Source organism: Gobio gobio (assembly GCF_949357685.1).
Source record: "Gobio gobio genome assembly, chromosome: 13".
NCBI classification, from domain to species: Eukaryota; Metazoa; Chordata; class Actinopteri; order Cypriniformes; family Gobionidae; genus Gobio; species Gobio gobio.
This window is the reverse complement of record NC_137106.1, coordinates 49,851,896-49,923,984: the sequence shown is the minus strand read 5'-3', so window position 1 is coordinate 49,923,984 and position 72,089 is coordinate 49,851,896. Positions and strand designations below refer to the sequence as shown.

The window sequence follows — 72,089 nt, the reverse complement described above, 5'->3', positions numbered from 1 at the left end:
CCGATCGAGATCGGTTGCCGATCAATCGGAGCACCCCTAATCCTATTTTTCTTATTTTCTGGCGGGTCGTTTTTTCCCGCGCTGTCTGCGTTTGTGACGTCACCACCGCTGCGAGAGCGAGCAGAAAATAAGAGCAGTTCTGTTTTTTGGTCGCGAGTTTAAATTTCAGAAAAACGCATATAGCCCCTTTAAGGAGAAACACTTCCAACAGATATCTGTCACTTTTTCATTCATTTGACTAAAAAAAGCATGAATGGTTTTGCTCAGAACCACTACAATATGGAAATAACTTTTACTGCCCCTTCTGATCACACTGCAGAAAGTGATTTCTCTTTTTCCAGCACAAATACTGTATCTAAAGATTCCTAAATCAAGACACATTTACTGCAGAAATGTGAAGTTTATTACTAAAACAAGAACTCATTTAGCTTCATTTAGAGGTTTTGACAGATATTTGATGTTGTTTTAACCCCTTAACTGTCACTGGCGGGACGCCTGGCGCTCTTTTTTTTTTTAGCGCCTTTTTATCGTCTTTTTTTCGTATTATATTTTAGTAGCCTAATTATCATAAATTAGGTATCATTCGAAAGTTTACGAACTCAAAATTTATCTTGAGAAAACCGTTTTAAAATGGGACGTTGCTTTACCATGGAAACAGTATTCTAAATTCTTCTAGCGGGCTCCTCCCCTAGTGGCCGGTGTCAGGTTTCATATTACAAAATTAATTTGAACTACTTTATAATAAAAATATTTTCTAATCTTGACAAAACACATTTTGTCGGAAAGGTCTGAGTCTCAAGGTTCCATATTTGGTGACTGTTTTGTGCTGGAGTGACATTTGGACAGAAATTTACAGGAAAATAGATCATAAAAACAATCAATGGAATGTGTTTGACACCCGGTGGCTGTTTTTGGTACAGCGCCTAAACAAAATCTCATGGGGACTTTTTTAATTTTTGTGATATCAACTTCAAATTTGGAACACAACTTGGTTAGACATATGGCTTTGATTTTATAGTATTTATAGAGGTAAAATAAGGTAAAATATATATTTTAAATAAAATAACAAATATTTATTACCGTATTTGTAATTTTTTAAAACTTCCATCTTATGAATTGCTTTCACTTCAGGAATAATCGGCCGAGTGTCTACCAAACCTAGGTCTATATGAAGTATTCTTCAATTACAGCCATTTAAGTTTGGATAGTGCATTTTACATTTCATTTTACATTTGTGTCTCAAGTAAATGTATTAGAGATGCACCGATATGATCATTTTGGCCGATATTTGGCAAATATATTCTTTATATTTGAAAGCTGATAACCGATATATTGGGCAATAAATCTAAACCCAAATTTTTATATAATTTTGAGAGCCTGATTATAAAAAAAAGTCTCACCATTAAAGTCATGCCCCACACACACACACACAGTTGTTCTCGTTATAATTTTATATAGCCGATGTGACAGACAAACTTTATTTTCCTTTTTTTTAAATTTTTTATGTGATTCATAACCATCATGGTGAATAATGCGCATCTGAAGTGTCTCAGCTGAAGGAAATAATACATATTATCATTACATTTTACATAATAATACAATTTACATATTATCGGTTTTAATATATCGGACAAATGTTCTTATCGGGCCGATGACGATATCATTAAAAATACGCATATATCGTCCGATACCGATATGGTGGCTGATATTTCGCACATCCCTAAAATGTATCTTGTATTGGAAAACAGGACATAAATACTGAGGAAGAAAATATTTTTTGCAATGTATGCAGCCATGACTTTATGAATGTGAGACTTTCTGCTCTGATTTAAGATAATTTTAAGGTCTTTTTAAGACTCAGAGAAGCCCTGAATATATGAACGCAGGCTTAATGTTAATAATGACCCATGATGGTTGAAAAACACATTCAATAGTATGATAGCCTTCTTACCTTCTTCGCCAAATCTCTGTCTTGCTCGTATCCAAGCGTTGATTGTGTCCGCAGTTCATCTATGTATGTGGCTCTCCTTTCTAGTCTGGCACAAAAATCCTGAATATATGAACACAGGATAAATATTAATAATGACCCATGATGGTTGAAATAACACATTTAATAGTATGATAGCCTTCTTACCTTAAGCCTCGAAAGTCTCTCATGAAGGTTTCTTAATCGTTGTTCTCTCCACAATGTAGGCGGGCCAATCACGCTCCTGGGTGGTGTTCCAGTGCAGAAGCCCTGAACATATGAACACAGGACTAATATTAATAATGTCCCATGATGGTTGAAAAAACACATTCAATACACCCTTTTCACAGACTGTGATGACGCGTTTTTAACGGTCATCAATATCGTAAATCCTGCAACGGTTTTTGTATTTTCTTTTCTTTTCTTTTATAGGGTAAATGTACCTATCAGGCTCACCAAATTCTACACTGAGACATTTTAGTGCAAGAGTTTGAGTACAAGAAGTTATGTTAAAATAAAATATTAATCTCTCACACAATCATATTTAATGTTATTTTAAATGGCAAAAGCATTTCGATTAAGATGTACATCATTAAATGCAAAAAGTCAAACATGTTTGTACCCTTTACACCCCTGATGCCATTAAGCTCACAACGTGTTTTTTTAGCTTGAAGTGAAAACCATAAGTAAATATTTAAAGTCTGTTTATGAAGTATTTACATAGACGTTCAATGTGGATGAGCTTAAAGGGAGCACACGGAGCTTTATTGGAACAGCAAACCTTTTTTAATTAATACATATTATTAAATTACATTTAAAAGGACAACTTAATGTATTAAGTTCCTACATATTTTAATATGAACAGCTATTATTGAAAATATCTATGAAATTATACTTTTTCTTACTGATGTCACACTGAAGCTGTGATTTTCATAGTAGTGACCCTTTAAGCTCACCTCACAATAATATGATTTATTTAATAATTACTGCAGTGTAAAACCACAGAACATCAATAAACTGTACATTTATAATATAATGGATTTAAAAGTACAAGCCAGTAATGCCTGTGACAGGTGCACCTAACGTCCTTGCATCCGCTCAGCTGCCCCTCCACCTCCTTTGACTGAACTCACACACTCATGGTTGGATCATGTTGTGGTCTAAACCAATCAGAGACAGAGATGGGGCGGGTCTTTGCCTCTGATTGGCTGTGGTCCAGATATTCCTGCTACGTGCTGTGTGTGTGATTGAAATTGTGACCTGAGCAGCACCAGAGAATTTCGACCCCCTGCCAGATTATTACCCCTCTAGTATTGGTAAATTTAGGAGTAGGGGAGGGGTTAGGATTAGGCAATCAGGCGACTTCAATGAGGGGGCTAATAATTTGGCAGAGGGGCAAAATTCGGCACAACAATGTCTAACGTTACCATTAAAGTGAAAGAGTCCTGTACTCACATCGTCAAGCAAACCACCAAAACAAAATCATCGTGTGTAAGTTAATCATTTGCCGTTCGCCGTTTGAAATCTTCCTTTGAAGAGACTGGCAGATACAGTAAATGCTGAACCCAGTCGCCGTCACTGTGATTGTGCATTGTTATATTATATTCCAATAATAATCTATTTGAGAACGATATTTGCTGATCTACTGACCTCCCTGAAATGCTAACGTTAGTATCATTGTTCATTTGTTGTGCCTGCTGCAAAATGACTATCTGGCTCTTTGAAAAAACTTTCCAGCTGGCACAGTTCTATTAAGAAATAAAAATCAGCACAATTACAATAGGGTTTCAGCCCTTCGGGCTCGAACCCCTAAATATAAGAAACTATAGGCCACCGCAACCTACAATAGCCTATCAGTAACGTTAGCACATAATCAGGGGCGTAGCCACTATGATGACTAGGCCCCCACCCCCAGTTTATTATACAAATATAATAATATTTGTTAAATAACAGTTGTTTAAATTATTTTAACGTAATTACAAAATTATTATAACATCTCAAATACTGAAATAAATAGAATGTGTTTTTTTACAGTCTATGGTTTTTGCATAATGCTTAATGAGTTTGATTGACAGCTGTGTTAGGCAATTCGGTGTCAGGCTGTCTCATGCATCTCGCGCCTGTGAGTTCATGAAGTGTGTTTACCTATTCACTTAGCCTATAATTTGCAGTTGTGTGATAGATAGACAGCAGCGATGCAAAATTATATAAAAAAGACTTTTAAAAACTTGCATTAACGTGGGAGAGAACCCATCCATCAGACCGCAAGCCAAGGCCGAGCCACGTTCATTTCATTAGTTTTGCTCAAGCCTGTAGTGCTTCAGTCAGAAATTGAAGCTTTCGCGACTCGATCGCCCCCCGGTGGCCGGTCCCAGTATAGCTCCTAAACCCCGCCTCTCCATGTATTAGAATGGGCGCGAGACACACTAAACAATTTAATTACACTTCAAATAATTGTTTCCTAAAGATGGTTTCTGTCATTTTAGGCAGTTTTTATTACAATAATTTCATTTCAAGTGTTCGTTTTTTAAATAAGTTTAGTTTTAGTGAGTTATTTGATGCTATAAAAACGGGGGGTGTGACGTCATGATTGACAGCTGAGATTGACGGCTTCTCTGAGTGAACTTGTCACTGAGGCACTAACAGACTTTTTTCTGGATTTTTGGGAGGAGATTGGAGCTTTAGCTTTAATTTCTACACTTCCATAACTGTTTATTTCACACCAACATAATGAATTGTTCTGCATCTGCGAGAGTGTGGGCGGGCTTTTGATAATCGCGCCTCTACTTCCTGTTCTCTACTGCGCAACTCCGGTCCCGAGATCGCTACTGCGCAGACTCGGTCCCAAGATGTCAGCGCCGTGAGCGGGCCTATGAAAGCTTCAACTTTGGTCAGCGGTAGTCAGTAGCTGTGTCCCAATTCGGGGGCTGCATCCTTCAAAGGCCGCATTTGAAGGCCGATTGCGTCACCGCAGCGCGACGAAGGCTGTCTCAATTCGAAGGAGCCTTCAAATGCAGCCTGCCGTCCGTGTTGCCAAGTCCCCGTTTTTTCAGCCGAATTAGACCACTTTTAAGTTGTTGCCGCGGGTGAAAAATTATTTCCGCGGGTTTGGTTCTACCCCATAAGTACGATTTCGCCGCTCCAACACCCCCAAACGTACAACTGCAGTGGAGAATTCGGCCGCTCGATGGAGAAAATCGCATTGGGAGTTTTGGACTACTTTTGTTGCAGAGACCTGGCAACCCAACCCACCGTCTTTCTCCCTTGCCGCGAAGGATAGAACCAACCAGAACAAGTGGATCCTTCGCAGTGTATTCCTCTGCCCATCCCGCGGCCGAGGAACACTTATACATGTAAGTAGCCTGTTGTGTTTTAATTTACTAAAATAACCAACGAAACGTTTTAAAAGCCGGTGGTCTTTATTTCTGTGTTACCACGGCACAGCTTTATTCGTTAGGTGATCTGATGTAATATTTCGTTTTGTTATGGATCAAGTTACTTTTAGCAGCTTTATTAAAATGAGGCAGCAAATTAGTATTTATTTACCAGGCCGGAAAAATCGAGAATATAGAATTTGAGTATCTATAAATATGATTTCTGGAGTATTTTGTATGTTTGTAGGCTACTGATGCATCATATTTTTAATTTTTCTTAAGATTGCACCCCTGCCTTGCAGGTAAAAAAAGTAAACTTATTACAACTTAAAAAATAAATAAAAAGTATGCAAGTTAATAGACACATCTTTACTGAAATGTATTGTGCTGTTTTGTTTGTTGTTGACAGACATATTTGTTTTCTCTGCCTTAGTATTGAAAGTGTCCTGGGACAGGTGAGGGAGTGGGGAACTTGGCCATGGTTTGTCTTCATGAATGAGGTGTTGGGACAACCCCACTGTCCTCATTGCCTCCATCCCTGAGGACACACCAGGGCCAAGTTCAGCAGTGGATGACCAAGAGGAGACGAGACCGAGAGGATGAGCTGATGGAGATACTGAGGGAGGACAGGAAGTTTCAGCGAGAGACAGAGGAGAGCAGGGAGAGAATGGATTGATTGTTTTCTCTTCTTGAGAGATAGTTGAGAACTAAAATTTTGGTTTTGTAAATTAAAATGTGTAAATGAAATATTACCGTTCTACACATTATTTTTGTTATGCAAGTTATAATTTGTTAATAAAATAAATAATTCTGTACATTTATTTTTGTCATGTCAATTAATTTGTAAATGAAAAAATAAATTGTTCTATACATTTTTATTTACAGTACTTTTTACAACTATTTACATAAGTTATGTTTAAGATTAGAAAAACTAAATACATTTTAAAATTAACAGTACATAAAACAGATGGAAGAAAATGTTTTTATGTAGTCTTTTATTGAGCTGGGCTTTATTGACCCTGGTGAAGCCTCTGTCAGCGGGACATCATCTGGATCAGGGCATATTTCCACTGTCTACCAACAGGTTTGCAGTGCTGACTTATTCGACGGCTGCCATGTCGCTAAGATGTTTTCAGAAAGAGGGAAGAATAAATTAAATTAACTCACATCCTCAAAGCAAACAACAAAATATTTTAACATGCATAACTGTTCTATGAGCTGAACTCTGCAGGACAGTGGTCCTCCAAGACCAACAGTGCCTATCCCTGATCTATAAGACATATTTCTAGTGTATTTTATTTTTAGATTCTTTTTTAAACGATAACTAATATCAAAATGTAATATCCATGTGTTAAAATTCAGTTTTTCATAAAACCACAATATTTGCCTCTGAGATGAAGTTGAATAAAAATCTGAGGTACTTCACAATTATACTCAAATACAGAGTAAATGTATTTCGTTACATTATTTGTAATATTTAGCAACTGTTGACAGCTGCCGTTGAAGAGAACTGAAATGAACATTTATACTGGACTTTAAAGTTATATTCAACTGCCTAAAAACAAAACAGCTAAAGATGTTTACCTCGGCCCATTTATGTGCATAATAAAGAGTATAAACTATATAAAATCATATGTTGGTAACATATTAGTCAACGTTTTATTTTTATCAGTAGATACATTAGATTACTGGAGTAAATTGAAACCCAATACTTGCATTTAAAAGTGTAATCTGGCAATTTCTCTTCAAAAATCTGACGTCGCGGCGCGCAATGAATTCTGGGTTAGGCGAGGCTGCGAAGCATCCATCCAACTATCCTTCATTTCATGGGAAAAGAAGGACGCATTTGCAGGCCATATTTTGAAGGAGCCTTCGAAGGACCTACGAATTGGGACGGCCTTCGTCGCGCTGCGGTGACGCAATCCGCTATACCTTCCACTGTAAACGAGTCTCGGTGCGTCCTTTGAAGGCTGCGTCGGCCGCGCACTTCAAAGGACACGGCCTTCAAAGGACGCAGCCCTTGAATTGGGACACAGCTAATGAAGTCGCGTCGTCCATATTTTTTTACGGTCTATGGTTTTGCTGCGTTCATTTCATTAGTTTTGCTGCGTTCATTTCATCAGTTTTGCCGCGCCGCGTTCATTTCATCAGGTGGAAAGCACTAATTGCTAATGGGGGTGTTTTCAGAGCACCCCTGTTTCACAGGTAACAGTCTGCCTTCAGAACACCCCCATTGTTTCCACTTCTTTTGGATTAGCCCAACCCGCTGGAGAAGAGAGACAGATTGAAGAAGGCTAGTTTTCTTGTATATTATTTCCTTTTTTATTAAAGTGGACGTGCCTTTTGTGTTTAAGAGTAAAAGCTTTAAGTTAATAGTCTATTCGTGTCTCAGCCGCGAAGCTGAGCTGATCCTGTGTTCACAGAGCGGCTGAAATGAGTGTCTGTCAGTTATTATAATACATATGACACAAACAATTGTCTAAATTATGTTGCATATTCCTCATAAGTTCTTGTGATGATATCTAGTTGACAACACATAGTACTATATTTTCGGAAGTCATAGGCGGCACGTGATGCAGCGCTGTCAGAGCCGACAAACTCGTGTGTCAGACTCATTTCAGTGTAAAATAATCAGGTCAAAAACGATTTAATATTCTGCAAATAGCCTACTAGTTTTTTATGTTTATTTATAATTAATTTAGGCAGACAACAAGGCTACCAAGTATTGCGCACAGTGCGCAGCTTATTCATTCAACGTTTTTTTTCCTAATGTCATTTTAGTCGATTTTTAGTCGAAAATTTCAGGACTTCAGTCGACCAAGATTTTCTTTGGTTGATTACAGCCCTATCTTACACTTTACGACAAATAATAAATAGCTTTTATAAAACTGTACAAGTCCTGGTAGCCGTTGAGAGCTGCCATTTCAACGGGGGATCATTCAAGCTGATCTCGGTTTCTCGTTAGTTAAGTTAGCTATAAAAAAAAAAATTCAACAACTGCTTCAAATTGGTTAAGTAACATTACCCACAGTCTACTTTAATTACTTTTGTTAATATTTATACCTTTGTGATTATGGTATCTTTCCTTAATCATCTGAAATATATATGTTTAGTACTACTAGTAATGATGCTGAGCACGTCTTGAATGCTTCATTCATGTTTCACCGTATATCCTGTTTTTATTCATAATTTGAGTGCATTTTATTGTTAATTTTGTGTTTTTCAAAATAAATTAATTGAATTCATTTTTGATTCCGCATTCATCATTCACAGCTGTTGAAATAGCCATTGTATAGGACATAAATTAGGTTAAACTACTGCATGTCCGCCCACAGAAAAATAAAATAAATATAAAAATTACGGTTTAGATAATGTCTCATGTAAACAGTCCACCGAATCTTTCAATCGGAATGACAAAAAAGTGCCCATGTAAACGTGGCTATTGTTACCAATTAGCAAGCTAGCATTTATTGAATTCGCTAGTTAAAGCTAGCCAAGTTTCCACTATTTAAAATGTTTAAGTTGAGATTACATGATAAAAGTTAAATGTATGAATTCAGTCAAATATTTCAGGTTATGATCAGTTAAAGGTCCCATGGCATGGCATTTTTCTATTATTTTATAGTGTTTCCTGAGGTGTACTTATATTGTTAGTATGATTTTTACATCATAAAATGTCAATTTAGAAATAAAAGGCATTTTTTCTATACTGCTGTTTGCCCTGTGGCTGAATGCCCTGCTTCAAGAGGCGTGTCTGCTGTGAGACTTCAGTAAAAACGCCCACTGTTGTGATTGGCTGACATCTTTGCATTTTAAATGAGCGGAGGGGGCGTGGTTTAACGAGGCACGAGCTGCTGCCAGAGAGACGGATGGACCTGTGTTCACTTCTCATCAGTTCTCTCAGCATGTCTCAGTTCAGGGTGAACTGTTGTAGTTACTAGCATACACTTCAGGTTAATAGTTTATTTCTAGTCGGAGGGGCTGTCACTCATGTCAGAAAGTTAGTAACTTTAGTAAATTATGGATCAGCGCTGACTCGAGACGCGAACCGTTTAGAACGATTCAGTCCGATTTGGTGAACTGGGGCCCGTTCTTCGTACCTCGCTTAATACATCTAAGATGATTTGACAGATCCCAGATCTTTTAATCGTGATAACTGATCTCTGGCTAATTTGGTTCTTCAAACGAATTTGCGGATTGGATTAAAATATCTGGATTAAATGATCTAAGATTACTGAGCGTTCTTTTTTCCCCTGAAGAGGGCAGATGCATCGATACTCGAAACCACGATCAGCAATGCAGCGATTGGCTGGCGTCAAGACAGCAACGTAATGACATCATATAATTAAAAAGCCACCTGGCAAAAAACTTGACAAAATTTGTTCTTATATCTGTTCAATAAAAAAAAAATTAAAAAAAACCTGACAAATAACACAAAAAACCCCCCCACGAATTTCTGAACCTTTATAAGGAAACAGCCAAACGACCAAACCAACATAAAAGTTATAATAGATAAATGATAAATGTTTTTTGTTTTTTTAACATGATTACCAATTATTTATATTCGGGATTTTATACAGTATTTGTACACCCTTTACATTTTTATTTCAATGTTGTAATTTAATTTTTAATTTAATTTGAAGCAGATTTGTAACGTGACAGTTTCTTATGGGTCAAGATAAAATTATCCTCTCTTGCGCTGCATCAAGCCACTCCCATAATATCCGTGATCACTTAATGCACGGCTCAGAGTAACTGTACAACATGTGTGTAAACCAATAAAAACAAAATTATATAAAGTAATTGTTCCATCACAAATAAATCGCTCAATCAAGTGGCTGTGTCTATAGTATTATACATTCTCATATACATATACAATATAACATTTTTATATTATTATTTAAAATTATTATTATTGCCCCTGGTTCAGTAATGAACTCTTGTAATAAAGTAGCAGTGGCTGGGACAGATTTTAAGTATGACTTCAAGATGCAATCTAATCCTGTTTACATGAAATAAGCCGCTCCCGAGCAGGTTTAATCTTACGGACCTGTTACTATGACAGCAAGTCCAGGATGAGCGTCGAAGAACCAAACAATCCAAGATCATGCCAAATCATCAACAATCAAATCCAGCTAACTGAGTTAGCGAGGTACGAAGAACGGGCCCCTGGTTCGGTTCACTAAAAAGAACCGATTCAAAAGAATGATTCGTTCGCGAACCGGACATCACGGAGACGGAGCGATTGCTAACAAAGTTATTTATAGTAACTACTGAGTTATGAGAGCGCTGTCTGTCAGCGCGAGTTTATTGTGTTTGTATCTGAGAGTTCTGAATAAACACGAGTCCCAGTCACGCCGAGTCCGTCTTCATCATTATTCTACCAACTTTGTAACACATGCAATGTACCATTACAGCTGTCGAGATGAACGAGTTAGTAAGTGTTGAGTATAGCATTATTTCTAGATATGTTCCAATCATATGAATAGCGTCAGTGATGCGCATTGAGTAACGTTACACAGCGCAAACAAAGACAACAGCAGTAATCGAATGTAATCCAGTTTGTTGTGGGGAAAGCTGGCTAGCCTAGCCGGATACTCTCACGCTTACCCCCCTTCTGCTTAATCTCACGCCGCGTTTGGTGCCTCCGCTGTGGGCCAGATGCAGTACTGGGGGTCGGGGATGTTGAAGGCCGAGCTTCGGCGTGTGTGAAGTTTATCTCTAAAGATGTGACTGCTGATGTTGAGCAGAAACTCTCGACTGTATGCACATTTTAGAACAGATAGACGCGACGAGGACGTACAAAAACACTGACTCACAAGATAGAAAACACGAAAACACCTTTCTGTCGGGAGAGAGAGAAGCCGCAGTGTGTGCACGAATAATAAATAATTAGCTACACTTAAGAAATAAATGATCACAGATCAGAAGGAACTGAAGAAAGACTTCTGTTTTCATTTGTACATCCAAACACTGAGAAACTGCCAGCGTTCACTCGTTCACAAGTAACGTTAATGATCTCGAGCGTTTGCATGGGCGTGCCAGATTCTCTGGGCGGAGGAAAGGGAGGAAACCGCTCCTGCTTGGACGTCAAACCAGGAGACTTCAGGATTGGCTCGTCTGGCCTGTCATTTTCTCAAAGGCAGAGAAAGACAGCCAGAACTCGGTTTTACACCGTTCAACATTTCTATCCACTTGGGGACAATATTCAGGCTAGGGGAACTCATATTAATGTTGAAATACCTCATAAAATGAAAATTTCATGCCATAGGACCTTTAAAATGTATGAGTATGAAATTAAAACTTTTGCCAATTCTTTTTACTAAAACTTTAAGTTTATTTAAATCAAAAGGTGGATATGATGGTCTACCAGAGGAGAGGATCAGCAGCTTTAAACATCTCTGAAAGATCGATATGATCCACTCAATTATGACTTCATTTTATGTACATTTACTGCTATTGATGTTCAGTTATGTTAAAACGTTAGTAGAGCACTTTTGAGGACAAATATAACAAAAATTGCTTTTTCATGGTAGACATTGGGTAAAATGTTTCACAGAATAACTGTTTTGTTTAGGCTACTTCTGTTTTATTCTCTGTATGATTATACTTCTGTTTATTCTCTATTTCTGTAGAGCTGGACACCTGAATAAAGATCAACTGACTGAGTTCATCTTTGAGAATGAAACCAACCTGTTTGTTCCTCAGTTTCTTCATGTTTCACTCTGAATGTTTCTTCAATCTTCACTCTCCTCTTTAATGAACTCCATCTTTATAATAGTGTCACATGGATCTGTCGCTTCACCAGGAGGTTTTCTGTGTTTGTCCTGTTTAAGATGAGAATAATAAAGCCAATCTAAATCTCTGAGTGTTTCAATCAGCAGGGGGGAAAAAACCCTCAAAACTAGCAAACACTCAAATTAATAACAAACTTTACAGATCTTGATATGATCTACATTTGGTATTAATGAATTATATATTATTTAAATGATTACACATTCATGAAAACATTGGTTTTGGTCAAACAGTTGGTTTGTTTAAGTTGTCATGACACATGTTAGTGTTTGTTGTTCTGGTTCATTTGCACTGTTTGAGCAGCACGAGTCGCGATTCGAATCACTGAATCATTTCGCAGGATATTCTCACGCATGCGTCGTGGAGGCACACACGGAAGCGAAGAACAAGTTGGATAAAGGTGTTATTTTGATTTTTTTTGCGCACAAAAACTATTGTCGTCACATCGTAAAGTTATTGTAGAGCCACTGTGGTGAGATGGACTTTGTAACGACGTTTTAAGTGCCTTTTATGGGTCTTGGGAGAGTAAATGTACTGAATGCCAATGGAGGCCTATCTGTAGCCTTTCTCAGCCATCAGCTTTCAACAAAAATATCTTCATTTGTGTTCCGAATATGTCGAACGACATGAGGGTGAGTAATTACTGACAGAATTTTCATTTTTGGGTGAACTAACCCTTTAATACTGTCACTCAAATGAGCTGAATTTTATTTTTCCTTCTTTGTACGCTGACCTAAACACAGCTGATTTTCTTGAATCATTATTATTTTCTCTTCTTTGCTCTATGCTGCGTGTATAACACGGTCAAGGTTCAGAGGTGTGTCAGAACATTGCTATATTGTCTTCTTTGCTGGTTTAGGTTTATTGATTTGATTGATGAAATAACAGAGAAACTCACATGTACACACAATTCTTAGCTGAATTTTCTTTTCTGATATTAATTAATGTAAGCTGAGCATTTGCTTTGATGTTCTTGAGTATGTGGTGTGTTTAACACAGTCAGGTTCAAATGTGGGGGCAAAAAATCCATTAAAACTCTAGCAGAGGTTTATCAGAGCGTTGCCATTGTGCTATTGCCTTGTGGGCAAGTGAGAAATGTTAAATAAAGCAACATGGTAAAAAGTTGAAAATTACTTTTACGTTCTCCAAGGTATTAACATTTTTCATAACTCCATGTAGGACGTTTCTGTACATAAATGTAAGCACTGTGGCAGTAGTAATGCAATATTTAGAAAATGTACTCTTGAACTATTGATACTCAAGTACATTTAAAAACAAGTACTTCAGTACTTTTACTTAAGTAGACATCTGACTGTAGTACTTTTACTTGTACTTGAGTAAAATTTTGCAAGGGGTATCTGTACTTTTACTCAAGTAATGAAGCTGTGTACTCTGTCCGCCTCTGGTTCTACATCACAGCACAGAAGCGGCGCTCTTAAAGATAATAAATGATATTCGCCTCAATACTGATACAGGCAATTTATCAGTGCTGGTGCTACTCGACCTCGGTGCAGCATTTGACACTGTCGATCATAACATACTTCTTGACAGGCTGGAAAACTGAATTGGGCTTTCTGGGATGGTCCTTAAATGGTTCAGGTCATACTTATGTTGTGAACTTCTGTTGTTTCTTGAAGTAGAGACTAGGGCTGAACGATTAATTGCATTTGCGATAATATCGCGATATGCTATAACGCAATTTCCTAACCGCAAAGGCTGCGATTACAGTCTGGTCACGTGACACGCGAGAGTAAAGTCTGCAGAAGAAGCATCAACATGGCACGTTACACATAGCCTATCATATGCCTGGCCTAAAAGAAAAAAAAAACTATTTGTGTTTGATCTATCTAATATTGTGTTGTTCATACTATAGGCTACTATCATCTCTCCAATGATTCTGGATCGATTCTGCGCTTAGATTTTAACTGCAGGTGCGCGGTGGCGCTGCGTGTGTTTTAGAAACACCCGTATTCTGATTGCTTCCATTATATCTCTCTCTCTCACACACACACACATACACACAATCACGCACAAACCATAAAATAATATTTCATGACGTTCGGAAAGGTTGACGGCGCGAATTGCAATGACATTCGCAGGCTTCTTTGCACAGGATAAGCGCTGTGAGAAACTGACGTCACGCTTACAGTGTGTGTTCTCGCCCGCCGGTATTTTCCTTACAAATGCTCAACGAAGGATTCATTCATGTCGTTAGAAACTCACTGACAGAAGGCTTTCCATTTCAAATGCTCACACGGTGCATTGTGAAGAGTGCTCGCGAGCACGCGTCTGTGCGCGTCTCAAAATGCTTTTATGACGCAAAATTAATGTAAACACCATCAGTAATGTCTTAATGAATTAAACAGACAGGGCAAACACATCTTATATTTCAAAAGAGATCTGTGCATTAGTGTGAATGCAGGTCTCCCGCTGTCTATGATGTCATGATTAATAATCAAACAGTAAAGCTGAGAAAGAGAAAAATCACTCACAGTTCAGACACTCTTAAATACTGAAAGCACTCTTTGTTCATTGCTTGTAATATGTTTTTTTGTTTCTCTTTATGATTTACTACTTTATGTTTTGCAGCTATATTAGTTTATATATTTAAAATTATTAACATGCAATTGTTTTAATTAAAATGTTATAATGTGTAGTTATTTTAAAAAACTTATAATTACATATATCATAATAAAAAAACATATTAATTATTAATATCAATCTTATTAATTTATTAAAAAATTAAAAAGTTCAAGAATTGTTTTGGAATCGGATCGTGACTCCCAGAATCGGAATCGGATTGTGAGGTACCAATTAAAGATTTTCACCATTACTATACAATAATGTATTGTTGAATAATACAGAAGATAAAGAGTTTAAAAAATAATCGCATATTAAATCGCAATCGCAATATTGGTTAAAAAAAATCGCAATTAGATTTTTTTCCAAAATCGTTCAGCCCTAGTAGAGACCAGGAGAACTTGGATAGGTTTTTCAGCAGGATTCTTTATTGAGAAAAACATGCTGTCTTTCCGCTGAGGTTCCAAGTCTGACTAAAGCCAGTTGAACATTGTATTTTATATACATTTCAAGGGGAGGGATTATACAGCAGGGGAGGAGACACTCTAAGCAATACAATGCTTGATTTAATCAGCATAACAGTGTCAATCAAATGCATAGATGCTAATTTAATCACTCAGCATAACAGTGTCACTCAAATGCATAGATTCAATCAGCCTACCACTCAGGGGCTCCAAAAGTCATTAAAGACAAATGGTGCTCATTTTAGAAACAATGAAGAGAACAGGAACAGGCCTGGAAAATACAGGTTTTGGGAAACCTGCCCAGACAGAGTATCACCAATCTCTGAGCTTGTTATGCTAAATGGTCAGGAAGTGCATAAAGACAAAAGACTTAATGTCTCAAACACTTACACGGTCTTTCGTAATCTCCTTAGAATTTCCTCAAGTTTACTTCAAAATGTAAAACACAAATATAGATAATGTTTTCAGTTATATTCTATTACATTGGAACCTATATATAACAATGTATAAATTTGTAATCCCAGACTTAGAAGGGGGAGTATAGGTGACCATAAGTCTGAGTGGACATTCATGACATGGACAAGGGTCAATTCTTGCACCACTCCTATTAAACCTGTACATTCTCCCACTGAGCCAAATAATGAGAGAGAACAATATTGCTTACCACAGATATGCTGACGACACCCAGATTTACGCCCCATTGATGAAGTTAACAGTTGGATGTGCCAAAACTTTCTTCAGTTAAAGGATTAGTTCACTACAAAATGAACATTTCCTGATATTTTACTCACCCCCATCTCATCCAAGATGTTCATGTCTTTCTTTCTTCAGTCGAAAAGAAATTACGTTTTTTGAGGAAAACATTCCAGGATTTTTCTCCACATAATGGTTTCAATTACAACCAAAATGCTGAAGGTCCAAATCAATGCAGTTTCAAAGGGCTTCAATGAGCTCTGTGTGATCCCAGACGTGGAACAGGGTCTTATCTAGCGAAACGATTGATCTTTTAACTGTATATTAACACACCATTGTGTTATTAAGTGAATTTCAATAATACGTTAAAATCTGAATGTTTTTATATAATTGTTTCTATGTACATTTCTGTGCACTTTTGTGGTTTTAGACACAGCAGAGTGTGAACGGGACTTTTATTTTGGTGTGGTGGTGTGACGTCATAAGGCCGCGCCACACTCGTGCATCGGTTGTGTGAGCCTTTTGGTGAGAAGGTGGTTGGTTGACAACACTGGACTGTAGGCGTTTCTCAATGTCTAGGAAGGATCCTCGGAAGCCAGAATTCCGAGGATGCTACGTCATCGACATCCGTCGAAGGGCTGTTCCAATGTCGAGGATCCTCGGAATTTCAACCAAGGTCTGAGTCCTTCATTCGAAAAATATGCCATATAGGAAAGGATGCATACGAGTAGCCTTCGCGCTCTCAAATCACCCACAATCCTATGTGCGCAGCTTTGCTATCTTGTTCAAAAAATACAAAATGTCGGAGCGTTAACGGCGCAATATGCTTTCAAGTGTAAGTATTTACGTTACCAAACATTTGTTATAACCGTAGTAAATATAAGTAAAGTTTAACGTTTAAATGCCAGTACAAATTACTACCGTACTGATATTACACAAATTACGTTATTGATGGCTAATGGACCTTTTCACTGACGTAATGAGCCAATGACGTGCACTTGCTAGCCTGTTCCATTTACGTGTTCTCCGAATGCTAAAGAGGAGCCTCGCCTAGCCTCTGAAGGAAGTGACTTGGAAGGACCAGTCCTGCAGAGGAAGGATCCTTGACATTGAGAAACACCTTGTGACTGGAGCATTGATGGAGGGAAGTGACGGTAGTACCGGAAGTGATCCGGAGATGGAGGAAGAGACTAGTGGTAGGAATACAGAAGATTGGAATAAAATTGCCAAACGTAAGAGAAAGAAAACTTATAGTAATGAATCGGGAACTGATGGTGGAATAGAAAGGATGCAGGCACGGACAAGCAAAGAGGATTTTAAGGTACTGATGACGTTTGTAAATGATAGTAAAGTGATCAATCCGGTAAAACTTACGAAGGCATTTAAAAAAGCACTAGGTGATATAGTGAGTGCCAAGACTTTGAGAAATGGAAATCTTCTAATTTTATGTAAAGATGAAAAACAGCAGAAAGTGGCACAGGGTAAAAAAATCAATGGTTGGTCAGACAATGACATGTATAATACCAAGTAAGAGAGCTTGGGTAAGGGGAGTGATATATGGAATACCAATCGAGGTTTCCACTGATACAGTAAAGAGCAACATATCAGGGGCTAAAGTGATTGAAGCGAAAAGACTAAAATGTGTACGCAACAAAGAGAAAGTAGATAGTCTTTCTGTAATGCTTCAGTTTGATGAGGAAAGAATGCCTGAGAGAGTGCACATTGGATATGTCAGTTATGTAGTAAGAGCATATGTACCACCTCCAATCAGATGTTTTAGATGTCAAAAATATGGGCATGTCGCTGCAGTCTGTAAGGGAAAACAACGATGTGCTAGATGTAGTGGTAACCATGAATATGGGAAGTGTGAGCAAGGGACACAGCTAAAATGCTGCAACTGTGGAGGTGAACACAGTGCTGGCTATGGGGGATGTGTGGTTCATAAGAATGCTGTAAAAATTCAGAACGCCAGGATGCAAGAGGGAATCTCATATGCTGAGGCAGTTAAAAAGGTGAAACAGACGGAAGTGGGTCAGGAAAATGTACAAACAGTCCAAATAAATCCAAAAAATTTACCATCGATGCAATCCAGAATAAATGAAGAAGTTTTAAAAGTTGGGAAAGCTAATTTCATTACTTTCTTAGCTGAGGTAATAAACTGCGCTGCACAAACTGAAAGCCGAACTGAAAGAATTAAAATCATAGTCAAGGCAGCTGAGAAACATCTACAGTTTGTAGATGTTACTTTGGAACAAGTTAATGAAAAACTTAAAGGGTTAGTTCACCCAAAAAGGAAAATTCTGTCATTAATTACTTACCCTCATGTCGTTGGACACCCGTAAGACCTCCGTTCATCTTCGGAACAGAAATGAAGATATTTTAGTTGAAATCTGATGGCTCTGAAAGGCCTCCATTGGCACAATGGCACTTTACACTCTCAAGACCCTTTGCGCAAAAAAACCCTAAATAACGACTTACATAGTGATGACGATTTCAAAACACGGCATTATGAAGCTTCGAAGCGTTATGAATCAGCGAGTCGAATCAGCGGTTTGAATTGCCAAATTTCAGCAGTTTGGAATCATGATCCGAATCATGATTCGGATCGCTGATTCATAACGCTTCGAAGCTTCATGATGCTTTGTTTTGAAATCGTCATCACTATGTAAGTCGTTATTTAGGGTTTTTTTGCGCACAAAACTATTATCGCCGATTCATAAAGTTATTTTAGAACCACTGTAGTGAGATGGACTTTGTAATGACGTCTTTAGTACCTTTTAAGGGTCTTGATAGTGAACCGTGCCATTGTGCCAATGGAGGCCTTTCAGAGCCATCAGATTTCAACTAAAATATCTTCATTTCTGTTCCGAAGATGAACGGAGGTCTTACGGGTGTCCAACGACATGAGGGTAAGTAATTAATGACAGAATTTTCATTTTTTGGTGAACTAACCCTTTAAGGGTCAAGTAATAGATTCTCAGGCAACATGTGGAGGCTTTTAATGTTTTATTAATTTTACAGTGGAATGCAAGGAGTTTAATCGCAAATGGACAAGAGTTTAAGAAGGTAATAGAAGATATGGATTATAAGCCTCATGTTATATGCATACAAGAGACTTGGTTGAAAACTAATTTAGATTTTGTGATTCTAGGATATACAAGTATTAGAAGGGATAAACCAAAAGGAAATGGTGGAGGGGTGGAATATGAATCAATTTCAGTTGAGGTATATTTAAGAGAACAGAGTGTTAAATTAGGTAATTCACTTTTATAATCCTTGTTATAGGTCAAGTATAGTAGTGTTAGATAAGATAATGGGAATGGGTAATCAAAAAGTAATAATAATTAATTTGTTACATTTTTTTTATATAGCGCTTTTCTAGGCACTCAAAGCGCTTTACATAGAAGGGGGGAATCTCCTCAACCACCACCAATGTGCAGCATCCACCTGGATGATGCGACGGCAGCCATATTGCGCCAGTACGCCCACCACACACCAGCTGATTGGTGGAGAGGAGACTGAGGGATGATACCAATCGTATATATATATGGGGATGATTAGGAGGCCATGATGGACAGGGGCCAATGGGCAAATTTGGCCAGGATGCCGGGGTTACACCCCTACTCTTTATCGAAGGACATCCTGGGATTTTTTATGACCACAGAGAGTCAGGACCTCGGTTTAACATCTCATCCGAAGGATGGTGCTTGTTACAGTATAGTGTCCCGATCACTATACTGGGGTGTTAGGACCCACACAGACCACAGGGTGAGCACCCCCTGCTGGCCTCACTAACACCTCTCCCAGCAGCAACCTAGTTTTCCCAGTTGGTCTCCCATCCAGGTACTAACCAGGCTCAGCCCTGCTTAGCTTCAGTGGGAAACCAGTCTTGGGCTACAGGGTGATATGGCTGCTAGTAATATGGTGTGGGGATTTTAATGCACACAATACTTTATGGGGAAGTGGTAATACTGATCACAATGGCAAGGTAATAGAAGGAATGCTAGATGAGAAGGGTATGGTATGTATGAATGATGGTAGAGCTACACGATTTGATGTAAGTTGCTCATCTATAGATTTAACACTGGTGTCAGAATTTTTAGCAGGGATGTGCACATGGGATGTTTTGGAGGATTCTACAATTGGAAGTGATCATTATGCCATTAGTTGTAAAATAGGCATGGATATTACAGAAATTATAGAGGATAGGATGTGTAGATGGAAATTTAAACAGCAAATTGGGAGGGATTTAAATATATTAGTGAAGTCAAGTTTCAAGAGTTGAGTCTTAATGAGGAAGTGGAGAATGTAGAAATATATAATGGAAAATTGTGTCTAGTATTATATAGTACAGCTGAACAAATTATTGGGAAAAGTAAAGGAATAAATCAGTCCCGTGGTGGACAGAATTATGTAGCAAAGCAATTCAAGCTAGGAATAAGGCTTTTAAAAAGGTTAGGAAGACGTATACATTTGATGAATTAATTATATAAAAAAAGCACAAGCCAACGTGAGAAGGATAATAAGAGAGGCTAAAAAGAACTACTGGAGAAGTTATTGTAATTATATTGGGGAGAAAGTAGATGTTAGTGAAGTATGGGGTATGATCAGAAAGATGGGGGGTTTAAAAAGAAACTTTGGTCTACCCGTTCTGAATAATCGGGATAGAATAGCTGTGACTAATGTAGAAAAGGCAGAAATGGTAGCAGAGGTGTTTGTTAAAGTACACAGTAATTAATGATGTGTCAGAAGAAATGAAAATAAATAGAGAACAAAGTAGAAAGGTACATCCAAATATTATGATGGATAAAGAGGCTTCTAATGATCATTTTGATGTGGACTTTTCGTTACATGAATTAAAGAGAGCTGTTGGGAGGGTCAAGCAAACATCTCCAGGGAAGGATGAGATATGTTATACGATGATTAAAAATGTATCTGATTTATCTTTGAGTGTTATATTACGTCTTTTTAATAAAGTATGGCGCACCGGGAGACTTCCTTCTTCGTGGAAACACGGAGTTATTATCCCTGTTTTAAAACAGGCTAAGAACAAGCATAATGCTTCAAATTATAGGCCTATCGCCCTAACATCAAACTTGTGTAAGATTATGGAACGTATGATTGTGTGTAGATTGAACTATTTATTAGAAAGGAGAGGGATTATGTCACCACATCAGAGTGGCTTCCGTAAAGGACGAAGTACTTTAGATGCTGCCATTTGCTTAGAAACAGATATAAGAAAAGCTCAAGTTAACAAAGAGGTGGTACTAGGCATATTTTTTGATATTGAAAAAGCTTATGATATGCTTTGGAAGGAAGGATTACTAATAAAGTTAGAACAGTTAGGGGTAGAAGGAAGAATGTTTAATTGGGTTAAAGATTTTTTGTTGAATAGAACAGTCCAGGTAAGGGTAGGATCTTCATATTCTAAAATATATAAAATAGATAATGGCACTCCACAAGGAAGTGTCTGTAGTTCAATATTATTTAATATAATGATAAATTATGTATTTCAAAATGTAAAAATTGATATAGGAAGATCTCTCTATGCTGATGATGGAGCGATATGGAAGAGGGGACGTAGTGTATTATATATAACACAAGTCATACAAACAGCGGTTGAAGAAGTGGGAAAATAGGCCAACAAATGGAGTTTTAAATTATCAGTTGCTAAAACTCAACTAGTTTGTTTTGCAAAGAGAAATCGTATTCCTGAAATAAAAGTGAAATTATATGATCAGGTTCTTGAACAAGTTAAAGTTATAAGATATTTAGGGATATGGATGGATTCTAGGTTGACTTTCAATGCACATATACAGAAGTTATTAGAAAAATGCAAAAAAAAGTAATAATATATTAAAGCAGCACTAGGTAGGTTTTGCTCTCGGGGTCCCCCTACAGTTGGGAAACAGTATTGTCCTCTACTACTGTCGTAAACTCTGTCAGGGGATGTGCACGTGCATTTGTTGACATGACAACTATGATAGCCCTGAACACTGCAGGAGTTCACATGCAGGAGTTCTGCTTGCATCGCGTGTGAAATGTCTTCATCCCAGGTACAGTGGCATATGTTTCAGCATGTCATATGAATATAATTTCATGGGTTTTATTTTTTTCAAACGCCAAATGATTGCGATGCTCACGTTTACAAGCCAGCGTCATTATAGTAGCCTAGTCTATTGGTTACCATTTTACGGAATCTATATGATACTTCAATTCAATATTTGAGTGGTAGGTAATAACCATATATTGTCAATATTATAATATCAAGCTACCATAGATAAATCTGCAAATTTGAAAAATCGATTTGCATTATAGCTTGAGGCAAGACAAATAAACAAATATCACAGACATGTTAGGTATCCTAAAATATGATTTTGTAGGTCTTATGTATTTACTTGCAAGAATGTAGCCCCTCCTCCTTCTGCTCACGCCAACCAGCAAACGCTGGCCCAATGTTGATCCTCGTCCTGCCTTTAATCCGATCATTTTCTCGTTTCCTCTTTTTGCTTTAGCTTTCTTATTTTTCTGTGCTGCTTCGGCCATGACTATAACATCTGGCAAACAAACGATAGTTGGGCTCGCACGTCCGAATTAAAGGAAGTGGGGGTGGTGGTGGAAGTGACGTATATGCCGTAAAGCAGTCGAATTTTGTAGTTCTTTTTGTTCTCGGGTTACTACCCGAAACCCGAAGTTTAAAAGTACGATTAAAAACGATACAGACCCCGTCAGGCTATGGCAGATGTGTCATTCAACCTATTGTAAGTCGATGTATCATCACAAGAGTCTTGAAAATATATTATGAAGGTTGAAAAGTTACCTAGTGCTGCTTTAAGATGTTTGTCAGGAATGGAATGGGGAGCTAGTCGGAAATCTTTACAAAGAATGCATTGCGCATTGATAAGGTCAGTTATCGATTATGGAAGTATTATTTATGGATCTGCATCAAAATCCTTGATTAAGAAAGTTGAAACTATTCAGGCACAATCATTAAGAATATGTTGTGGGGCTTTTAGAACATCTCCTATATCAGCATTACAGGTGGAGGTAGGAGAGATGCCAAGTAATATACGTAAATTAAAATTAACAATGAATTATTGGATTAAAGGTCCCGTTTTTCGTGTTTTTTTGAAGCTTTGATTGTGTTTACAGTGTGCAATATAACATGTGTTCATATTTCGCGTGTAAAAAACACAGTATTTTTCACACAATTTACTTATCTGTATACTGCTGTTTTCACTGTCCTCAAAACGGCTTGAAAGATTTCCCTGTTCTATGAAGTCCCTCCTTCAGAAACACGTAAAGAGTTCTGATTGTGCCAGCGGTTCCCGTGTTGTGATTCGACAGCAGCTTAGGGCACGCAGAGCGCACGTTACCGGAAAGGTCACGCCTCTTACCATAACGGGGATGCATGCGCTCAATGATCTCTAAGTACAGCGTCCCTGGGAAAGCCAAACAAAGGTGACTTGACTCCGGGATGAAAATAACAGCGTCTCGACGACATGGCGACAAACAAACTATACGAACGCAACACTTCCTATTCTCCACGCGGGAGCAACAAGACCACGCCCCCTTTTTCGCGTGTTCTTGTGGGCGGAGGTTAGTCGACATACTGCTCTACTGACGTAATTAAAGCAGGAAATACCAGGATGTTGTCCTAACCGGCCGTTCGCTGTAGGCTTTGAAAGGGAACTTCTGTTAAATAAAATATCTCGCTTGGCATTGAACTTTGAGCTTTATAATTTTACAGGCATTATAAATGCTCTAACAGCAACATTACACACTAACTAAAGTTTGAAAAATGGGATCACGAAGAACAGGACCTTTAATATTAAAGGGCATTCAGAGAAACATCCAGTCAAGGAAATTCTAAAAGAGTGCTGGGAATATGGAAATGATAATATCAATAGTTTTGGCTGGATAGCAAATAAAGAGGCTATGAATATGGGTATTATTGAAATTCTAGTTAGTCCCTCTATTGTGTGGTTGCCCTGCTCGCTTAATAAATAAACTCCAGCTGGTCCAAAACGCAGCAGCTCGAGTTCTTACTAGAACCAGGAAGTATGACCATATTAGCCCAGTTCTGTCAACACTGCACTGGCTGCCTATTAAACATCGCTTACATTTTAAAATCTTACTTATTACTTACAAAGCTCTAAATGGTTTAGCTCCCAATACTTGAGCGAGCTCTTAACATATTATACTCCATCACGTCTACTGGGGTCTCAAAAATCTGGCCAGTTGATAATACCGAGAATATCCAAATCAACTGTAGGCGGTCGATCCTTTTCCTATTTAGCACCTAAACTCTGGAACAGTCTTCCTAACATTGTTCGGGAAGCAGACACACTCTGTCAGTTTAAATCTAGACTAAAAACACATCTCTTTACTGTGGCATACACATAAAACACTTTTTCAATGAAATGATTGTTAGGCTGCATTAGCTAGGTCAGCCGGAACCGGGAACACTTCCCATAACACCTGATGTACTCGTTACATCATCAGAAGAATGGCATCTACGCTAATGATAGTCTCTCTGTTTTATCCCGAGGTTTACTGCAGTCAGCCGGATCCGGGCCGTATCCAGATCAGATGGTGGACCTGCGCCCAGAGAAGACCAACACAGGACCCCGAAGTGTCTGCAGAGACCGTGATTTGACTCCCCCTGCAACTGCCACATCGACACGGCATCTCAATAAACCCGTCTCCGGCGTGTTGACTCCGATTGTTCGAATATTACAATTAAATAATACTTAAATTGATATGTCATCCTCAATAAACCCGTCTCCAGCGTGTTGCCTCCGATCATTCGAATATTGCACTTTAATAATTATTTAATCATCATCATCCTCAATAAATCCATCTCCAGCATATTGCCCCCGGTCCCTCGAATATTCCGATTTATTATGACCTCTGAGCTGTAAAGCTGCCAGAATAATAATAATAATAATACGCTGTTTGTTAACTGGCCAGAGGAGAACTGGCCCCCCGACTGAGCCTGGTTTCTGCCAAGGTTTATTTTTCTCCATTAGGTCACCTAATGGGGTTTTGGTTTCCTTGCCACTGTTGCCTCTGGCTTGGCGTGCTCAGTTGGGGACACTAAATTTTTCAACTAAACATCGAAATAAATCTAAATAATAAACTAAATTAACCATTTAAACTAAATTACTGATCGAATTATTGATCTAAAGCCCACACTGTCACTGTATGATAATTGAAATGAACTGATGACATCAGCGTTTTTTCCAGAATGGCTATACAGCTGAATAAAATTATGCTGCATTATTTTCCTGTTTAACACTGTAAAGCTGCTTTGAAACAATCTACATTGTTAAAAGCGCTATATAAATAAAGTTGACTTGACTTGACTTGACTATTGTAATGTCAAATATTCCCCCTTGGCTGCTACCTTTACCTCAAGTCTATTTTTATATTCAACATAAAATTAAAAATTTAAAGTCTATACTGAAGGAAGTTGTTGTTCAGGAGTATTTGGATCAAGCATACTCCTCAATGCTCCATATATACACAGATGGGTCAAAGGATCCTACATCAGGACATACAGCTGCAGCTGTATATATTCAGAAATTCCAAGTTGAAATTCAGAAAAGAACAAATAATTTTACTTCTGTTTTTACTACAGAGCTGATAGCAATTTTATTGGCAATTCATTGGGTGGAGGAAGTTAAGCCGATAAGGGCAGTTATTTGTTCAGACTCTCTGTCAGCTTTAAATAGTTTAGTAAGTGGACAGTCAACAACAAGACAGGAATTAATATATGAGATACTTATAAATCTATTTAGAATACAGAAAATGGGTATAGTCTTAGTGTTCATATGGGTACCTGCACATGTGGGAGTACAAGGTAAGGAAATGGTTGACAAATTGGCCAAACAGGCATTACAGCATAGGAATGTTGATTTGCTAATTCTACTTAGTAAGGTAGAAATAAAAGGAATAATTAAAGAACACATGAATAAAAAGTGTCAAGTAATGTGGGACAGGGAAAAGAAGGTTAGACATCTATATAAAATTCAAAAACAAGTTGGCAAAGGGAGAGAAAGTTTTAATAGCAGGAAAGAAGACATAATTATTTCAAGACTCCGTATAGGACATTCTGGGTTAAATAATTCATTGTTTACAATAGGGAAACATCAAACTGGATTATGTACATCATGTAGTGAAGCAGAGACAATTGAGCATGTACTTTTACATTGTGTAGGATTTGTAAGGGAAAGAGAAGTGTTAAAATTAAAAGATACAGGTTTAGTCCATTTCAATTTATCAAATATTTTAAGTTGTGCCTCAGGACAATCAAATATACAGAGAGAAATACTTAGGTATCTAAGGATAACAGGATTGGATAGGAGAATTTAAATCACAGTTTTGATTTAAATATATTATATACATTTTTTTCGTTCTTTCGTCCGCATTGATGCTTCACACTCCAGTCCATTAAACCCTACAAGAAGAAGAAGAAGAAGTGCATCTGTTATGATTCTGCTGGAGAAAGGTTTGTGTTTTAAGCTTTTAAAGTAATTAAAGCAAATCAGAATAATTGATATATCATTAAATGCAACTTTGCATTGATTTATCTAAGATTAATCAACTTTGTGTGAGTGTAACGATATATCCACTGGAGGCAAGTAGTTGGACCCAAATGCAGCTTTATTCCAAATTAAACAAATCTTAACATAAATCAAAACAAGGACTTGGCATTAACTATAACTAAACTCACCGACAGCGGGTTACAACATTCAATACTTGACAAAGACACATGGCAAACATGAGGGCTTAAATACACACACAGACTAATGACAAGAGACACCTGTGAACAGTGATGAGACAATGAACCAATGACATGACAACACATGAGGGCATGGGAATCACGTGACAAGACCAGGAAGTGCATGACAAGACTGTGAACATAACACACTAAAACATAACCAAGAACAAGATAAAACTAAACCATGAACAATGAACATGAACCAACACCAAAACACCCTGTGACAGATCCCCCCCTCTATGGGCGGCCCCTGACGCCCAAACAATAGGTGTGTTCGACATCGGCTGCGGCTGGAATCAACTGATCGGCGAGAGTAGCCGCGTGCAGGCGGGGAGGAGCTGCAAACACAGACGTGAAGTCGGACACTTTCTGCTTCTCGCGGTGACGCTCGCGCTGTGTTTGCACACTTTATCAGCTGAAGTGAAATAAATGCAATATTTGGCAATACACAGATGTTTCAGAGACATTATTGTCATGTAATACTTTATGCACTGCTTAATACAGCGTGTGTTTTTACAAGAATAAAGTTCAACATATAAGCCTACACTATCAATGAAGTGGGGTCTATGTTTTTAATCAGTTATATTTTGATAAACATGACAATATAACAGCGCGACTACATGAAAGGAGGTTTTACTGTTATAAAAAACAGATTTGTGCGCATTAGTGGAGCTGAAGGTTTTAGAATAAACACGAAAACACGTGATCGCTGTCATGCGGTGAATCTGGCCAAACGTGGAACGGCTGTGTCGTCATCAGAGCCCGTGCAGCCTCATGCAGTCGCTCTCGAGAAACTGCACCGGCTGTAATCGCCGGCTGCTCTCGAATCGCTCTCGCGGCACTTTGTTGACATACGTCACTGTCACGTGGCGTCGGCGCTGCCTCAAGTCGGACAAAATTTCTAACCGGCATGCACTGCTTCAAGTCAGCCGCCGATCGGTCTGCGCATCGCTGGGTGAAGTCGAACAAGCCTAATACCACAACACCAATGGCCTAACAAAGAGTCTCAACAAAAAAGTCTTGGGGGGCGGTCTTGGGGGAGGGATGGTGGGCCAGGCCCGTGCAGGGGCACCGGACCCAGACATGACCTGGACGGGCCTGGGAGCGTGGGCGGACCTGGACCCTGTGGCGTGGGCGGACCTGGACCCTGAGGCGTGGGCGGACCTGGACCCTGAGGCGTGGGCGGACCCTGAGGCGTGGGCGGACCCTGAGGCGTGGGCGGACCTGGACCCTGAGGCGTGGGCGGACCTGGACCCTGGGGCGTGGGCGGACCTGGACCCTGAGGCGTGGGCGGACCTGGACCCTGAGGCGTGGGCGGACCTGGACCCTGAGGCGTGGGCGGACCTGGACCCTGAGGCGTGGGCGGACCTGGACCCTGAGGCGTGGGCGGACCTGGACCCTGTGGCGTGGGCGGACCTGGACCCTGTGGCGTGGGCGGACCTGGACCCTGTGGCGTGGGCGGACCTGGACCCTGTGGCGTGGGAGGACCTGGACCCTGTGGCGTGGGAGGACCTGGACCCTGTGGCGTGGGAGGACCTGGACCCTGTGGCGTGGGAGGACCTGGACCCTGTGGCGTGGGAGGACCTGGACCCTGTGGGGTGGGAGGACCTGGACCCTGTGGCGTGGGAGGACCTGGACCCTGTGGCGTGGGAGGACCTGGACCCTCAGGCGTGGGCGGACCTGGACCCTCAGGCGTGGGCGGACCTGGACCCTGTGGCGTGGGCGGACCTGGACCCTGTGGCGTGGGCGGACCTGGACCCTGTGGCGTGGGCGGACCTGGACCCTGTGGCGTGGGCGGACCTGGACCCTGTGGCGTGGGCGGACCTGGACCCTGTGGCGTGGGCGGACCTGGACCCTGAGGCGTGGGCGGACCTGGACCCTGAGGCGTGGGCGGACCTGGACCCTGAGGCGTGGGCGGACCTGGACCCTGAGGCGTGGGCGGACCTGGACCCTGTGGCGTGGGCGGACCTGGACCCTGTGGCGTGGGAGGACCTGGACCCTGTGGCGTGGGAGGACCTGGACCCTGTGGCGTGGGAGGACCTGGACCCTCAGGCGTGGGCGGACCTGGACCCTCAGGCGTGGGCGGACCTGGACCCTGTGGCGTGGGCGGACCTGGACCCTGTGGCGTGGGCGGACCTGGACCCTGTGGCGTGGGCGGACCTGGACCCTGTGGCGTGGGCGGACCTGGACCCTGTGGCGTGGGCGGACCTGGACCCTGTGGCGTGGGCGGACCTGGACCCTGTGGCGTGGGCGGACCTGGACCCTGTGGCGTGGGCGGACCTGGACCCTGTGGCGTGGGCGGACCTGGACCCTGAGGCGTGGGCGGACCTGGACCCTGAGGCGTGGGCGGACCTGGACCCTGAGGCGTGGGCGGACCTGGACCCTGAGGCGTGGGCGGACCTGGACCCTGAGGCGTGGGCGGACCTGGACCCTGTGGCGTGGGCGGACCTGGACCCTGTGGCGTGGGCGGACCTGGACCCTGTGGCGTGGGCGGACCTGGACCCTGTGGCGTGGGCGGACCTGGACCCTCTGGCGTGGGCGGAACCTGGACCCTCTGGCGTGGGCGGACCTGGACCCTCTGGCGTGGGAGGACCTGGACCCTCTGGCGTGGGAGGACCTGGACCCTCTGGCGTGGGAGGACCCGGACCCTCTGGCGTGGGAGGACCTGGGGCCTCATTTATAAAACTTTGCGTAGGATTTGCGTCAGAAGTGGCGTACGGATGAAACATAGGACGTGCGTACGCACAGAAATATTCGGATTCATAAAACCGTGCGCACGCACATCCTACGCTGTTTTCCCTTAATAAATCACAATCAATTCTAAATGTTGCGCAGCTTTTGCGGCTTCATGTCACGCCCATAGTTGCCCATAAATAGTCAGTGAAACGCCCACAAGTTAATATTCATAATTTGCGAAATCATGGCAAACACAGGGATGAAATAAAAAAAACCTAACTTCACTCAATGTGAAGTAGAAGTTATCGTTGGCGAGGTGGAAAAGAGGAGAAAAATGTTGTTTGGAGGGCACAGTGTGGGCAGTACTAATGCCAAAAAGGCACTTGAGTGGCAAAAGGTTGCAGACGCTGTAAATGCTGTAGCTTCACAACCTCGGACCATGGCCGAAATAAAAAAGAAATGGTCGGACATCAAAGTCGAGGCAAAAAAGCGTCTAGCGCTCCATCGCCAGAGTGTGTCTGCCACGGGTGGGGGAGAGGGGACACCGGAGCTGACCCCTCTTGATAAGAGACTGGTGGCAATTATTGGGGAATCCCTATTAATCCCTATCCCTATTATCTACGTGGAAATGGGAAATAGTTCAGTGCAAATGTAATTTCTTGCAGTTTTCTGAATGGTTGAGAGACATACGTCATACGTTATTTTATCAAAAATAAAACAAACTAAAGGCATATGCATGAATACCATGATTCCGTAGCTGATGAATACATTTTTACTATGAAAACAACTTTATATCTCCCTAATTATCTATCTGTCTATCTAATTGCATCTATATCTGCTCCGCCAGACGGACACATTGACGAGAACATCAGTTTTGTACATTATTTCGTTCTGTTTACCATATTATTTATGAGGATGAATTGCATAACATGCCAATATTATTGCAGAACATATTTCACTTTTCTTTTTGCAAATATGTGTTAATTTGCATTTCTGTTGTAATTTTCGTTTGTTTTACACTGCAGATCGATCAAACGGGTGTTCATGTAGGCTGTTAATTGTAAGACTTGCTTTGTGAAGTCTTCATGTTATTTATGAGAGGCAGTATAGCCATTTCTTTTACACAACGTTCTACAATTTCACACACTTTCACGTGTTTCTTCCATCTGCCGACGGTGTCGCCATTTCTCATTTCACCCGTTTTTGTGCGTACGCCTGGGTCAGAGCTTGCGTGAAGGACCGCACATTTTCCCGTCAAGTTTGCTTTTTATAAATACCAATTATTGCGTAGAGAGCGGCGTACGCCTTCTTTTGTGCGTACGCAACGTTTATAAATGAGGCCCCTGGAACCTCTGGCGTGGGAGGACCTGGACCCTCTGGCGTGGGAGGACCTGGACCCTCAGGCGTGGGAGGACCTGGACCCTCAGGCGTGGGAGGACCTGGACCCTCAGGCGTGGGAGGCCATGGCGGCAACGGCAGTTCATCAGGCCATGGCGGTAACGGCAGTTCAGGGGGCCACAGAGGCGGGGCCTTCATGGCCTCCATGTACCCCTTGCCCCCCCCCCCCCCCCCCCAAATTTTCTTGGGCGGGACAGCGGGGCCGTGGGCTGGAGCCTGGACGGGGCCGTGGGCTGGAGCCTGGACGGGGCCGTGGGCTGGAGCCTGGACGGGGCCTTGGGCTGGAGCCTGGACGGGGCCTTGGGCTGGAGCCTGGACTTGGGCTGGAGCAGATGACTCTGGCTGGGTTGTGGTGGGTACTGTGGGGTTGTGGGGCCCCTCCTCCACAGTCCCCACCGTAAAAGATGACCCACCCAACTGCAGTGCAAAGTCAATATATCTGGTCAGAGTCCATGGCACAGTGCTCTCAGGCATTAAATAACTTAAAAGGTCATTGAGTCCATGGCGAAAAATGCCCTTGAGAGCAGCATGATTAAAATCAACCTTGTGACAGAGCCCACAAAATTCCTCCACATAGTTCTCTATGGATCGCTGGCCTTGGCGTAGGCGAAACATGGAAACTGCTGGGTCCATTGCTGGCGGTCAAGTATTCTGTAACGATATATCCACTGGAGGCAAGTAGTTGGACCCAAATGCAGCTTTATTCCAAATTAAACATAAATCTTAACATAAATCAAAACAAGGACTTGGCATTAACTATAACTAAACTCACCGACAGCGGGTTACAACATTCAATACTTGACAAAGACACATGGCAAACATGAGGTCTTAAATACACACACAGACTAATGACAAGACAAGTGACACCTGTGAACAGTGATGAGACAATGAACCAATGACATGACAACACATGAGGGCATGGGAATCACGTGACAAGACCAGGAAGTGCATGACAAGACTGTGAACATAACACACTAAAACAGAACCAAGAACAAGATAAAACTAAACCATGAACAATGAACATGAACCAACACCAAAACACCCTGTGACAGTGAGTAAGTAACATAATAAACTCATGAGTAACAGAAGGAGCAACTCATCTTGCTCTTTATCGTGAATAAGTTCAAACATGAATTCAGTCTTTTGCGAGTGACGAGAGAACCGGAGCTTTCGACTCTCCCAGTCAATTGAACCGATTGATTCACAACAAATAATTCTGTGATTCGAAGCGCTCTATTTCTCTTTCTGTTTAAATTTCTACAAATCATTAAATAACTAAACTGACTAATATATCAAGGGTCTGTATAATTTGCATTATAATATTAATATGTACTGTTTTTAATCTAAACAGGTGATTTAGGTCCATTAACTCTTGCTCTGACTGATGAATGTATCCATGAAAATACAATACTCTTTAACAGAAATATGCTTACATTTAAAGGTCCCATGGCATGGCATTTTTCTATTATTTTATAATGTTTCCTGAGGTGTACTTATATTGTTAGTATGATTTTTACATCATAAAATGTCATAATTTAGAAATAAAAGGCATTTGTTCAATACTGATGTTTGCCCTGTGGCTGAATGCCCTGTTTCAAGAGGCGTGTCTGCTGTGAGACTTCAGTAAAAACGCCCACTGTTGTGATTGGCTGACATCTTTGCATTTGAAATGAGCGGAGGGGGCGTGGTTTAACGAGGTCTACGAGGCACGAGCTGCTGCCAGAGAGACGGATGGACCTGAGTTCACTTCTCATCAGTTCTGTCAGTCTCAGTTCAGTGAACTGTTGTAGTTACTAGCATTTACTTCAGGTTAATAGTCTATTTCTAGTCGGAGGGACTGTCACTCATGTCAGAAAGTTAGTAACTTTAGTAAATTATGGATCAGCGCTGACTGGAGACGCGAACCGTTTAGAACGATTCAGTCCGATTTGGTGAACTGATTCGGTTCACTAAAAAGAACCGGTTCAAAAGAAAGATCGTTCGCGAACCGGACATCACTAATGTACCAGAGACTGAGCTCAGCTATTGCTAACAAAGTTATTTATAGTAACTTCTGAGTTATGAGAGCGCTGTCAGTCAGCGCGAGTTTATTGTGTTTGTATCTGAGAGTTCTGAATAAACACGAGTCCCAGTCACACCGAGTCCGTCTTCATCATTATTACCAACTTTGTAACACATGCAAAGTACCATTACAGCTGTCGAGATGAACGAGTTACGAGTAAGTGTTGATTATAGCATTATTTTTTAGATATGTTCCTATCATATGAAAAGCGTCAGTGACGCGCATTGAGTACACTGCGCAAACAAAGACACAACAGCAGTAATCAAATGTAATCCAGTTTATTATGGGGAAAGCTGCCTAGCCCGGATATGCTCACGGTTATCCCCCTTCTGCTTAATCTCACGCCGCGTAAGGCCCGAGCTTCGGCGTGTGTGAGGTTTATCTCTAAAGATGTTACTCGGTAACACTTTATTTTGATGGTCCCCCTATAGATAGTCTATAGACAGTCTGCTGACTATAAGTTACTTTACAAGTACATATCTACTTACTCTCATCAGGGTAGAATCTGTAGATTGTCTATTAAATGTTTTATAGCAATCATTACACTGTATGCAATATGTAAACAGCCATTGAACATTATGTCAGTAAAGTGTTACCAATGTGTTATCCGTTTAGGTTGTAGATGTTCAACAGCGTATTAGCAGACATGCATCAAATCCTCAATAAGGTATCAGTACTTTAAAGTACAGCAAAATAACAGCTTTTAAGTAGTCAGTATGTAGCTATTAACCAGTGTATCAACAGACTTTCAGTAAACATTCAGTTGTCTATTAGTAGCAACAGAACATAATTTCAAGTGTTACTTAGCCTTGATCTTTTGCTTTCGCAAGGATTTTCAGGAGTGCTCTACTGACTGTTTGTTGCATATAAATTACCTTTCAGTAGACTGTCCGTTTACTTTGAGGTCAATTCATATATTCCTCTGTTGACACATTAGGCCCATCAAAATGAAGTGAAAAACAAAGAAATGCTGTTGAATGACTCTTACAGGCTACTACTAGTCATCAGATTTTCAACAGACAGTCAATAGATACAATAGATATTACAGACACTGATAACTATTTGGTTTCATATTAAAGGTGCACTGTGTAAATGTTAGCGCCATCTAGTGGTGAGGTTGTGAATTGCAACCACCCACCGCTCAGCCCTCCCTTTCGAAGCAAATAGAGAAGCTACGGTGGCCTACACGGGACGAAGATATCGTCATCGGAGAGAGCAGAGGGACTAGCGCATTGTAGATAAGTTTGTCCATTTAGGGCTACGGTAGAAACATGGCAGCACAAAATGGTGACTTCACTGTACGGAGCCCGCAGTGTATGTAGATAGAAATGGATCATTCTAAATAATAAAAACATAACAGTACATTAAGTACATTCATTTATACACCACTGAAAACATGGTTAAGTATTTATATTGCATTTCTGTCAATAGATCCTCATAAATACTACACACTGCCCAGGTGAAAAAGAAATATATTTAAATTGTGCTTTTTTGGACATATTTATTACATTTAAATTATACTATACTAAATGCATATTAAATGTATTATTTTGAAACAACTTTAAGTATATTAAGTGCATTTTAAGATATGCTTAAGATCAATTTTAAGCTATTTGCAATATATTTTAATATATTAAATTGTGCTAAAATGGAACAACTTTAAGTACATTTAGTGCAATTTAAATGTATTTCTTTAAAATTAATTTAAAATATATTTTTGATCATTCATTTTAATGCACTTCAAGAACATTTTAATAGCATTTTTAGTACATTAGAAATGCATTAGTATTACACTACTAGTATATTATAAAGCTGTTTTTTCAGTATTCAAAATGGTATAAAAAGGTGCAAAATTATTAAATATAAATGTTAAGACACATACACACTTTGAAATCTAGAACACTTTAATGTACTATATCATTATATACATTACAAAATAAATTCCTTGAGTACATTAAAAAAGTACAGCAGCATACATAATCTCTTGACAAATACATTATAATAAATGAAAGATTTCATCCACTTGTAGAACATTTAAGTTATACCTATATTACTGAAAAGCACACTATGAATATGACATTGAATAAAAGTCAGAAACAAAACCCAGGTGAAAAAGACATACTATTAAATGTATTAGAAATGCAATTGAAATTCAGGTAGTATGTGTATATTATATTTGAATTGTACTAAAAACATACAAGTACATTTTTAATACATTTAATAGTGTCTTTTTCATCTGGGACTTTTTTTTATTTATTTAACAAACAAGCCAGCAAAAGGCTGAACCAATTAAAGAAACAGAAGAGTTTAAATGCCACATCATCTTCAAGTGGACGCTCACTTCGGAGTACGACTTGCATTTTCTGCAACTGAGGGCTTGCGATTCAGACACCGCAATGTTTGAAGACTTCTTACTTCTTTATCACAGGATCTGTGAAAGGGAAAAAATTATTTATATAAAATTAATCAATGATTAACAGTTATGCAGCCATGTTTGAATATAATATTTAATATATAATTTACATAGAAATGCATTACAATTTCGTGACTTCTCAGTTTACCTTTCAAATCTTTGACTATATCTTCATCAAGCTTGTCCATTTGTGTCCTCTTGTCTGTCACAGCACTCTATGAGTTACAATGAACATAAGATTAGAAGAAGAGAAATACCTGAACCTGGTATATAACCTGAAATACACAGGTTGCATTATTGCTTCAAATAACAATATCAGTGACTGATGAATCTCTACTCACTGATATTGTTATTTGAAGCAATAATGCAACCTGTGTATTTCAGATTATATACCAGGTTCGGGTATTTCAACATATATAAATGCAGTTCAATTACCATTTACATCACTTTGTAGGCCAAAACACGGAAGCGAGTTAGCATTTGGCACTTTCGGTTCTCTCGTACCGAAGTCAATGTGTTTTTTGAATGCGTTTTTGTTTAAATGGCTGAAATAAGGTCTGTGGTGAACACAAGCTCAAGACACTTTCACGTTTTATTCTACGACATAAAAAACATCAGTATTACCCCTGCGCCTGTCAGAAACCAATCAGCAGACTCTGCATCACGATCCACACAACGTTCAATCTCCCCAGAATTCTAATCACCCACACCTGTTCACAATCAGTAACCTCATCAACCAGCTCCATAAAACACTCACACTCACTGCAGTCTAGCGTCAAGCCTCCAACAGGAACTGACCATATTTCCTCTGTCTCTGTCTGTTAGAGAAAACCTTTGAGTACTCTGTTCACTGAAAATACTCACCTGTGTATCACTAACCTCTGACTCTGTCTGTAATCCTCAGAAGAGCTGCTGTTGATCACCGATGTCCTAGCCACCAGCACTTATCCAAGGCTCATTGAAACCTCGGTTTCTCCCGCTGAACCCTCACTTTATCCTGTAAGAATTAAGGCCAGTGTTATCATTCTGGGATTGTATTCACGGAATATATGATTTCAAGAGTGTGCACCAACCTGTTGTGGATCCAGCATCTTATGTTCACTTAAATCCTCTCGTCTGGAAAAGACAATTCACATTCACAGATCTGAAGAGGAATACTCACCCATGGTGGATCCTGATCTCCTTTATTGAACAATTCTGAAAGTTAATTTGAGTTCCTAACCCGTTGAGTGAATATTACCCGCTGTGGATCCCGAATTCCTATGTTTTGTTGCTCCGGGTTTTTCCCCCGAATCCCTTGCACCTGCTATCCTAACATTCAATAAAGTTGTGTTATTTAACATCACCTCGATCTCTGAGTCCATCGTATCCTGACAGCGCCACTTTATTGTGGTTTATTTTAACCTATATTTCCAATTAATGTGTCTATTTTGGTCATGATAACATGTATTCTAGGGATGTGCAACAGTGGTCGAGTAATCGAGTACTCGAACGTGACAGCGATCATCGATCATGAGAACTTATGGTTATTGCGTCGTTTTGCGCGGTACCGGAGGTCTGATTGGTTAGAGTTATACAGCACGCCTGTATAACTTTTTAACAGTAGGCTAGACCTAGTTTATTTAAAGTTGTTTTTCGTTATGAGTTCGAAAACGCGCAGTGATGTCTGTAAACACTTCGATCATGAATAATAAAATTAAGTGCATGATGTGCAGAGTCAATCTGTCAAAGCATTATAATGAAAACACTATTTTAATAAAATGTTGTTTCTGTGTGCTTTTGTTGTCCGTGTATCAGCGTTGTTAAGGGAAGAGCGCATTCAGAATGTTCCGTTTCAAACCCTTCGCCTGTAAAATCTAGCACGCTGAAGTTCACGTGCGCATTCACGTCCTTTTGTGTTGATTTATGTCGTAATAGGTTCATAATAATCTTCATATTAATATTGATATAGGGTGCGTTTGGTTGAGTTTATTAAGCAAGCTGCAGGGTGGTGTTATTTCAGTTTCAGCTCAAAGGCAATGCTCGATATTACTGACTTGATTATTTGAGACGTCATTGTATAAAGATGTTTTTTTTTCAAAGACATTTATGCATCATAATCTAGCAGTTATTTTTTGTTTTATATGTTCATGTTTTCATATACCTGTTTTCATGTCACGTTTGTATTTGTCAAGAACCATTTTCATAACAGTATTTTCACTATCTCAATGACGGACATGCCCCGCCCCCTGCACATGCCCCGCCCCCGAGTACTCGAGTACTCGTTTTTGAGACCTATCGATGATCGAAATGAGAAATTGACAAAAATGCCCATCCCTAATGCATTCTTCACCTCTGTTGCAGATATTTAAGGAAATTAGAAGTAGGGCAAAATGGCATGCCAGGATGACTATGAAAAGTGACCTGGGGCTTTATTGAAAAACAAAAACAATTAAATAACAGACAGAATTTTACATGAATGACTCAAAGGAAGCACAGAAATGAGCCATTTGGAGCCAGTTGTGATATAAATTTACTATCAAGACTCACCCTCCATTAGGCATGATTCAAAATCTCTACAACAGAGGTGATATGAGATTAAATCATACTTACTTCTCTCTTCTTTGCTTGTCTCTGCACTCTGTCTTCTATAGCAGCTGATCTAAAGGGAAAAACAAATTAATATTTCACAAAAAAAAGGCAGACAAAGGGTGATGAATGATTTGTTTTCTTTTTAAGAATGATGTGAGTACAATGAATGTACCTGGTGGGTAATATAACCAAAACCCTTCACAGCCTCAGCAGTTTCAGATGTACACTCTCTTAAGCATTCCTTTTTACAATTTAATCTTTGTACATATCTGAAATTAAAAATATATTTTAGAAAATAAACAAAAAGGCAGGTTGTCAAGCTTGAACAAATATAAACACCAATCAACGTTGCCATAGTTGGCTGGTCAGCTCAAGACAAAGTAAATGTATGTTCATATAACATGGTTATTTCAAACTTGGTAACACTTTACAATAAGGTTCATTAGTTAACATTATTAGTTAACATGAACTAATAATGAACTGCACTTATAAAGCATTTATTTATCTTTGTTAATTTTAATTTCAACATTTACTAATGCATTATTAAAATCTTGTTAACATTAGTGAATGCACTGTGAACTAACATTAACAAACCATGAACAGCTGGATTTTTATGAACTAACGTTAACAGAGATTAACTAATGCTGAACAGAGGTGTTGTTCATGGTTAGTTCATGTTAACTAATGCATGAACTAATGTTAGCTAATACAACCATATTGAAAAGTATTGCATGTAGAGTGATGTGCTAGTTTAGAGTGTGGTCAGGTTTTATGTAGGAATCAGCAATGAAAATAGCCACAGTGGTGTGTATGCGCAGGTGTATATATATATATATATATATGTGTGTGTATGTGCAACACAGTCTCACTCCTATTCGTCACATACTGCCGCTTGGTCATTTCCCCTTGACGTCGAGATCCCGACGTTGAGGGTACCCCCTCTTCGTCGCTTTACGCCTTAGAGGGTCATACGATAGATGTGAATGCAAATCCCTCATCTTTGGATTTTGACGGAAGGGGGTTAGCCATCCAGTCGGCAGTATGTGACGAATAGGAGCGAGACCGTGTCACAACAGGCGATTAATTTTATGCTAAATGTGTATTTTGCAGATGTGCGCCGCAAAGACTGTTACAATCATTACAATTACAATCACCATACATTTTCGTGGTGCAGAAACCCTTATCTGAATCTTTACCACGATTTAATTACAGGAGTTACAGGGCAGCATATTTGCTGTAGGCTTAAAACATGCCTTCATTTAGGTGATATATTTTATAATTGTCGATGGTATTTAAATTTACAATGGCTAATAGTGAGCCTACTAACTTTGCCTTTTTTAAACTTGGGCTGAATCGCCTCCATGCCATTAAATAGGGCTGCCGTTTGGTCATTTCCCCCTGACGTCCAGAAGCTGACGTTGAGGTATAGCCCCTCTTCATCGCTTTTTTTTTTTTTCAATGCAAATGTCGTGTAACAACAGAACATTATTATTATATATTTTTTTAGGAGTTACAGGGCTGCATATTTTATAATTGTAGATAGTATTTAAATTTACAATGGCTAGTAGTGAGCCTACTCATTTTTATTTATTTATTTATTTATTTATTTATTTATTTATTTATTTATTTATTTATTTATTTATTTATTTATTTATTTATTTATTTATTTATTTATTTATTTACAACAGCTGTCCGACTTCACCCACTCGTTTTCATTCACTCCTTCAAGTGATCTATATTAGTGGACTTACATAGTGAATTAGAGTTAACCGTTGCTATGGGTAAACAACACAGGACAGTCCTAGATTTCTGTCCAGACAAAAAAGAATAGCCTACTATTAGGCTATAGATCTTTCGTCTCAATACTGACTATGAAGTTGTTATAAATGAAATAGCCTACTGCAGAAAAGTTTATATTGCTTAATATGACAATCCCGTGTTTCCAAAGCAGTTAAAACGATTAATGTATGCTCCTCATTTAACATTTTCACATAAAATATAATGATATAATGGTGCTTTTATGCAAAGTATATTTTCTGTTTTAACATTGCATTGTTATACAAATGTATGATATGTAATATACATGTAATAAAAGTATAATTTAAAATGTATGTAGGTCTATAATATATTTAAACTGATGCTGTACCTCTCTCCTTTATTTTTCATTATTAAAAAATAATATATAATAAAATAATATATATATATATATTACTTAAAATATTAAGTAGTCTTAATATCATGCAGGTATATGCAGGTCTTTCTCTTAATATAAAAACATTTTATATTTTAACACGGATATATATATATATATATATATATATATATATATATATATATATATATATATATATATATATATATATATATATATATATATATATATATATATATATATATATATATAAAATATCAAGACAACTTTTTCATTATGATCGATATTTTGGCGCAATTTTGTGCAATGCGTCACTGTGTGCGACGATCCCAGAAACCATTGCCCAGCGCGATTCCACGGTAAGTACAACAGTCAAATAAGCAAGAGAAATTAATTTTGATTTACGCGTCCAAAATTTTGAAGTTATGGCAACAAAACTCGCAATATTCATTTTCTATATATGTGTTACACGTTTGCATCTCATTTCTCTGCAAGCTAAATATTTTAAGTGTTTGCTGAGGCAAACTAAATGGCTGATATGTATATGTATGTATGTAAGCTATATATATATATATATATATATATATATATATATATATATATATATATATATATATATATATATATATATATATATATATATATATATATATATATATATATATATATATATATATATATATGATATTTTGAACTCTGCCTTAATTCAAATTGATAAACAAACAGGAATAACATGATCAGGGTATAAGCACACACAGACACACACACACACACACACACACACACACACACACACACACACACACACACACACACACACACACACACACACACACACACACACACACACACACACACACACACACACACACACACACACACACACATATATATATATATATATATATATATATATATATATATATATATATATATATATATATATATATATGTGTATATATATGTTTATACAAATACCCTGATCATGTTATTCCTGATCAAAATATGATAGAACCCTTGCTCACACAGTGACTTCTTTTTTAAGGCATTCATTTTTTATGATATTGTGATTACATGAATGAACAAGAGCAACATTTACTTAACTTCTTAGCCTAGTAACGTAGTTATTCATATTGTAATATGTAGTTTGGTGATCTATTATATTTTGATTTGTTCTTCTTTTTCTCTGCAGGTTCCTTCATCCCTCTCCTGCATAAAACCGTAAAAAGGCACTTTTAAGAGCCAGGTTTGTCTTGTTAATTGTCTTATTTCTCTCTCTCTCTCTCTCTCTCTCTCTCTCTCTCTCTCTCTCTCTCTCTCTCTCTCTCTCTCTCTCTCTCTCTCTCTCTCTCTCTCTTTCCCCCTCCAACCCCCCCCCCACCCCTCTACCTCGCTTTCTGTCGACTTTTTGTTTCACATATTTTCTGCACTTAAATAATTTGATAGCTTGCAAACATCTAGAGCTAGTACTACCTTTGATAATGTTAGAATTGTGATAATTTAAGCATAGCCAGAGAATTCAAAATAGTGTGTGGAAAAATGTATTTAAATACAAATACAGTATTTTGTATTTTTAAAATACACAAAATACATGTGAAATTGACGATTCAGTGCAAATATCCCTATTAGGCTGAAATCTATCTGGGCCTTTTCATTAATATGTTTTGTTCTAATGTCACAAGTCCCAATTTCAAGTTTACTGGGTTTAACTTGATTATTTGGTTAGGGTTTAAGGGTTTAAAAACTTTTTCACATGTGTTTTCAAAATGACAACTTAATCAGTTTATATGTGAAGAAATCCATTTATTCACAAACTTCTCACAAGACGAGTGTTTGACAAATTATTCGGCAAACTACTTCCTCTCATCGCTGCTTTTTGAGGGTTTGGAGAACAATTACTCAGAGTCGGCCTCTGTCATTTCACAGAATTATACAACGGAGAGCACGTCAAGCATAAAAGCCTCGTAGGTTTAGGAGCTTTACTGAGGAGCGTGCACAGTAAGCAGTTTCGCGGCGTAGAGCCATGTGAATTGCGAAAGTATAAACAAGGCTTCAGCTGCACAAAGCTAAAGAGAAAGCGGCAACTGATTCCATCGCTTGCTGTGTTAAAAAGGCCTTTAAGTCAAAAGTCTATTTGTCAGCGTTCCACTCCGTCTCGGAGCGCGAGTGCAAAAAACTGCCTGCCAACGTACAAGTGTGAATTTGAATTTCCTTTGTCGTTATAATAACACAAATCAATCAATCATTCGCCCTGGCTTCTTTTTCCACTCCAACATTCCAATTATTCCTGCCCACTAAAAGCTGCACAGATATATTTGCTTACCCCGATAGGCCTATCTATGTAAACAATTTAGAAAAAGTTCCATCGATTCACAATTTATATCAACGCTATGAATCTATGCTATGTATTGTCATATGATATCACCCATACCTAACATGCAGTAACGTTAATGCTTCAAACTCATTTGACAAGCTTATCAACAAGTAGAATTGACCATGACATCCTTATTCCAGAAAAGTTGTGCATACTGTTGGTGTGTTGGTGTATCTGGTCTGAACTAGTTGATGCATGAAAACAGCACCCTGATAAAGAGGTTGACTGGCTCAAAGTATTTTGAGTATTTTGAAAATACAAAAATACTCTTCTTAAATGTATTTAAATACAAATTACATTAGATTTTTCCCCAAAGGCTTTAAAATACAAAATAGTTTTTTAAATACATGTATCTGAAATACTGCCCATCCCTGAGCATAGCCTACTGCTGTATGACACATGCTAATATATTGGCTAGCTCTGTCTTTCTTGTCCTTATGTGTGTTTGGATACCTGCATGATTTAATATCTTTAATATTTAATATTTATACTTTGTGTGTGAGTACATTTCAGAATGCCGAAACCCAAGTTCAGGCCCTGCCCAAGCTGCCAGGTCCGTCAGCAGGCCAATCGCAAAACCTGCAGTGCTTGTTTCGCCATGCTGCCGAGCAAGCGTGTATTAAAAACTGCCCACATTGATGATGACTGGGGACAGAGGGTCATCAAAAACAAAAATGCATCGCGGGTGGTGGCCTCTGCCCAAATTGCTGTAAGTAAAAATGCTCATGCTACATGAATTGAGTGGTAATCAATATTAAGCCCAAAGTACATACAGTATTTACATTAATATGCACATCCATCTGTTTGTCCTAAGGGGATCTTTTCCATCTGAAAAATATAATCTCTCCCCCTCTCAAAAGTCAGCCCCTCCAGCATGATTTCTGTAACTTTCATTGATAATGTGTGATGAGGCAAGGACCCATTTCGAGAAGCATAGAAAAAATATTTAATCTGTTAAAAAAAAACAACCTTAAAGGCAGGTCCAGGATACTGCAATTGATTTAATATTTGCTTTTATATATTTTCCGTCTATCTGACGCATATATGCAGACAAACACCTGGAATATAAATTCTTGAATATGAACACAATTGTGGAAACTTTTATTGAGTACTTGCTGTGTACCAGGCGCAGTGTTGGGTAAGTTACTCTAAAAAAGTAACTAAGTACTACCGGTAGTTACTAATTACATCTTCAATAGTGTAATTAGATTACTGTACATATTACTCTCTCTAAAAAGTATTTAATTACTTATTACTAATTACTTTCTAAATCCTATATCAATCTCGACTAGTTAATTGATTCAAGGATAGATATGAAACAGCATTTAATTCTTACATACAAATAAATAATATAAAAGACAAGAGACAAGTCACCTTTATTTATATAGCGCTTTTTACAATGCTGATTGTTAAACAGGAAAATAATGCAACATAATAATGGGTTTGATTTGGCTGTACAGCCGCTCTGGAGAAAACGGTGATGTCATCAGCTCATTTCAATTATCATATAGTGACAATGCGGGCAGATCAGTAATTTAGTTGAAATTTTATTTGAATATTTAGTGTCCCCAACTGAGCAAGTCAAGCTAAAGGTGACTACATAAAACTACATAAATTATTCTCATTAACTGACCAAAGTATTACAAATGTGAGAAAGATACATAAAAACATGAATTTTAAAGTTAGACTTTAAATTTTGATGTTAATTCCACTATTGTGTTTTATAGAATTGTATTTAGTATTTAGTTCAATTACACCAGAAGTAACTGTCATTAAATTCCTTAATTTTTTTAAGGGAAAACAGTAACTAATTATTTAGTAACTAGTTACACCCAACACTGACAGGCGTCACATGCATGCATGGATGTTAGAAGTTGGCACATCTTGTCAGGATAAAATTTTAGACAGACAATAACTTTAAAAACCACACCATACATCCCTATTAAATTGCTTTTGCTGCACACATCACACATGCCGCTCAAGTGATAAATGTACATTAAATGCAAGTTGCTCTGATCAACAGTTTGCCAAAAAGCTCCCCATATACAATATGTAAAGATACTTTCATATTTCCACTGATATAGACTACACTTATCTTAATATACTTGTGTAACCGATGGCAGGGACTAGGGATAGCAATAAAAACTATTAATCAAGTAGTACCTAGTATATACACCAAGTAAACCCACTGTTTCTGATTTTAACTCTTAGAAACTCTTAACTCTTAAATTCGTGTGCCGACGGCCCATCTGTAATTACTGTCCATCTTCATTACTCACAACTTCTGATTAATTATTTTCAAACAAAATCGAGCTGACAGTTGCAATTTAAGAAACCCTCATGAACGAATATTTCTGTGTATTAATTTTACAATATGTCTTTAATCACATGGTTAACACTTGTTGAAAGTGTTTAAAAAATATGTTTTGCCAGATTGGGTCGCATTTATGTAGTAATGTTGTAACATAATGTATTGGAAATGTGTTAATTGCTTTTTCATTCCAGGTCCTAAAACTTTCTGCCTTGGGCTATATGCCCATATTGTTTATCAGCCAGAAGCACAAGGGCACAGGCAAGCTTGTGGCAGACGTGGTCACGCATCTGCCACCAACGCAAACCAACACACGTTTTTTAACCAGCATGAAGGCCGCATATAACTTTATTATCAAACTGGGTGGTAAGATAAGTTTTATGTAGAGTTCATTAGTGTTTGTTGTTGATTTTTCTGACGATGTTTACAGAAATTATATTTTTCCTAACTTCACAACAGATGTGCCCCCGCCCCAACAAGACCAGCCCCATCAAGACCAGCCCCAACACGACCAGCCCCAACAAGACCAGCCCCAACAAGACCAGCCCCAACACGACCAGCCCCAACACGACCAGCCCCAACACGACCAGCCCCAACACGACCAGCCCCAACATGACCAGCCCCAACAAGACCAGCCCCAACACGACCAGCCCCAACATGACCAGCCCCAACACGACCAGCCCCAACAAGACCAGCCCCAACACGACCAGCCCCAACAAGACCAGCCCCAACACGACCAGCCCCAACATGACCAGCCCCAACAAGACCAGCCCCAACACGACCAGCCCCAACAAGACCAGCCCCAACACGACCAGCCCCAACAAGACCAGCCCCAACACGACCAGCCCCAACAAGACCAGCCCCAACACGACCAGCCCCAACATGACCAGCCCCAACAAGACCAGCCCCAACACGACCAGCCCCAACAAGACCAGCCCCAACACGACCAGCCCCAACAAGACCAGCCCCAACACGACCAGCCCCAACATGACCAGCCCATCCCACAAGACCATCCCACTCCCCCAGACCAGCAAATTATTACACTTAATCTGTTCCCAGTAGACTCTCAGGCTCAGCAGACTCTAGCACCCAGGAAAAGACAAAGTAAGTAATCTTGCCTTGCACCCCATCTGTAAATTTGTGTTTTTTTGTAATCAGTGCACAATATAAAACAAGTTACACATGGTCAATTTCACCCCTTTTAATTAATTAAACCACCCCCCAAGATTCTGAATATATCATTCTTAACCTTTTCCCCTTGCACCCTAAGCCCCACTGTCCACCCCAGGCCAAAGCAGACAACCCCCACCATCCATCCAACCTCTAAGGAAAAGACAAAGTAATCTTGCCTTGCACCTCATCAGTAAATTGGTCCCATGGTTTTGTGGTCATTGTATTAATTTAAAATAAGTTAACCAAGGTGAATTTCACCCCCTTCAATTAATTAAGCTACTCCCCCAAGATACTGAATATATCATTCTTAATATTTTCCCCTTGCACCCTAAGCCCCAGGCGCAGACAAAAGAGCCACACAATCAAGCAGAGAAGCCCCACCCTCACTTGCCAAAAAGAAGAAAACAAAAAGTAAGTAGACCCCTTGCACCCTTGGGTATAAGGGTGTTTTCGCATGTAGCCCCCTTTAATTTAACCAAACTCAGGGTGTATTCACACTTGGTCTCTTTGAGCCCTCAAAGTGTACTAAGAACAGTGACATTTTTTGGGCATATGCGAACTCAGACCCATTTGAAGTTAACGTTTTTTTTCCTTTGTCATTTAAGGTTGCAAATGCAGTCGACAGACAGTTTATCCGTATGACAGAATATTGGAAAGACGGATGAATGGGGTAAGATGTAGAACCATATTTTTCATTAGGCTGTCTGATAATCTCTTGACTGATGTCTGACTTGTCTTTCAATCCACATGTGGCAAAACAGTAACACTGAGTAGTTATCAACCTTTTTCAAGCATCAACACAAGTGCTACATACTGTAAATCCTAAACAAGAACAACAATGCAAATGGAATGCTACAACAGATTCTTATTTTTTATTGAGCTTACAAAAAATAAATAAGTACTAGTCAACTAAATTATGTTTCAAGAAAGAACGGCAGTGTAGAGAGCTAAGTGCAAAAATCATTATTTGAATGGTAAAATCATTACAGTATTTTAAATTACATTACAGTAACTTCACTAAGCTGATTGTGTGTGTGTGTGTGTGTGTGTGTGTGTGTGTGTGTGTGTGTGTGTGTGTGTGTGTGTGTGTGTGTGTGTGTGTGTGTGTGTGTGTGTGTGTGTGTGTGTGTGTGTGTGTGTGTGTGTGTGTGTGTGTGTGTGTGTGTGTGTGTGTGTGTGTTTCTGCAGGGGAAGGCAGCAGAGGTCAAAGTGCGCTGGCTGCCTTGCTCTTCCTGGTAAGTGATGGCTTATTCTGTATATGTATCCATTCATTCATCCGTTCATAGATTTGTTCATTAATTAATTAATTCATATTTTTCCACATTTTTTGTGTTGAAACTTGGCCCCTTTCAGCTTTCAAAGTGAACTTTGAGCAGTAACTGACAATTATTTTGGGCATAAGGAACACTCTAAGCATACTCATACCCCTTTTAAAGTGAACTGAACTGAGAACACTTGAGAACGTGCACGCCAACCTACAAGTAAACACCTGCCGCATAGTTGGTTATATGACATCTGAAACTAATACATTCTAACCTGTTTGCCCTATACATTTGCTAATTTTATTTGGTTTATTTTGATTATTTAATATGGTGTTTGCCAAACAGCAGTTATTTTGTTCAAAGTGAAAACTACTGTTCCCATAATGAACCAAATCCTCTTAAAATGGCCTGTGAAGTGGACTGAAGCAAAAACAACTCTTGTCTCTGTTCACATTATGAGTTCACTTAAAGAGGACTCAGATCACTTTCTAGTCCGCTTCAGCTCTGATGGGGTCTTAAGCCCACTTCATGGTTACATGTAAATGCGACACACATGCCTTTGTGGTGCCATTGTGTCTTTACTGACCCCCTCTGCGCCCGACGTAGAGGCCTCTAACCACATAATTTCTGCGCCCCTCCAGTTTGGGTGAGTATTTGCATAGCGACACGGTTAACCTGATGCAGAACTTCAAAGGGTTGACTGTGGGGATGAATGTGTCCAATCGATTGAGTGGCCAGATCTCTGCTGCATTATGGGTCCAGTAGTTTTCACTTGTAACAAAATGATTGCTGTTTGACAAACGCCATATAGAATAAACAAAAATATTATCCAACAGAAAAAGGGCAAACCTTTATTTATCAGCTTCAGATTACATATCTTCAAACTTGAGCCAGAAGACTAGTTGTGAGCTGTAGGCTGTACTGTATATGCTGTGTGTAATATGACTTGTGGACTATTTACAGTGGCAGAGTCTGGGAGGACACCTGGGAGCCAGCCAGCAAATTCGCCTGATGACCTACCTATACTGTTTTGCTATTTGTTTTTTATATTTGTTTTACTATTTGTTTTGTATATTTGTTCTTAATTAAATTCCCTATTGTTACATTTTATGATTTGTCTGTCAATCATTGACTACGCTGAATAATTAATGTGGTTTGCTGTATTTGATGGGAAAAGTGAGAAAGCGGAAAGTTGCATGTAGTGACATAAGTACCAAAATGGCATCATACTAACTGATCGTGAAAATTTTAGTCAGTATTTGTGGTAATTTTGGTGCAAAGTAAATCCCTGGTGACAGATGCCTCCAACATCAGGATGTATTACTGAAAGACTGCATCCTTTCTGAGGAAGACATTTTCAAACATTCCCAATGAAGAGAAGAGGCACATTTATCAATTTTCAACAATGGTACATGGGTAATGTTTTTTCAGGTCAGGAAAGAACTATATGACGAAAAATATGGAAGTGAATTGAAATCACATAGTGTATGAAGTGCCACTCAGAAAGGCCATTGTTTTCATATCCTTTGCCTCATACAAAGACAGATTGGTGTCAAACTTAAGAAATAAATATTCTCATCCTCTCCGTCAACTTACAGTATGTGCATGACATAAGGTGATCAGACTTCAGAAATCAAAACATGAGCCTGAGAAATCGGTAAAGCCGGGAACATTTCCAATTTGGGCATCAATATCATTTTAAAGTCTAATGTTTTCTTTTCATAAAATCAGGGAGAGAGGTAGTTTACCTATGTTTTCCCTGACAACAGGGAACGTGCCAGGACACTGAGGACATCGATCTGGTCACCCTGGTATGACTTGACTTAGGTGGGTGGTTTACGAAGGCCTATGACAGTGGTGGGAAATCCAAGACCTGGCCATGCAATGTGGGCCACATGCGTCCGGGCCGTTGAGCTGTTTAATCTGGCCAATGTCTTCATGATCAAAGGCCTCAGGTCTGATTTGTCAGGAAAGTTGCATTATTCATGAAATACACTTAGTCCCTACTTCTTCTCCAAGCATGCTAACGATGGGTTTGTGTAACTCGGGCCAGAGTGATTTTTTAACCCAGTGTAGTTCTTCATCTAAAAAGGTTTCCCACTCTCAGCCTATGATCTCTCAGGGACTGCTAGCAAGGGTACCAGTGGCTCAGTGGTTCATGTAGGTTGTCTACAAACTGAAAGGTTGGTGGTTCGATCCCCGGTTCCACCTGACCAAGTGCCGAGGTGTCCATGAGCAAGACACCGAACCCCAGCTGCTCCCGACGAGCTGGATGGCGCCTTGCATGGCTGACACCGCTGTCGGTGTATGAATGGGTGACTGTGAGGCAAATGTAAAGCGCTTTGGATGGCCGTAGGTCTGTTAAAAGCGCTATATAAATGCAGTCCATTTACCAGTCATGAAGCTTGTGGCAGCACTGAACTACTGTCTATTTTATTGTTACTCACTTAAGTTAGCAAGGGAAGTCCAAACTGGTATATTATAATTCTTACAAATCAAAGCTGTCTGAGGGGAAGGTTGCCAGGGTGTTATATGCATGAAACTTGATGCCACAGTCAATGTCAGTGGATATGACACTATTTCATCACAACATAGTTAAGGAAATCTATGGTCATAGCCTCTATGCATGTTCACCCCTTTCATGTGCCATGGTCACGAGCATCTCATCCATGGACGTAGGAGTGTGCCACACAATCACCTGCTTGTTGAATACCATTGTTACAAATTATTTGTTTTAATACCATTGTTTCTTCTGTTGTTGTGTGTGGAAGAACAGTCAGTCCCCTGCCATGGGCTTATACAATGACCTCATGTGAGGTTCTATGACCTGTGTGTACATCTCTGACCAAACTGTCAGACACAGACTACATTAAGGTGGCATAAGGACATGATGTACTGTTTTAGGACATGTACACACTGCCCAACACGGCAACTTGTAGTGATCATAGAATTGGTATACTCCTTAACGTCATTCATCGTGAAAGGTTTGGCGGCGGATTGGTGATCGTCTGGGGAAGCACATCCTTGAGGGGACGCGCAGAGCTCTACAGGTCTGGGTGATTCACAAAATCAACATTCAATGTTTCATTCACATGGCCTCCAATTGCAAATTGCATTTGTTTTCAAACAAATAAATGGCAGTAAAGATTTCCCACTTGATTATTATTATTATTACTGGATTACGGGTTTATCTTACACAAGGCTGCATTACAGATCATATTCATATGTCAGAAAGCATGGCAATATCTAAAACATCTCATTTAAAGCTTGCCTGCTGACTGTCATGAAGGTTGTGGAGAGGAATAGAAACCAGTCTCTAGGCAAGCACAGAGAATATGGTCTGATCTATCTTTATTATCCATGCCAAGTATGAGCTCTTATCCTCTGGCAGATACCCCAATGTAAACTAAATATTTTTAAACTATAGGCCTAATTTGGACCTACCTGAATTAAAACTTTAAATAATGTTGCTTGAGGCTGCAGGGGTTGTGCAATGGCTTCATGATATAATGCATAGGGTTGTGTGTAGGTTGCTCTTGTCACTGTTTGTGAAAGATGAGCAATAGATTGTGGCTGTGATGAGCTTCAGTCTGGCATATCACATATCACTTTGTTTATGTTATTTTTTATTGTAAGTATATGCCAGCTGTATGATAAAACAATATGTCAAATGTTATGTGTAAAGCATTTGAACTCAAGGCAAATATCCCACTGGGAACAATAAAGGAGGCTATATCGCCTGCAAAGTGGTCTCCATGATACGTAAAAATTCAAACGCTGTCGTAGGACTATAGCAAACCCATAGTTGGAAAGGTCTCAACCTCGACAGTAACATATGTTAGTCTTAAGAGGATACATTACTCTTGCTTTGAAATATTGACCTCTGAACCTTGAACCCAGTACATGTTTGAAGGCTTGTCATTTAGCAAAAGAAGGTGCTACACACATAGGACAAGCTGTTATAGAAAGCTCTGGACCTTAGCTGTCATGTAGATATGGGCTTCGAACATGCCCCACTCTGGCCATATCATAGTGTCCTGTCTTAAAGCAAACTTTAATGTTTCACCGGTAATAAGACCAAAATAATTTTATTAAAATAAAAAAATTATACCATGATGACATATAAATAAATGTTGATAGATGTAGCGTTGTAGTTTTAAAAATATATATAAATATTTTTTTTTTTTAAATGTCTAAATTTAACAACTTTTTTTCCTAAACAGAGCAAATGTTCATGTGTACTATCATCATCTGTGTACTATCATGTGTCTCATGATTCATGTGTACTATCATCATCATCTATCATGATTTCTAGTGATATCATGTAAGATGGATCTAGGAGATGGAGGAAACTGTTATCACGAAATGTCTTCTTCACCCTGGAAATGGACACTGAACTAAAGACGACACACCACATTTTAGGCATTTATTAGCTTATACAACCACAAAAACAACACACATAGCTTAAGACACATAACAAAAATCACTCAAAATGTAAAAAGTGAAGAGCATGTCAAGTGATTACAAAGGCCTGGTAGGGACTGACCCTGTGTTACATGAGATAGGCAGCTATGGAGTGTTTTGCAGTTGTGGTAATGCACAGAGGTGTCAAGTAACGAAGTACAAATACTTCGTTACCTTACTTAAGTAGAAATTTTGAGTATCTATACTTTACTGGAGTAATTATTTTTCAGCCTACTTTTTACTTCTACTCCTTACATTTTCAAGCAATTATCTGTACTTTCTACTCCTTACATTTTAAAAATAGCCTCGTTACTCCTATTCCATTTCGGCATGTTTTCATTCCGGCTTGTCATAAAATAAAAAAAAACTATCCAGATAAATCGCGCCATCCGGACAGACTGAATTTGATTGTGGTTGGATGAGAAGGATAAACACAAACCATTCCGACACCCTATTGGGTTGTAGGCTATCAATCACGCCTGCACCTGCACAAATCACACACCATGTTGCCAGATAGGGCGGGTTCTCGCCGACGAGCACGTACTTTCAGCCAATCAGCGATCAGCAGGCAGACGTGCTCAGCCTCATTCATGACTTTAGCCGGGTTTTTAGCGCGATGACTCGTAGCTGTATATTCCAGTGAATCAGTGATCGCTATGCCAGTGGCATAAATACACAGTAAGTTGTATCTACAGTAAAGAGTGGGAGAGTGACTCAACTCTCAAACGTGAATTACACCTGTGACTCGAAGACTCTTTATAAATATAACCGTGACTCCTGTCCATCATCATACACACACTTAGGACATCTGCAACTAGCAACCCCGACAGCTGCTGAAAGAGGTTAAAATCAACGACTAATCCGTTTTGACTGTGCTAAATGTGCATGTGCCATGTACTTCACGAAAGACATACTGTAGTTTTGTCAAAGCAAAGTGCAACACAAGGGTAAGCGCATTGTTGTTATGTATTTGTTGACGGATTATTGTACAGTATAAACGAATTACGCATTTTGACATTGGTGTGTGCATTAACGTGTGAAATGCCTGTTAATTACATAGCTTTTTCCAATCTCTATATTGGGCACTTTTTGCACGTAAATTGGCTTCTTACTGTTGACATTGAAAATCTTGTGTTTTTCTAAGGGATTGCGGTTTTGACAGTTTCTACCTGGACATATAGTCATATTTGAACCGTTTTACTGGGATTTTTTTTTTTTAATCATCAATGTTATGCTTTAAGGAGATAAAATGGTAACTTACTTATCAACATTGATTGGTATGGCAATAAAATAATATCACATTATTTTGGCAGTTAAAGTTTTGGGTTTTTTTCTTGGAGTGACTAGTTGCCTATAAGTATTGTAAGAGGTGCAAACTTGTTATCTCTAACCAGGCATGTAATCAATAACCATTTTTAAAAAAATATATAAATGTACATTTGGTGAGGTTTTTGGGCTGGAAATTGTTGACCCAATCTGGCCACACTGATCACACATTCAAAAAATGGTTATTGATAACATGCCTCTGAATTTTGACTTTTTGCACCTTTACAATATTTATAGGCAACTAGTCATCAAATCTTCCACTCCATGAAACACGTTAATGCTCAGTAGTACACAATATGGTTCTTTAATGTATTTGCATTGTCCTAAAATGCGTTCATTTTCAATGGGAATATATGCGGCTGAAACGCGTAGCCAAGTGCATCTAAAAATGTTCAACATTAACTTTTTAATATAACATTATAGTCATTATGGCCTTCAGAAAAATGTTTTTTTGAGGAGGTGGGGTATGCACTGTGGCGCGGCCTAATCTTTTGTCCTTAAAGGGATACTTCACCCAAAAATGAAAATTCTGTCATCATTTACTCACCCTCAAGTTGTTCCAAACCTGTATGAGTTTTTGTTCTGAAGATATTTTGAAGAATGTTTGTGACCAAGCAGATAGAGCAACCATTGACTGCCATAGTAGGGGGAAAATGCTATGGCAGTCAATGGTTGCATATAATCTGCTTGTTACAAAAATTCTTCAATCTTCAGAACAAAGAAACTCATACAGGTTTGGAACAATTTGAGTAAATTATGACAGAATTTTCATTTTTGGGTGAACTACCCCTTTAATGGCATTTTTTCCCCTTACATTACTTTTACTTTTATACTTTAAGTAGTTTTGAAACCAGTTACTTTTACACTTTTACTTGAGTAAAAAGCTTGAGTTGATACTTCAACTTCTACAGAAGTCTTTTTAAACCCCAGTATCTATACTTCTACCTGAGTAATGAATGCGAATACTTTTGACACCTCTGGTAATGCAAAAGTAAACAGTGCAGGGATTTAATCCAGTGTGAGCATAATAGAATTGCTTTAAAAATAAAACAAAATAATACAAAGAAGATAAGATAAATAGAACAACAGACACATATAATAAATGAAAAAGAAAAAAAGATTATACAAGCCAACAGGGGTAAATGTTGGGACCACAGTCCAGAATGTGTAGAGGGCTATTGTAGCCTGTAAGACAGTCAAATGGTTAGTGGATACTAGACAATAGTCAAAGATATGTGATGGTTGGGGCCGGGAGAGACTTATGCTGAAAAATGCATTTCTCCCCTACCCTTTTGTGTGACATTGAGTTGCTGGTTTGCCCTGGGGACAAAGGACCTCCTCAATGTTGAGCATGACAGAAATTTTTAAATTATTTGTGTGGTGGGTGGCGGTCATTGTCCAAGATTGCCAGCATCCTGTTCAGTGTCCTTTTCTCAGCAGTTTATGTGATGCACTTCAGCTCCATGCAAAACACAGAGCCAGCTTTCCTTACCAGCCTGTCCCAATGGCCCTCTTCTTAATGCTGCCTCCCCAGCACACAACAGCATAAAAAAGGACTCTGGCCATGTCAATACAGTTTAATCTTGCTCAGAGTCACTACTGGTATGGTATTCCTCAGAATCACTATAAAAGTCAGGATCTCTTTCGGTCAGAACTTGAACATAACAGTTCTTTGCATGCTTTGCCAGACTGTTGCTTGCTTGCTTGTTCTTCATCATCAAGCTCTGTAGACCTTGGATCCCATCTTGAAGCAAACCCCACGTCTCACCTTACATGTTAAAACACATTAAGCCTTTATTAATTAGAAACTTTCAGAAATATTGTAATGTAGGCCAAGTATAACTCAAATACATACTGTACCTGATGTCACATTAGAAAGCTTGGATGACATCTGCTTCAGGGTGTCTGCACGGGTGGAAAGAGAATTCCAATGTTTGTTCATCTCTGCAATAAGAATCCTCTTCTCCTCCTCAAGTCTCCTTACTGCCATCACCATGTCAAACGCCTTCCTCTTCGTCCTTAGATCTACATAGTCTGTAATACATAGATGAAACATAAGTCAGTTGTATTTAAGATTAGTATTTAAAGATTTTCTGGGGTTACAATCGAGGCATGACAGATTTTGTGCCACTATGTGACTATTTAACATAGTCAATGGAATTGTGTACATACCACCGTGTGTAAGCTGCCATGGCCAAACAATCTCGTCAGAGAGAATGGTGTCCATGGTCAGGTGTTCTGCATTAGGAACCAAGGTGTTATACTTTTCCACTAAATAATTTAAATTTTTCTTTTCCTCCCTGATCTTTCGGCGGGTACGGGCACGTCCTTTGCATCCATCATTATCTTTATAAAGACGCTGGGACCTCCTCTTGACACTTGCCACCAGCTCCTCAATTCGCCTGGTTACAGCGGCAACATCAGCATCGTTTGGGGATGTTGTTGCTGAGAGGAAGAAATGAAGAGATAAGAAATATGCTTCTTGATTCCATGAAAAAAAAAGTTTTTTCTGGTGTATGGGCAAGTGAGCCTCAACAATCTTTGCATATTTCTCTTTAACTGAGAGGCTACACTTGTAGCTAAGGTTAAGTATAGTTAGGTTCTTTATTGTCCCCATTGGGATAATTTTTTCCACACGTCATCAGGAATCCGAATATTTGCTCTTTGACTACGATTACAATGAACCTCATTGGAATTGCAGCCAAGCTTAGGTTTCAAGGCTATGTGCAATTGCTACAAGCTAAATTCAAAGCATGACAAGACATTCAAATTGATAGATACTAAAAGAAGCTTGAGTCTATGGCAATACAAAATATATTTTTTTAATTTCATAATTCTGTAGCAAAAAAAAAATTGTACAACCACGGAAGTGATACATCAAGCAGCATATCAAACAGTGTAAAACAGTACATTCTACCTTCTGCCCACTCATTGATATCAATGATCCAGCTCTCCAGTTGATTGTCTGTGATGTCCATTTCCGTTTTCATGGCCTCCAGTTTATGCAACTGGCATTGCAGGGCTATTGTGGCCTTCAAACACAAATGACAAAGAGGGAAATGCCTACAGCTTTGACTACTGTTGAAAAGGATTGTAAAGTACCTTCACTATAAGAAAACCACAAACAACTCTGATTAAATATACAGTATATTCGTATATACGTGGACTATCAATATGTGTGGTATGAACATTTAATATTTTATATCAAGACACAACACATGCAACCATCCGTATATTCCATTGTATTGAAGAATATCTGGGTCTTCCCTATATTTTTGTGATATATGCCACTTTATTTTACAATATTGCTATGCATGTTACATAAGGGAAAACTGGTGTCTTTACCTTCCGATATCGGCGGGCAAGGGTGGAAGCCAAGTTTTCAAACTTTTGTTGGTTCCAGCGAATGGCCATGACTGTCAGCATGTCTATGCGTCCTGCAAAAATCAAAAATATGAGATTATCACCCTTCTTTCCAGTAGCAGTTGGAGAAGAAAGTGTGCAGGCTTGTTGGGTACCACAAACTTTTCTGAGATAACTTACAGTTTAGTACCATGTTACTAAACTGCTGTCTTGTGCCATTTGATTACTGTCCCATGAAAGGGTTAGTAGGTGTATAGCACAGGATAGTGAAGTAGCATGAAACAGTGGCGCAGAAGACTAGGCAAATGGCATAGAGCACTATGGCAGGACAGTAGGTAAATGGTACTCTGACGTGTATTTTTTGATCACACTGCCCTTCCTTATCCACACTTCAAATAAAATAGGATGGTATTGTAACCGATCCATCCATTTGTGTTGAATATTCTGAGTTTTATATTTTCAGTCAGCGTATATGCATGAGCTCAAAGTCGCTCACCATTGTCATAAGAATCAACATTTACTGGTTACCTTACCTGCTTTTGACATGTGCTTTGTGGTAACAGCAATCCTTGAGAGGAAGGCGTTGCACTGTTCCACCTCTTCCCCAAGAGTCAAACCAGCCCCCTCCTGATACGCTCCACTCCATTTTACCTTTAAAAAATAAAACAAAAAACAAAACATAAGTGGCAACAATCTTATGCAGGTTTTTAGGGAAAGAAAATATCACAGACAATAATTTTTTCTTACCTCACATTTGAAATCATGAGCTTTGGCATGAAAAACAGAAAGAAATGGCCTCATGGTAAGGAGATCCTGAAGCTCAGGGCATTTCTCTGTCACTCTCCGGAGGTAAGGCCAGTACTTGCATGCCACATCCATAGCAAAAAATGTCACTGGCTTACAGGCCATTTGCTTTTGGAGGTACAGGGGGTAGGCAAAAATTTCCCCCCTGAACATATTGAGGGCACGAAGCAAAACCCCATGACGACAAACAGCGAGTTCCAGGCCCTCCTCGTCTGTTTTTCCTGAGGACTTCTGAGATGTTTCACGCGCCGCTGACCACTGCCCTCCACAGACACCTCTTCCAGAGACCTAAAACATGGAAGATGGTTAACAGTCTAAACTTGTACAAACAAAGTTCTCTGTAGGACGTGGTGTTTTATAGGTAAATATAGTTAAGTTTACATGACTGGTTGAGGTATGGACATAGTCCACGAATCTTGCGACGTCCTCATCATTCGCAATGAACACGCCATCAAAGATGGCTTGTTCCTCCGATCTAAATAAATTAGATATATATTAACTTTAAATATTCATACGATTATCAATTTACAGCAGTTACTTTCAAAGTAATGAACCGTCAATGCACACACAGGATTTTGTAAGTACCTTGCTGCACTCTTGAATCTGTAGTGCTTGCGGTTTCCATCAACGGATACTGCAAGCATGTCTGGGCTGCACGCTGGGCAGTCAAAGTGGTCCTCCCGACATAATTTGTCAACTTCGAATCGGACAGCCTCCCACTCCAAGAAGCTTTTCCGGAAGCTGTCTGCTGTGATGTTTCCACTCTGTTTCAAAAGAGTTCAGTAAAAGAGAAAAAAAGATCAAAATAAAGAATATACTACACTGAAGTAAAATGCTCTAAATGGATACATTTTGGGATGTATGTACTAATTTCGTAACCACTCCTTAGAATACATTTCAAAGGAAATAAATAATGTGTAAACTTCACTCATACACTATACACTGGTGTATTTGGGGGACCTGGCCATTGAACATACTTATACATATTGTGTGACATTCAGTCTAAATATATACGCAAAGAGGGCTACAACAGCTTCCATATTGTTAAGCCTGTGCAATGTTTGGCCCATTAATCCAAGGGAACACTTGGATTAATGGGCCAAAGGAAAATTATATTGGGGAGAAGATGTCAAAGTCTGTAGCCAATGGAGTTGAAGTTGAGATCTTCAGAATTACCTGTTTTTTTCAGAAATGTCTCATTTTTTTTTTAAATGTCTAAATTTAACAACTTTTTTTCCTAAACAGAGCAAATGTTCATGTGTACTATCATCATCTGTGTACTATCATGTGTCTCATGATTCATGTGTACTATCATCATCATCTATCATGATTTCTATTATCATCATCATCATCATCATCATGTCCTCATAGTATTATTTCTTGAGTTACACAATTAATACCACAAATACTTACACGGCCAAAGCGAACAGTGCGTTTATCCAGCATTCTAAGAAATGCTTGGCTAGACATCCCTGGTGCTGCCATCTTCAACTCTTCAAAAGAAAAAAGGACATCTGTTGCATACACAGTTGCATAGTGAGAAGTGGCAGGCCAGTAGTCATTATGGATTAGGTCATCCACTCCAGGACTCCAAGTGGCTTCACATGCCTTGCATATAATCTGAGGCAATCTGAGATCATATCGCCCTGGAAAAAGAAAGAAATATATACTCACAGTTAATTCTGACAGACACAAACTGTGTCATTTTGAAAAATGATATGGGAAACTTTGACTAAGGATGGATCAGGTGGACACTTCTACAAACATTTTGTACTCTATTGGAAGTCACACTTTTGTCAGGCAAATTAACTATCTCCATTCTTACATTAGTTAATTGTTTTCCTCCACATAGGTGGGCCCAGCCAATCTAATTAACACACAACCTATTGACACCTTTGGATTTCCAGCCATGATAAAGAACATTTCTGGATATGTGTTCCAGAATATAACGAATAAGAATATAATTCATATATGTGCATAGTTGTGACAGAAAGTGAGAGGGAGTATATAAGAGGTGTGATCAGCAAATAGCTTTGGGTGAAATTCTGCAGCCACTTCTACAGAAGTGACCCCCACCCCACCCATAAAGTTCTTCTTACCATTTATTGTAACCACAACTATGGACTGTCCTGCGATTACACTGGACGATCCTCGTAGACAACCGCATATTGTCTCTGGCATCTCCAAAGGTACAAGACGCTCTTGAAAAAAACCAAAACAAACATATGAATGAGAATTAAAGAATAACATTTATTTACTGGCAACTATTTTTAAACCAGATGTACTTGACAGCTTCATCGGCCTATCAGAAAACAGTATTTAGTTTTTCAGGTGATAACTGGAATTAACAAGTCTGAGAATGTGACTTTCAAAAACTACAACTTACCACACTGGGTTAGAACCCTATCTACAACACATGTTGTGGGAGGCAACGGATCAAAAAATGCATGCATCATCGAATCCCTGTTGTGGAACACTTGACCTCGGTGGACACTGACATCACACTGGCCACAGAGGAATGGGTGTGGTCGGCAGTCACAACAACGGATAATGGCTGGGCTGTTTCCACAATGTTGGCAGATCCGAGTTGCCGCATGTTGTCTAGCCACCATGGCGTTGACCAGTCGGGGTCTCTCTTTCTCCCACCACCCTGATATGAGGCTCTTTCGGGTCGACCAGTCTGTTGAGGCTTGAGGTGGTGTTTCATCCTCATGTATGTCCTCACCCAGTGAGTGTTTAAGCTCTTGAAGGAAGGACTCTGTTAAAACAAGGCACAATATTTAAAAACAGTAGTTTATTATAACAACAGAGAATGACATTGAACAATGACCATTTTATAATTAATGAACATACTGTTTTGAACCAGTGCCGTCAAAATAAAGAACGCACCCGCAGTAATGGAATGAAAGTCACTGGTCACTTCCCCACTGGTTTCCGGAGCACAGACATGAGAGACACCAGTCTTCCGACTCTGGCTGTAACTGGAACCTGCTGTAGCAAAAAAGCTGTTGCTTTTTACACTCAATGACACAAACTTTACCTGATGCTAGGCACAGGTATGTAATAACCTCAGATTTGTTTTAATTCAGACCCATGACTTGTGATCATGTTGTATACCATTCCAATATGTAAAAATAGATCTGGAGATAAAGTCTACATTTTAATTAACATGAATGTAAAAAAAATATGACCTGCTTGTTTTCGGGATGATCTGGGCCTGCCGTGGATAATGTTTCCATCAATGTCCCTCTTAATCCACCTAACATCTTGCTTGCTGTTTGATGGCTGGCTGGTGGATGGATGACTGGTGGAAGGCTGACTGGTGGATGGATGACTGGTGGAAGGCTGACTGGTGAATGGTTCTGCCTCCTGGTGCATGCTAATGAGCTGTTGGAGGTGAGCCTGATGTTCAGCCTGATCGACAAGGTCATCCAACTCATTCAGGAGGCGGTCCATCTCAGGATCAGACATGGCACACCATATAAACACACTATAAACACACAGGGAGAAACAAAAAGACAAGACAGACAAACAAAAAGAGAGGGGGTGGGTGAGAGAGAGATAGAGAGAGAGAGAGAGATAGAGAGAGAGAGAGAGAGAGAGAGAGAGAGAGAGAGAGAGAGAGAGAGAGAGAGAGAAAGGGAGGGAGAGAGAGGGGGGGCAATAAGACAGCGAGAGAGAGATAGAGAGAGAGAGAACACAATACAACAGTAGAGAGAGTAACAAGATAAAAGACAAACGTGGCTCTTAAAAGTGCCTTTTTTATGATTTTATGCTGCTAATAAGTATTTGGAAAGGACAGGGACGAAGGAAGGAAACTGCAGAGAAAGAGAAGAAAAAAATCAAATTAGAACACCAAACTACATATTACAATATGAATAACTTATAACAGCTTTAATACTGTACGTTACACTCATTATAGATTTTGCTGTCATGACAGCACCCTCACAAGGTCCTTATATGCTTTTTATCATCATTCTGCAAAAGAAAGAGTTCACTTTTGTGCATTATAATAAACTCATTATCATTTTGAATGTTTTTATCATAAAATTACTAGGCTAAGAAGTCAAGTAAATGTTGCTCTTGTTCATTCATACAATCACAATATCATAAAAAAATGAATGACTTAAAAAAGAAGTCACTGTGTGAGCAAGGGTTCTAACATCATATTTTGATCAATGGCACGAAGCCAAAAGTAAGTCCAAAATATAAATAAACCAGCACCAAGCTCTGAGTTAGCTCATCTAAATAGCTAGCAGAGGCTCTGGCTAGCTACATTGCATTTAATTTTGATGCAACAAACAGTTATGCCAGTCTCTTTCTAATACAGCTCTTACAGTGGGGTTCGAAATCAACAAATACGACAACTTTTTTTTTTTCAAAACTTCATAGTTTTGGACGCGTAAATCATAATTAATTTCTCATGCTTATTTGACTGTTGTACTTACCGTGGAATCGCGCTGGGCAATGGTTTCTGGGATCGTCGCACACAGTGACGCATTGCACAAAATTGCGCCAAAATATCGATCATAATGAAAAAGTAGTCTTGATATTTTATTTAAATATTTTATATTTTAGGACGGATATATATATATATATATATATATATATATATATATATATATATATATATATATATATATATATATATATATATATATATATATTTTTTTTTTTTTTTTTTTTTTTTTTTTTTTTTTTTTTTTTTCATATTAAGAGAAAGACCTGCATATACCTGCATGATATTAAGACTACTTAATATTTTAAGTAATATATATATATTATTTTATTATATATTATTTTTTAATAATGAAAAATAAAGGAGAGAGGGTACATAGCATCAGTTTAAATATATTATAGGCCTACATACATTTTAAATTATACTTTTATTACATGTATATTACATATCATACATTTGTATTACAATGCAATGTTAAAACAGAAAATATACTTTGCATAAAAGCACCATTATATCATTATATTTTAAGTGAAAATGTTAAATGAGGAGCATACATTAATCGTTTTAACTGCTTTGGAAACACGGGATTGTCATATTAAGCAATATAAACTTTTCTGCAGTAGGCTATTTCATTTATAACAACTTCATAGTCAGTATTGAGACGAAAGATCTATAGCCTAATAGTAGGCTATTCTTTTTTGTCTGGACAGAAATCTAGGACTGTCCTGTGTTGTTTACCCATAGCAACGGTTAACTCTAATTCACTATGTAAGTCCACTAATATAGATCACTTGAAGGAGTGAATGAAAACGAGTGGGTGAAGTCGGACAGCTGTTGTAAATAAATAAATAAATAAAAATGAGTAGGCTCACTAGCCATTGTAAATTTAAATACTATCTACAATTATAAAATATGCAGCCCTGTAACTCCTAAAAAAATATATAATAATAATGTTCTGTTGTGACACGACATTTGCATTGAAAAAAAAAAAAAGCGATGAAGAGGGGCTATACCTCAACGTCAGCTTCTGGACGTCAGGGGGAAATGACCAAACGGCAGCCCTATTTAATGGCATGGAGGCGATTCAGCCCAAGTTTAAAAAAGGCAAAGTTAGTAGGCTCACTATTAGCCATTGTAAATTTAAATACCATCGACAATTATAAAATATATCACCTAAATGAAGGCATGTTTTAAGCCTACAGCAAATATGCTGCCCTGTAACTCCTGTAATTAAATCGTGGTAAAGATTCAGATAAGGGTTTCTGCACCACGAAAATGTATGGTGATTGTAATTGTAATGATTGTAACAGTCTTTGCGGCGCACATCTGCAAAATACACATTTAGCATAAAATTAATCGCCTGTTGTGACACGGTCTCGCTCCTATTCGTCACATACTGCCGACTGGATGGCTAACCCCCTTCCGTCAAAATCCAAAGATGAGGGATTTGCATTCACATCTATCGTATGACCGCGTAAAGCGACGAAGAGGGGGTACCCTCAACGTCGGGATCTCGACGTCAAGGGGAAATGACCAAGCGGCAGTATGTGACGAATAGGAGTGAGACTGTGTTGCAACGTGTGTGTGTGTTTGTGTGTGTGCTACAGAAGGCTTCTTAACCAAGTGCTGATGAGATATGCACTAACAGTTGAGGAAAAGACCAGAGTAGAAATTCTTCAACAAGAACAAGCCACAGCATCCCGAATGGGAACACAAGTCAACCTTAACCGGAAGGCACGAATCTCTGTGCTCTTTACAGAGTTTGACCGATTCAAAGTCATGATCGACATGTTCAGAGGTATCTTGTAGTAGGCAAACTTGTGTAGGCAAAAACTTTAAATGTAAGGAAAGTTAATAGTAATAACAGTTACTGTTTTTTTGTTTTTGTTTTATTTTACAATGGGAACAGCCAGGTCTCTACTACAGCAATCATGACCAGCTTTAGATGTTATACAGTTGTGTTCAAATAAATGGCAGTTTATTGTTAAAAAAAGTGAATAAAGTTAAATTATTTTTAATCAGTATGTTATTTCCATATTTCAAATGTAATAACAAGATTAGACATTCAATTCCAAGTCAAAGTATTAGCATACTTTATCAAGTCTGCTTTTTTTTATTTTATTTTTTTACAGAAAACAAAGAAAATGAATATTTATCTTTAGAAAAAAAATAGCAGTGTTGACATTTTTCTCTTCAGACACACTTGACATAAACTTGAGACAACTTCACTTTAATTTACTGAAATATTATGTAGTTGCATGGCTCGACATTAAGCCTGTTTACGTGACAAGTAAATCTGTCATTCACTTGTAAAAATGTAAAACATCTGATTTATTATTATTAATGTATTCTGAAGCAATATTCTCACCAGTGTTTAATCAGCTTTGACATATTTAAATTTGCGTATTTGTGATATTTTGACCTTTCATATAGTACTTTATATATTAGGCTTCGCTTTCATTTTAGATTCTAAAAAATGTATCAATAAATTCAATTAGAATAAGACACTATAGGCTATTACCAATCAAAATAAATAATTTACACTGAAGAATAACAACAACTGCATTAAATAATGTTATGAGATTGTTTTACGTATTTTTTTTTGGAATATACAAATAAAAAATGCTGGAAAGAATTTTTAAACATGAAACTAAACCACCAGTAGATGGCAGCAGGTGACCGTCTAAGTGAGTGAGTCATTGAGTCGATTCCTTTAAACTGCTGATTCATTTAAGAATAAGGCAGTCATTTACGAATAGGTCTTTGAATCTTTGATGGAACCAATTAATTCAAACACTGAATCATTCAGCAACACACTTGCTGTGAGATTATGGTTCTGATTATTGTTTGGAACTATTTTCGCTGCTCATATAGAACAAAAACAGTCGATAATCCATACAAAATGTAAGTGTTTTAATACTAATTAATTATTTATGGAACTGTCGTATGAAATCAGTGTCACATTTTCAATCATGATGGTATTCATGAAAATAGCACTCTTGCTCGTGTGATGTTGCTTAACTGTATCATATGTTATAAATATAAAAACTGTTTAGAATTGTAACCGTGTGTGTTAACTGAGTTTCTCTGTTTCCCATTTCTCCTTAAGAGACAGGGGGAGCGTCAACAGCGCAACCTTGTTTCTGTCAGTTCATTATACGTTATATATTATTATCCACCATCGATCACCACTTACACTAAATTAATGCAGAATCATTCTTGCATTTTGGAAATTGATCAAATTCTCTTGTCCCTTCAAAAAATCAGCTTGTCACAGACAAGCGTTAATGTTGAACCCTGAGGTGCATAACCATTGTTTGATAACATCTGCATGAAACTATCTTTTTTAACATTTATGTCAAGTGTTTAAGGTTGGAAAGAGAACTTTTTTTTGCTTACAGTAAAAAATAAACAAAAATTCAGACCTGGTCAAAATGGTTGATAATGTGATTTGGAGTAATCTTTCCATGACATCTGATATATGGAAATAAAAGCTATTAAAAACACTTAAAAAAATTGAAATGAAAATATTGTAAAATCAAAGTAACATTTTGTTTTATGTTTGCAGGTGTACTTTCAACTTTTTAGGGATTTGTGAAAAAAATGCAACGTGAAAAACCAATGGCGCACTTGCTGCATGTGGAGATGGTGGCCCTAGTTAGAGAGCTCCTCAGCAAATTTATGAAGCCTGAGACCATCCCTCTGAGTGCAAAGGATATCATCAAGGTTGATGTCCGGAGTAGAGATTTGCAACTATCAGACAAAATGTTGTCTGTTGGAAGATACTGCTACTCTGCTCTGAACAAGGCCCGTGTGGAGAGGAGGATATGGGTGAAAAACATTTACAACTCTCTCAGAGAAGGATACATGAAGTCATCAGAGTTCCTTCTCAAAAACCTTCCTCTGGACAACAAGATCATTACCTCACTGTCTGCACTCACTCCCTCTCTGATACAAGATGACTCCATCTGTGGGGCTTTTATCACATTAGGAGAGGCCTTGCCTAATGTGGTTGCACCAGAAGAGATTGGTCAACTAGAGGAAGAGATACGGGCGTACCAAATAGAGGTGGACCTGGTAACTTGTGCCCAGGACTACATTGAAGAGGAAGGCCGAGTTGATGTAGACTGGTGGAGCAGAGTTGTTTTCATGAAAAATCCAGAGAGAGGTGTGAGATTTCCCATTCTGGGTCAGCTGGTCAAAGCACTACTTGGCATTTTCACAGGCACCCTGGTTGAGGGATCATTTAATCTCATGGATGACATTCTTGAAGCAGACAGATGCTCAATGAATGTGGAAACTTATGAAAGCCTTGCCATTGTAAAATCCACAATTAAAGCAAGGGGGTGGACAGCATCAACAATGAAAATAGACCAGCCATTGAGGTGGTTTTGCCTGTCATCATTTCAAACATATCAAAAACATCTGCAGGAAAAGAAAGAAACTGAACAGGCACAAAAGAAGAGAAGGCTGAGTGAGGCAGCAAGGATTTGGTCATCAGAGATGGCAAAGAAACGGAAACAACAGGCCAGGAATACTGCTGGATCAGCCAAAGCCTCCTCTAGACGAGCCAGACCCTCAGCCACCTCCACTGGACCAGCCAGACCCTTATTATCATCCTATGGACCAGCCAGACCCTCAGCCTCCTCCACTGGACCAGCCAGACCCTTATTATCATCCTCTGGACCAGCCAGACCCTCAGCCTCCTCCACTGGACCAGCCAGACCCTTATTATCATCCTCTGGACCAGCCAGACCCTCAGCCTCCTCCACTGGACCAGCCAGACCCTTATTATCATCCTCTGGACCAGCCAGACCCTCAGCCACCTCCACTGGACCAGCCAGACCCTTATTATCATCCTCTGGACCAGCCAGACCCTCAGCCTCCTCCACTGGACCAGCCAGACCCTTATTCTAATCCTCTGGACCAGCCAGACCCTCAGCCTCCTCCACTGGACCAGCCAGACCCTCAGCCTCCTCCACTGGACCAGCCAGACCCGCAGGTTCCTTCACTGGACCAGCCAGACCCTCAGCCTCCTCCACTGGACCAGCCAGACCCTCAGCCTCCTCCACTGGACCAGCCAGACCCTCAGCCTCCTCCACTGGACCAGCCAGACCCGCAGGTTCCTCCACTGGACCAGCCAGACCCTCAGCCTCCTCCACTGGACCAGCCAGACCCTCAGCCTCCTCCACTGGACCAGCCAGACCCTTATTATCATCCTCTGGACCAGCCAGACCCTCAGCCTCCTCCACTGGACCAGCCAGACCCTTATTATCATCCTCTGGACCAGCCAGACCCTCAGCCACCTCCACTGGACCAGCCAGACCCTTATTATCATCCTCTGGACCAGCCAGACCCTCAGCCTCCTCCACTGGACCAGCCAGACCCTTATTCTAATCCTCTGGACCAGCCAGACCCTCAGCCTCCTCCACTGGACCAGCCAGACCCTCAGCCTCCTCCACTGGACCAGCCAGACCCGCAGGTTCCTTCACTGGACCAGCCAGACCCTCAGCCTCCTCCACTGGACCAGCCAGACCCTCAGCCTCCTCCACTGGACCAGCCAGACCCTCAGCCTCCTCCACTGGACCAGCCAGACCCGCAGGTTCCTCCACTGGACCAGCCAGACCCTCAGCCTCCTCCACTGGACCAGCCAGACCCTCAGCCTCCTCCACTGGACCAGCCAGACCCTTATTCTCATCCTCTGGACCAGCCAGACCCTCAGCCTCCTCCACTGGACCAGCCAGACCCTCAGCCTCCTCCACTGGACCAGCCAGACCCGCAGGTTCCTCCACTGGACCAGCCAGACCCTCAGCCTCCTCCACTGGACCAGCCAGACCCTCAGCCTCCTCCACTGGACCAGCCAGACCCGCAGGTTCCTTCACTGGACCAACCAGACCCTCAGCCTCCTCCACTGGACCAGCCAGACCCTCAGCCTCCTCCACTGGACCAGCCAGACCCTCAGCCTCCTCCACTGGACCAGCCAGACCCTCAGCCTCCTCCACTGGACCAGCCAGACCCGCAGGTTCCTTCACTGGACCAGCCAGACCCTCAGCCTCCTCCACTGGACCAGCCAGACCCTCAGCCTCCTCCACTGGACCAGCCAGACCCGCAGGTTCCTTCACTGGACCAGCCAGACCCTCAGCCTCCTCCACTGGACCAGCCAGACCCTCAGCCTCCTCCACTGGACCAGCCAGACCCTCAGCCTCCTCCACTGGACCAGCCAGACCCGCAGGTTCCTCCACTGGACCAGCCAGACCCTCAGCCTCCTCCACTGGACCAGCCAGACCCTCAGCCTCCTCCACTGGACCAGCCAGACCCGCAGGTTCCTCCACTGGACCAGCCAGACCCTCAGCCTCCTCCACTGGACCAGCCAGACCCTCAGCCTCCTCCACTGGACCAGCCAGACCCTCAGCCTCCTCCACTGGACCAGCCAGACCCTCAGCCTCCTCCACTGGACCAGCCAGACCCGCAGGTTCCTTCACTTGACCAGCCAGACCCTCAGCCTCCTCCACTGGACCAGCCAGACCCTCAGCCTCCTCCACTGGACCAGCCAGACCCTCAGCCTCCTCCACTGGACCAGCCAGACCCGCAGGTTCCTTCACTGGACCAGCCAGACCCTCAGCCTCCTCCACTGGACCAGCCAGACCCTCAGCCTCCTCCACTGGACCAGCCAGACCCTCAGCCTCCTCCACTGGACCAGCCAGACCCTCAGCCTCCTCCACTGGACCAGCCAGACCCGCAGGTTCCTTCACTGGACCAGCCAGACCCTCAGCCTCCTCCACTGGACCAGCCAGACCCTCAGCCTCCTCCACTGGACCAGCCAGACCCTCAGCCTCCTCCACTGTACCAGCCAGACCCTCAGCCTCCTCCACTGGACCAGCCAGACCCTCAGCCTCCTCCACAGGACCAGCCAGACCCTCAGCCTCCTCCACTGGACCAGCCAGACCCTCAGCCTCCTCCACTGGACCAGCCAGACCCTCAGCCTCCTCCACTGGACCAGCCAGACCCGCAGGTTCCTTCACTGGACCAGCCAGACCCTCAGCCTCCTCCACTGGACCAGCCAGACCCTCAGCCTCCTCCACTGGACCAGCCAGACCCTCAGCCTCCTCCACTGGACCAGCCAGACCCGCAGGTTCCTTCACTGGACCAGCCAGACCCTCAGCCTCCTCCACTGGACCAGCCAGACCCTCAGCCTCCTCCACTGGACCAGCCAGACCCTCAGCCTCCTCCACTGTACCAGCCAGACCCTCAGCCTCCTCCACTGTACCAGCCAGACCCTCAGCCTCCTCCACTGGACCAGCCAGACCCTCAGCCTCCTCCACTGGACCAGCCAGACCCTCAGCCTCCTCCACTGGACCAGCCAGACCCTCAGGCTCCTCCACTGGACCAGCCAGACCCTCAGCCTCCTCCACTGGACCAGCCAGACCCTCAGCCTCCTCCACTGGACCAGCCAGACCCTCAGCCTCCTCCACTGGACCAGCCAGACCCTCAGCCTCCTCCACTGGACCAGCCAGACCCGCAGGTTCCTTCACTGGACCAGCCAGACCCTCAGCCTCCTCCACTGGACCAGCCAGACCCTCAGCCTCCTCCACTGGACCAGCCAGACCCTCAGCGTCCTCCACTGGACCAGCCAGACCCTCAGCCTCCTCCCCTGTACCAGCCAGACCCTCAGCCTCCTCCACTGGACCAGCCAGACCCTCAGCCTCCTCCACTGGTCCAGCCAGACCCTCAGCCTCCTCCACTGGACCAGCCAGACCCTCAGCCTCCTCCTCTGGACCAGCCAGACCCTCAGCCTCCTCCTCTGGACCACCTCCTTCCCTTTCTGGTCCAAATTTCTTAAAAAGAAAGAGTTTACAGGACTTTGCTTACAACCCGAAAAAAATAAAAAAATAAATGATAATTGTTCTTTAAGCTCTAGTTATCTAGTTTTACTGTTGTGGTTCACACCATAATACTGCTGTAATACTGCCGTCTGTGACGAAAAAAAAAAAAAAAAAATGATGATTGTTCTTTAAGCTGTTGTTACTGTTTTACTGTTATGGTTCACACTCACACCATAATAGTGCCGTAATACAACTGTCTGTTACAACCCCTACCCCCCCCCCCCATGAATTTTTTTCACTTTAACCCCTGTAGATATCTAACATTGGCTGGTGTCAACGACGAGCTGTCACGGTTGCCAGTGCTCCCTGGAGAGTGGCGACTCCACCCCCAGGTGTTCCAGCTGATTTGGAGTCGCTTTGGGGCCGCACAGATCGATCTGTTTGCCGCCCACGACATGACCCACTGCCAGTTGTTTTATTCCCTGGCCGAGGGGACCCTCGGCACGGATGCACTGGCACACAGCTGGCCCCGGGCTCTGCGCAAATATGCGTTTCCCCCAGTGAGCCTTCTTGCACAAACACTGTGCAAGGTCAGGGAGGACGAGGAGCAACTCCTCTTGGTAGCTCCGTACTGGCCCAACAGGACGTGGTTCCCGGAACTAGTGCTCCTCACGACAGCACCTCCTTGGCCCATTCCTCTGAGGCAGGACCTCCTGTCTCAGAGACGGGGCACCCTTTGGCACCCGCGTCCAGACCTCTGGAAACTCCATGTCTGGTCCCTGGATGGGACGCGGAGGTTCTAGGTGACCTACCGCAAGCGGTAGTCGACACCATCGCTTCCGCCAGAGCCCCCTCTACGAGACGGCTATATGCGTTGAAGTGGAACCTGTTCGTCGACTGGTGCTCTTCTCGCCGAGAAGACCCCCAGAAGTGTTCGATCGGATCTGTGCTATCTTTCCTTCAAGATGGGTTGGAGTGAAGGCTGTCTCCCTCCACCCTCAAGGTATATGTTGCCGCTATCGCCGCAAGCCATGTCCTCATTAATGGTGAGTCCTTAGGCAAGCATGATCTGATCGTCAGGTTCCTGAGGGGAGCGAGGAGACTAAATCCTCCTCGCCCCTCCTCTATACCCTCTTGGGACTTGAGTCTGGTGCTGACCACACTGCAGAGGGCGCCCTTCGAGCCTTTACAGTCAGTAGAGCTTAAGATCTTGTCTCTAAAGACAATCCTCCTGATTGCATTGGCCTCAGTTAAGAGGGTAGGGGACCTGCAGGCATTTTCGGTCGACGAATCGTGCCTGGAATTCGGGCCGGGTGATTCTTAGGTGACCCTGAGACCCCGGCCTGGATACGTGCCCAAGGTTCCCACTACTCCCTTCCGGGACCAAGTGGTGAGCCTGCGAGCGCTGCCTTCGGAGGAGGCAGACCCAGCCCTGGCTTTTCTCTGGCCAGTTCGCGCTCTGCGCGTCTATGTTGACAGAACGCAAAGCTTTAGGACCTCAGAGCAGCTCTTCGTCTGTTATGGAGGACAGCAGAAGGGAAAGGCTGTCTCCAAGCAGAGGATGGCCCACTGGATAGTGGATGCCATCGTCTTGGCGTATGAATCCCAAGACGTGCCCTGCCCGCTCGGGGTTAGAGCTCACTCCACCAGGGGTGTAGCTTCTTCCTGGGCGCTGGCTCGTGGCGCCTCGCTGACAGACATTTGTAGAGCTGCGGGCTGGGCGACACCTAACACGTTTGCTAGGTTTTATAGCCTGCGTGTAGAGCCGGTGGCTTCTCGTGTGCTCGCTTCCCATAGTCAGCTTCACTGAAGTGCCCGTTCTAGTGTCGGCTTGCTGCGCCATTCCCTTCCCCTGGAACGGATAAGTGTGCTTATTTTCTCCAGTCGAGTTCCCCAGGTTTGGCGAACCCTGTTGAGTCCTCCGCACCCCTCGGCAGTCGGATGTTGCGGAGCGTCCGACGCCAGGTCTGGCACTCGTATGCATTGGTGGAACTTGTGTCAGACTGGGTTCCGTATGTCGTGACCCCTACGGCGGTCCCTTACGTGTATTTCCACGGTACAGCTCCCTACGGCGAGCTCGTGTCTTTCCCTTGGCAGAGTTCCTCTGCCGTCTCAGTACGGTGTCGTCCCCCGCCTGCATTAGGCCGGGGCCACCCCTGGGACTTTCGTATGTCGAGCTGCCCACGGCCAGCCCATACGTTTCTTTCCACATGGTAACTCCCTCTGGGCATGATGTGGCTCCCGCAGCGTCCTTCGGGCACGCTTTCCCAGCGTTATCCAATCAAGTCTGCTGAATGGGTCTTGCGGAACAGCAGTATGACTCTCCTGGCGTGAATCTTCCCGCCCGCTTCAGAACGGGGTCTGAGGGGCTCTCGCTGTGCGCTGGTAGTGGTAGTAACTGTGGCGTTTTCCATAAGGGATCCCAATTCGTCGGTATTAGCGACGTACGTCGTAGTGACTGACTGAAAGGGAACGTCTCGGTTACGTATGGTAACCCTGAAGGAGGGAACGGAGACGTACGTCCCGTCGCCACAGTTCCTTCCATCACTGCATGGCCGAGTCACTGGTTCGGCTCCTCAGTGAAAAACGTCAGTGCGATGCTCTCGCTTCCTGTTTATACCTGCGGCGCAGGGCGGAGCGCGAGATGCAAATCTCGCACGCCAATTGTTCATTGGCCTGTTCTTAAGTTCTCGAAGCTGATAGGGGCTCTCTGAAGTGATCCCAATTCGTCGGTATTACCGACGTACGTCTCCGTTCCCTCCTTCAGGGAACGAGGGTTACCATACGTAACCGAGACGAT

General features: G+C 40.6%; 1 protein-coding gene across 1 annotated transcript; it reads right to left on the bottom strand.

Annotated features, from left to right (window-relative positions):
* Nucleotides 1-53,822: 53,822 nt before the first annotated feature.
* LOC307136589 (uncharacterized protein) lies at nt 53,823-56,271 on the bottom strand. The gene is made up of 5 exons (XM_079833774.1): nt 56,186-56,271; nt 55,758-55,872; nt 55,013-55,285; nt 54,701-54,874; nt 53,823-54,608 (listed from the first exon to the last, which is right to left on the bottom strand). Exons 1-5 carry the CDS (start codon nt 56,264-56,266, stop codon nt 54,418-54,420), a joined length of 834 nt encoding a protein of 277 aa, XP_079689900.1. The 5' UTR covers nt 56,267-56,271; the 3' UTR covers nt 53,823-54,417.
* Between the last annotated feature and the right edge of the window lie 15,818 nt (nt 56,272-72,089).

Excerpts from the sequence above, each read along its gene's own strand:
- LOC307136589 (XM_079833774.1), bottom strand. The coding sequence starts at position 56,266 with ATGCTGACAGTCATGGCCATTCGCTGGAACCAACAAAAGTTTGAAAAC. Across the intron at positions 55,873-56,185 it reads TTGCCCGCCGATATCGGAAG|GCCACAATAGCCCTGCAATG; the intron begins GTAAAGACACCA and ends TTGTGTTTGAAG. Across the intron at positions 54,609-54,700 it reads GCTTTCTAATGTGACATCAG|GTGAGACGTGGGGTTTGCTT; the intron begins GTACAGTATGTA and ends TTAACATGTAAG.